Raw genomic sequence first — 72089 nt, forward strand, 5'->3', positions numbered from 1 at the left:
GACCACTTCATTATTTGCGCGTTGCCACCATTAAATTATATTAAATGAATTACATTTTATTTTAAATTACATACTTTCTAATAAAATATAATTCATTCCCTTGTTTACCCATCAACATAGACTTTTTTAATGAAACCATACAATAAAAGTACATAAATAAGGATATTTAAATATTTAATGAATATTATTTTTTAGAAAACAAGGAGAACTTAAAAATATCTCTGAGATTATTTAAATACTCTAAGTATTATGTAAAAGAACAATTCTGATGCCCTGTAACGAGGGTACTAATATAGAATGCTGAAAAACAATTGAAAATGCTGTTTCTTCATTAAGAAATAGATTGCATTGCTGTATTGAAGTTGAGGGGCATCAGGTCGAGCACCTACTTTATCTTCCAGATAACAAGTACATATTAAAACTTATTTCGTTAATATCTCGTTAACTATTCGGTTTAGGACGTATGAATGTCTAGAATAAGTTCAGAAACGATAAGACATGCACGTGATGCAGCGATACGAAGATCAATGATAGCTCGCTGAAGTCGTCTCAACACCGGCTATCACATCGCGATAAAAATAACATAGCATTCCATTAAAAAAAATAGAGATGACCTTGAATGTCCACCACGCAGAAAATGTTTGTGTCACAGTATGCCACCCTCTATACCGTGTAAGTTTTGTATACAACATTTTTTCATATTATTACAAATAATGGCAATATTCAAAGTAGACATAGTTATTGCCCCACCCTGTATACTGTTAATTGAGAAAATAGTTTTAACTTTTATAAATTGCCTTAAAACATCTGTTAAAAAATATATGTACATATCTTTAGAACTTTTATTAACCGAATATAAAACAACTATTAGAAATAAACTTTCACAACACAGTCAGAGTATTAATTATTAATGTGCGAAGCTAACTTAAAACAAAGAAGAAGTGATTTAAAAGTTGAAAGACCAGTAGAAAATTTTCATTTATAAAAGTTCACGGTTTCATTCGATCCCTGCTTTCGTCATGGGGCGATACGACATTGTAACGCACGTGCCAGTCTTCGACTCCCCGATCCTTGGCGGCGAGGCCCGACACGCTCAGAAAATTATTTTACATCTAATAAAAATACAAATAAAGATGAAAACTTTATTCTACGTTAAAGATAAATTCTCATCAAATAAAAAAATTATCTTTATTCAACGAATAAAATCTCATCGAATAAAAAAATTATTTCTGTTCGTCGAATAAATTCTCATCAAATAAAAAAATTATTTGTCATGCGTCGATTAAAGATAACCGGAAGTATCTTTATTCGATGCACGACGAATAATTTTTTTTATTTTTTATTCGTTATTTGAAATTTATATTTAAATAAAAATTGCTCATCTTTGGTACGTATCTTAACACATTGACTGCCACAGTGAAAAAGGCCATACGTAGTCAGACACATTGTATTTAGTTTTTTAAGTTAGAAATCATCGAAAATATATGTATTTGGATAATAAAGACTGTTGGTATTGTTCTAAATGTAGGGGGACTTAAAATGAAGCAAAGGTTTATGAACAAAACTATCTGTTTATTACACGCTAAAGATGTAGAGTCGAGCGATCGAATGTTCGTGCGTAATAATGGAAATCTACGAATAGCGCAGCTCTGCGGTACGCGCTCGCCACGCCTGAGGCGACACGCCCCACTCCACACGCACGCGCCCGACGTAGCAGTGCGCCAAAATATAAACGAAAAATTCGCACCCTTCTCCGTCTCACTCATTACTGTAACACTAAATTTTACCGCAATGTTAATTTTACGCAAAATTTTGTAACAGTATTTAACTAATCTTGCCTCTTTGCAATCTATGTGTGATTCATATTTGAGTGACGTGGTAGTGGAAGTGTTAGTAGGTGCTTTTACATGAGCATTTACTCGCAATTCAAAAAGTGAAGCTAAGCTCGTTATTATTACAGCTCTCGCGTTCTTTCGATGAGATGACGCTTCACTTCAACACAGACCGCAAAGTGTTAATATATTCGTCTAACATGAAATCCGTATTCCAAGAAAAAAGAATTCTAATGCTACGTTTGAATGTTTAAAATTAACCTGTCGTCATTCGTCCGACGTCACGGGCCCAGGACATCAATGCAGCAACATTCGACCTAAGATAGCGTTCGCAATCGCATTCCTTGTCCTTGTCTCCGGAAATTAACGGGCTGTCCAAGGATAGCCTCGATGCTTCTATTTTCACGTTATGGCAGTTCTGCAGCAGATGTCATTGAATATTTCCGTGAGGATTATGTACTGAAGATTCAGCCAAATCGATTTACATTAACGCCCATAACACTGGTCAACAAAATTTGACTTCTTGTTTGTCTTCGAACATCCAGTTGCTGATTCTGATAGATTCTTCCGTTCTGAATACGAATCCGTAAACAGTTTTTTGTCATCACTCTCAGTTTCCGAGAAATTTAATTTAAAAAAAAGATGCAAATTTTCAACTTTGAACATTTTCCGTATTAAAACATTAATAGTTATTCAGTTGATTGTTGCGTCACATTATTCTGTAAACTCTCTCGAACAAAATGGTATAGTTGTTATCGCATTAGCAACACTTAAACATGTTTAAACAATGATTAAGGGAAAAAGACACCCGAAATGCACGAATTTTAAAGATATTTTTCAATTTATTTTAAAAAGTAAGGGTGCAGGACATAATCTGACTGTGTCAGCAGATACAGCAAACATTTTTCTTCTGGAAAGCATTAACAGAAATGGTAAGACACGTTTTGTGTTCAATACAGGAGCGAAATAGTTTAGTAAAACCTGCGACGCTGGCAGTGGTACTCACAGGCGGCAAGCGTTTGCTGTACCCGCTGAGTCTCATTATGTCCTGCACCCTTACTTTTTGAAATAAATGAAAAATATCTGTAAAAATTGGTGCATTTCGGGTGTCCTTTTCCATTTGATCGTTGTTTAAACATGTTTAAATGTTGATAATGCGATAACAACGTATACCGTTTTATTCGGGAGTGTTTACAGAATAATTTGTCGCAACAATCAACTGAATAACTATTAATGTTTGAACACAGGAAATATTCAAATTTGAAAACCTGCATTATTAAAAAAAATCAAATTTCTCGGAAACTGAGAGTGATGGCAAAAAACTGTTTACGGATTCGTATTCAGCCCAAAAAATCTATATGAATCAGTATAATTGTTATTCGGGACAAAAATCATGTTGACCAGTGAATTATCATTATACGTTGACACTTGTACATTGGCGAAAATTTGTGAAATACTCTAAGCATCTAATTTATTGATTTCATTATTTTATTTTGTGGTACGTAAATATTCTAAATCGTAACCGAGCAGCATGAATGATTTTTATTAATAAATAACATCGATAAGTGCACTATAACCAAAGTTGAATGAAAAGTTACACATAGAATATGTTACTAACTTCTGTTCTATTAAGTCAACGTGAAATGTGGTGATTTAGTGATAACTCAGTCACTGATAAATATATTTGGATCTCAAAGCCAGAGTATATAAAGTCCAAGTTTAAAAAAAATGACATTTACATGTTTTCTGTATCAAATGTTTCACACTTTGCGATGGTAAAAATTATTTTGTTCTAACTAGAAGAGTATCCCGGGTGTTCATCTCCGATTGTTTTGGTTTTCAGATATGTTCTAGAGGACCAAAAAATAAGAGATACGTATTTTGTTATATATGCCTGTTTTCATATTTAGGACATTTGTTTTGACATTGATTACAGTACTATCTCGAAAACCAGAGGGGATTACACGAAAACTTTTAATAGGCCAGTTTCATGGTTTTTTATGTACAATAATATGGTGCTAACAAATTGTCAAAACTATACAATTTGTGTAGAAAAAAAAATTTTACTTTATTTTACAACTTATTGACATTTACATAATGACAACGAGAGACAAGTATTTCATTCCAAATCCATTAGTATATTTTCTGCATGATCGTTGGCCCACTTGCAAAAAAGCGTGACAATTCTAACCGTTGACCAACCAATACTCTATCGAAGGGCCAACAAAATGCCGAATGGTTCCTTTACAAGGTTTTCGCACCTTTGATTTGCTCTCCTCTAAAGTTTGAAAAGTGTGACTTAATACACTCTGGTTCTGGAGTCTAGATATGTAACATTACGTTTATAAATGGAAATGCGTAACCCTCACACTCAGATGTTAGATTGGTGGACATTTACACCAACAACCCGCTTTGTTTCATCTATAACATTCTATCTAGCTGGTATAAAGTTTTTAAATTTTCATAGTTAAAAAATTATTTCTCACTTTTTCAATTATTACCATTGAATTTCTTAAGAAATTTTATTCTAAACAATATGAGTTGCTTTTATTCTTTTTAAGTTCTTAATCATAAAAAATCTCAAAACCCAATTCGAATTAGTTTTACGCATGCTGAGGCGGGATATGGTGTCTGAGGATTAATAGTATCTCCAAATTGGCGTGGATCAGTGGGCAAATGGCAACAAAAGTGAAAATTTATTTATTGGAAAATAGTAACATTCACATATCGATAATATACTCTATCCGGATATTTATGGAGAGTAGTGTAGGTACATACATTTACATTGTTATATTTGTTACGCAGAAGTTTACCTACAATTGCATATATTTGCACTGAGCATTATTTAAATGAGGTAAAATATAGAATACAGAGGTAATTCATTATTTTATTTGATCATGTCTGTCAATCAAATAATTATGCATTAGTTAATCCAATTAAGCAAGTAATTTATTTTCGTATTATGTTGTCCTTCTCCCTTTAATAAATTATGATTATGTCTGTCTAATGATTTTCATTCACAATAATATTACAATAGCATATTAAATAATTGTAAAATAACTTTTAAAATCTTAAATTATTTTGAAATATTAAATAACTTGTAATTAACTTTGCAAATATTAAATAATTTTTAATATTTTCATCCTAATCCAATTTAAATTATAGAATAGTTGCAAAGTAGGTGTTACGTTGTTTGAAAACTTTCTTACTTAAATGTTTGTCTGCTCATTAATTGGAATAATAGATATTTTATTGTACATTTTTGAGACACAACCCGTTATATGTATGTGCATTCTGTTTGGAAGTTACTTTTTCCACAATGTTACTTGAAGATACTGATTAAAATTCTTACGAAACGTACACAATTAAATCTTTTCAAAATTGGAAAAGGTAAAATATCATTGCATAGAATAATACATAATTTTCATTTCTCTTTTCAACTCTTGTTTACGTCATAGACAAGTGCCAATTAACTATTAGTGTTAATTTAAGAATTACATATTTAAGAATTACTTTCTAAAATACAAATAACGCATGAAATTTTTACTATCCGCAGTGGTTACTCTTAATTCAACTCAATAATTGAAAATACGTAAAATAATTTATATAAAATAATTTTTCACTTATTTCAAACTTGCACTCAATTTATCCGTACAAAAATTAATATCTTAACTCCTTAAGCAGATATTTCGTACATATGCGTCATGATCAAAGTCAATACACAGCGGGAATGGCTCGTTATATTCGCACTATGAGACTGTTTTAAAATAATATTTTTAAAATAAAGATTTTGTAAATATGTATCGTCTTATACCTGAATTTCAGGTAATGTACAAAATTTCTTTCAAGTAGTCGTTGTGACGGAATATGTATACAGTAACGGATAAAAAAAGTTACCACTTTTCTGATATATATATATATTAGACACATCCGAAAATTTCAAGTATATGTTTAAAAAATAATAAAAATAAATAAAATTGAAAAAGTGGTAACTTTTTTGTGAGCTAATGTATATATAAATGATTATGCAAGTGATGTAAGTCATATATTTTTTATTTCGAAAATTCGTTCATAAAATTAAAATATAAATCGATGTAACATAAAATAAGAGACAAGCACTTATTTTAGTTTCATGACTTACACCATTTTTATAATCACCGGCACATATAAGATATGGGTGAGAAATTCGTGCCTCTGTGGACTGCACTTTCAGTGATGAATCATACGTTTAATTTTTTTTCTTTAATTTTCTTCATTTTGATAGGAATTCATTAATTTTTTCTTTATTAAGTTCGTATGTCTTGGAACATACCTGGAGGAATCCTTCAACCGGAAACGAATACGACGCTTTGAAATCTTTCCATAGGTTCTTTTGATGTTGATCCGATTCTGCTATTAAAAGAAAAACGACATTCCGTGGCCTGGAAACTACGTTCTCAGTAAACATATTCTCTTCCACAGGGTTAATTCCAACATGGCCGACGGTCCTCGTGAACTGTTTTTCGTAGTCCGTGTTTTCCAAAACGAAATCAGGCCTTTTGTCGCTTGTTGTGTCCTGAGGAACACTCTGTTCAACAGTCTTGGTCGACGTCTTTATGTCGGAGACTTGCAAAACCTTGTCGAGGCTCGTTCCTTGTGTTTTCTCATTTGAGATGTGGTCGACGGTGACCTTCTGTTCAGATTCCAGGGATGGCACGATATTCCAAGGCGGAGAAACGTTCACTGGGACCAATTTTGATTTTCAGTATATTAACCCAACATTGTCACACCTCATTTTTCAAACGTAGTTGTCACACTGAGTCAAGTTTACCAAAACCAATATTCAGTCAGCTGTTGTTCATAAACTGTTTGTTAAATTAAGTTGCAAAAAATTATGAGATGAAGTTTGTACATTGTAGATTATATTTTCATGGTTAAAAATTAACATCAGAAGTTTCATCGTGTTTAACAAATTCTGAATGTTTTTTTGGGATACCTGAAATTGTTACTACAAGGCATCAGTACTACCATTTTCAAGGATGCCTCAAAGATATTTTACCTCATTCTGGGCCAATTTGACCCAATGTGTCAACGAAGGGTAAAACTGTGGCGGAGGAACAGTGTCCTGACAACTTCAAGGAAATTATGAAACTGTGTAATTTGTCAGTATTAGTTTTGTCATAATTAGACTGCAGATTTTTATGCAAAACGACATTTTATAAAGTAATTCGTGAAGATAAAAACAAAGATAGAAATTTTTTTGTTCCATTAAGTATCTTATTGGGTTAAAAAGAAAATAGAAACCTTGTTGCATCCGATGAAAGTTTGCTCTTTTATTTATTTCACAAAAACGTATAGGCTACAAATGCAGATATTCTGCAGTCTGTTCATAATACATGACGATTATGTAGAAAAGAAACTGAACTTAACAAAGTAATTTGAAAGAATACAAAAGTAAATTGATAAGTAATTTGATAGAATGTTGTTTTGTTTTTTTATTGACCTTCATTAGGGAGAAGGGTGAACTTTTAAGTACACTGTGAATATTTATAGATATTTTTGTTCTCTAATTTACAAAAGCAGGAAATAAACGTTTCAAATATGTAATTTTCGTAGGAACTTTCACGTAAACAATTAAAACAATTATATTAATATAGGAAATTCAAGTATTCCCTCCAAATGTAATTATGTACTAGTGTAAATTACCAAAGGAAATAAAAAGTAATAAATCCACAAAACGCTCTTAATTTTTTTGTTCCAAACGTTTTACTGCAAAAGTGGGACAGAGTTGCTGGTCGATTCTATGAAAAAATGCTCGTAGCGAAAATTATTAACTCACTGACGACTGCAAGTTTTAAGCTTATAACTAAATAGTTATAAATAAAGCATTTCTCCATCTAATAATGACAAATTGTAACTTAATGAAGTCGAATTATTATTTTTCCTAAGCAAACTATACAACTGAGAAAATATTGAATATTTCAAATAGTAGGGCCAAAAATAGCAGATAAACCATATGGGGTACTGGTACGCTTACGATCGTCAGTGGATTAAATTATGAAACATGAAACTTTGAAATTGATCCTACCTGAACGTTCGGCAATGAATCCGGAAGAAGGCACCGACATCACCAGCATCGTGCCAAATAAAAGTACCAGGAAGCCTACGTGCAGCATTATTCCTTGCTGGGAACGGGAGTAATTACGAAGATGTATGTAAATTCTGTGCGTAGAGGAAATTGAAACTGTTCATTTCACGTAGTTTCTTCCATTCTTGTTCACAATACATACAAGAGAGAGGCGACGTCGTCGTTCGAGTATTAAGATGCCGGCCGGTAATTCCGTTCGCTCGATAATGTATATTTTCAATGAAACACAAAATTAGCTATAAGCAATGACCACGTCTGTTCGCGTTCCTTGATCACGAGACGACTAACCGATACCTTCACGATCAACAAAACATTGTTGTCGGGTGAACAAAATGAATATTCGTTTTTTTTCGAAGGCCCTCGTAACTACTCTTCCGAAATGATGTTATACTTTCCAAGGTTCGAATATCGCAATCGAACGGTATCGAGCTTTTATATCGTTGATTTGCTAGATGACTAATACAAATTAAAATTCTTAATTTTGATGTATCTGCCTATCTAACAATATATTATTAGAACCCCTTAAAACCTAAAGACTACTAACTAAATTGTAACAAAAAGAAACTTTTTTCTTCGCTGATTTGCTAGAATAACTGACACATCGTAAAATCCTCAGTTTTTACATATCTGCTAAAATTAACTCTAAAGGTGAATTATTTTTTATGAAGGATAAACATATATAATTTCAGAGTGACAAACTCCCCAAGCTGAACTGAAGGTTTTCTCTTCTCATCTTCTCCCAACTATGGAAAGCCGTTTATTATATATTTGCTGTTTACATCGGACGCTAACCAGAATTTGATACCATATTTGTCCGGTTTATTGGGCATGTATTGAGTGAATCTACACCTTACCTTCGTTGGAAACAATTGTTCATCGATAGTAATATATGGTCCTGGTTTATAACAGTTTTGACTGTTCTTAACGAATTTGCACCAAACTTCGGAAATCAAAGCGAATTTATCGGTTTGTAAGCGTTGGCTTCGTTGATTTCTGTTATCAAATCGAATAAACCTCATAATTTCTGTAAAGTCATTTCTGCTCATAGTGTTTGCGAAAAATGCCGGACCCCATTTTTTGTTCCATAGAAGTAATATATCTATACATATTTTTTGCCTCATATTCGCCTCGTACAAACAGGAGTGCAATAAATGCATATAACTTTGCAGCAGATAGATCCCATTTAGATCCTAACCCTCGAAATACCTCTGTTTCCGTGCACTTTCAAATATGTTCGATTATATTATGTCCAATAATCAGATAAAATGCCGTCCTAACTTTACCTTTCATAATATTTCGTTTACTATACCCTGTCGGGCCTGATGTTTCTCTAAAAATATTATCAATCGGTGCTCTTTCAGGATTAGACCCTTCTTTTATTTCTTGAAAAACAGTTCCGTCTATAGCAGTATCGATTACCTCTTCCTCATTCTCACTTTCGAAACCAACTAAAATTCTCCTTCTCTTTTGTCCTCTAGGTATGTTCAAAATATTCTCTTCGTTCTCATCGGTGTTCGATTCGGTGTCAAATAGATCATAATCATTTTCCACATTGTCATTTTCAATATCAGAAATCTTCTGATTATCTTCCACATTGTCATTTTCAATATCAGAAATCTCCTGATAATCTTCCGAACACTCTTCATCAATATTATTTATTTCCTCTAATAATGTATTAATACTCTTTGAATGTCTTGACATTTTGGGGATGAATATCCAAAGGATAAAATAAAAGCTAAAATATAAAAATATAAATCAAAAAGGAAAAAAAATGGGTAAAAGATAAAATGTGAAACTTACTACAAAGTATTGTTGGTTCTGTTCACTTTTTTGAAAATGATACTTATAATGCGTAATATAATATATATTAGAATAAAAATACAAAGTAACAATAGACTGCCAAATATGCTCTTTGTAACTTTCACGTTTGGATACTCTCTGTTCGGGTCACAAGACTTTATTGATATGAATCCGCGAGAAGATGTCGAGAGCAGACGTGTCCAGCTTGGTCGTACGGAGCTCGACATCTACAATGTTAGGAAAAAACAATGGTAACGTGGGCAACGGATAGGGAAAACTGTAAAAATGTAAGTAGTAGCCTGCACCGCTCGCCTGCACCGCACGCTACTATGTACACCCACGAGCAAACTCGGCTTCCACTAGGAGAAAAAGTGACGTAGGATAAGGGCCTCCTACCACTTGGTAAATTTATTTCAAGTACTGAAATAAATGTTAAAGTGCATGATAATTTGGCATAAATTTCAGAAACTTCCGAATTCAAATAGTAGAAGGCCTTTTCTCTACGCCAGTGTTTTCCCTAGCGGAAGCCGAGTTTGCTCGTGGGTGTACTTATATTCTTATAGTTTTCCCTAGCCGTTGCATCAACCCATAGATTGATTCAAACATTTTTCGTTTGTAACAACTTTATAGTTTTAAAATTGAGTCTTCGAGAGAATACTAATATAAAAGGATACAAATCCTTCAACCGGTCAAATGACCGGTCGTGCTAGGTAAGACAGACTATACATTTTTCGTGGAAGACAAATAATAAAAAAAGAAGTGAATATTGAAAAATGTATTGTACGTATATTATAGGAAAATCGTGAAGTTTAAAGGCGGTGCAATTACGTTGTACATAGGAAATTCTAATCAAAATTTTAAAAACGGTCATTTGACCGGTCGTGGTAGGTTTAGTGTTAAATTTATTAGAAAATTTTTTCTTAAAAGGTCCAGCGTTAAATCGAAACATATACGATATTGAACACTTTTTCGTTGAGGAAACTGTTATACAAACTTGCAACAGAAATTTGTTTCAAGTTAGAGAGAAGGTAATGTATTTGTATACATACAAGTAGAGGAAGAAAATAAATTACTTAATATTATTATTTCGCTGACTTACCTTACATTAAATTATTTATTTTAAATGTAATTTACAAGGAAGTATACATAGAATACAATTTCAATTAAATTTCAATTAAAAACTAATATATAATTGATTACCAATTGATGTAACCAGCGATTGATGATTGACGATTAATATTTATATATAATCAAGAATTAACGACTGATTTTGTTAATTTTTTTAATCGTGAGTATTAATTAATCGACTGAAATAAAAAGTTAAATGAATTAATGCCCAACAGAAGCTGAAAGTGGGGCGCGAAATGAAACAAAAGACGGAGTTGATGCTTGTGTTCACGACGCACGTGTCTGAAAAACTAGGCTTTGAAAAGCAGTACATGAGATAACACGTATTGTAGGTACAATTTAACTTACGAAATTTATTTTAAAATGTGTACGATAAATATAGAGTCATTAATTAATGAAGTGCAAAAGAGATTAATTGAGAAATCACATTGGCAGGCATCGCCGTGGCTGCGCGCGTTTAGCGTTTCCGCTACGTTTAGTGGCAAGCAAGACGACCACCGTCATTGAGTACCACTGCCGCCGCCGCGTGTTTTGCCGAACTGTTTCGCTTCTCTATTGAACACAAACCAGATTTGGAATTTTCCTTGACATCTGCCTCAGCAGAAATGTCTGCTCTATCGCGTGCTATGATTAAATTTTCTCCCAGACAATTATTTATTGAAATAAATTGTAGAATATCAGCTAAAATTGGTGCATTTTCGGTGTTCTTTTCGCTTTGAACATTATTTAAACATATGTAGATGTCTATAATATAATAACAATTTATATCATCTTGTTCGGAAGAATCCAGAGCATTATTTCGTGTCAAAAGAAACTGAATAACTGTTACTGTAAAAGCACAACACAGTTCCAAAGTTGAGAACTTGCAATTTTCTTAGAAATTACTCTTTTTAAAAACTAAACATGCTGGAAAGAAACGGTTTACAGATTCGTATTCAGTTCGTATAGATGTATCAGAAACGCATATTGAGAATTGCAAAATTTTTTACGTGTTGTACAGTGTAATTAACCTTATTTCAATAATCAAAAGTCGTCAGTTCATAAGCGTTCCAGCAGCAGCCAATTGGACAGTACACCCGTGGAGAAATCCCCAGTGTTCGAACGAGACAGTACTTTCCGATAGACGTTGCTCGAGACCCTATCACTCTCCGCCGTTCGTCCTCCCTCTTAGCTTACGCTTGTCTGACCCGCAGTCATCAAAATCTGAATAATTGATACGATTACAAAGCTCCATATCAACGATACAAGAAACAACATGGCCACACGACAAAGCCGGCAACAACACAATGTCCGGCCGGTACGTCTGCGCCTCGGTAGCCTTCGCCGATTGGTCCACGTTTGGTGCCCCACGCGGACTGGAGGGGTATCTTGGCCACGACAGGTGGTGACTCCCCGTGGACGACGGTACGAGGGAGTAAGGAGAAAAGAAACGTGAAGTGGAGGAACGACGTCGAAGAAGAACCCCTCCGTGCCGGCGACCGAAGGTCTGCCGACTCCGTACTCTCAGTTTTCGTCGATACCGCGTGCCCTAATCAGTGACACCTGGATCCCTATTAAAGGACACGCGAGGATCTCGCGGCTCGTTGTGGATTTAATTGGTGTGACTGAATTGGACCGGCCTCAAGGTCAGAAATCGCCTTGGGACACCCTTGGGAATCGTTTTGTGAATGTTTAAAGCATGGTTTTGTTGTGTTCGCGCTTTTTCATACCCCCCTGATCAGAATTCGAAGACGATGTGTTCTTTTTGTGAATGTTCAGAACTTGGTTTTGTTGGGTTTGCGCTGTTGTGTGCCCCTGTGGACAGGATTTCAGATATACATATGTTCTTTTTGTGAATATTTAGAGCTTGCTTTTGTTGGTTTCGTGCTATTTTGCGGCCCTTGGATTAGGATTTGAGATACAAATGATGTATTTTTTTTTTTTTGTGAATGTTTAAAGCTTGATCTTGTTGGATTCGTGGAGTTTTGTGCCCCGTGAACAGGCTTCGAGATATAAATAAGAATCTTTGAAAATGTTTTGAGCTTGTTTTCGTTGGTTTCGTACCCGCTAGAAAGGTGGTGAGTAATTTTAATATTCTTGGAACTTTGTGGACATCCTTCTTCTAATAAATAGATGTCGATCGATGAACCTGAGTGTTCTTTAAAATCAGTTATTTTTACGCTATCGAACACTTTATTATAATTCCGTTTGGGGTCCGTCAGGTTGAGATTAACCCTGCTATTTTCCCCGGGTCTCAATGACAAAAAATGAAGATTTATTTCGATAAGTATTATTTTTTTGCAGTTTTCTTATATAGTAACTGACATATATAAATTCCATGTCTATTTTGTGTGTATTTTCAATTTTTTAGAACAAATCATTTCAAAATTTGATCTAATTTTATTCCAAGGGATACAAACGTGAAGAATGAGTGAGGAGAACAGTAGGGTTAACAATTGCTGATTTATTACGTGGTGTCATTCAAAAGTAATAATAAATGTGACGAATGATCTTCTATGCTATGATTACAATCAATATTTAACATACACTATACTATTTAAGAATTATGGAAAAATTAATCTTGTTATATAAAGTAAAAGACTATTTTGTTGTATAATTATACAGTCTATTTTTATCTGTTTTATACTTGCCAGGAAATTCGTATGCCTACACGCAAATATATATTTAATTATATGCTTGATTTAAAAAAAAATTATATTTAGTTTTTAATATTATGAAAAAGCCAATAGATCACTGGGATAAAATACCTGAGTCATTTATAGGATTTGTTTGATGTATCTTACTTCGATGGCGTCTTACGTTTGATACATAATACTATTTTCTGAGATTTACCTAATGCATCATCCTTCTAAAGCAATAAGGTAATTGCTTTTCTCCTTCTCGAATATCAAATAATAGAGTTATTAAATTATAACTCCTTCCTGTAGCACTAATAATAATTAGCCAACCAATAGTGCATCAAAGGCCCATCAAAATGCCAACAGTAATTGCTACTAGGGGCGTTTGTCCTTTACTAACCGTTTTTACTTATTGTAATCAGAAATGTAGGTAATTTTGCATAATCTATTTTTTTTTAAACGGAGCTTCAAATGAAGAAAGTTTATTCTACGTAATCAACTTAATTTTGTGTGAATAATATAATTATCACCCTCCTACACGGTAGTACTAGGATTACTCAGGCACCCCGTATACTGGCATGTGTACGTAACGAATATTATTTCTACGTATAATTTCGTTAACGTGTCCATTCATTATTGCAGTTTCTACTTGTTACAACATTCCTGATATTCCATTATGTGCTATCGATTAATTTTATCGCATACGTTAATTGTATATTCATACTTTTTACATTCCTGTGCTAAGCGAAAAATTAACTTTAAATTAAAAAATTAAAAAATTAACAGCTTGGAATGTGTACTGAATTAAATCGTATAATATATAATATGATGTAACATAACATAATATAAAATGTATAATAAATTACAGGTAAGCATAAATTCCAACAAAAGGTCCTTTACGATTTCATTGATTGTAAAATAAGAAATTTTAAATTCGAACTTTTGACGAATATGGAAATTCCAGTGTTAATAATTAAGTATTTACATACATAATTACTGTTCCTTGCACCATGAAATACTATGGTGTTACATTACAAAAAATATTTGTACCTGAATATCGAGTTGCAGAACTTGAAATTAGTTTTGTTTAATTTTCATTTTGCTGTGCAATTTTTTTGTGTTTTCCCTACTACATATTCGTTTAAAGCTATAGTGTCCATAAATTTTGCCTGAAATGCTCCCAGAACTGAAGTTCATCAACAAGTGCTAAAAATCAACATTCTCAATATTTACCCCCGTGGCCAAAAGACATTCAACGTTTTTATATGTGCAACTTCAATTATTCACTATTACCTTTTTTTTATTGACCAATTTTTCCGAGTTTATTTATTCAGTAGAATTTACATTAAATTCTAATTATTTAAATGTACCTAATACAGTGGACTCTAACGATATTGCCACTAAACATATTGCCACGCAAGGCACTTCCCCTTCACACGTACTTTCGCGCACACAAATTCGCTCACCCACCACATTGCGTACTCTGGCGCATCAGCAGAATCCAGTTTTTGCGCAGGCGTTGAGGCCAAGGCTATGATGACAGAACTTAGCATGGAGAGGGCTCTGAACTCATTGCCACATTACTCTCCTAGAGTCTCGACCATGGAAAATAGTTAGGGTTCTCTGTAACACTTTTGTGGCACGATTTACCTTTGTCCCGATCTATATCTGGGTTACCACGTGATTGAGATGAAAAGGATTATATGACTATCTCGCGTCAGTTTACTAAAATAACCCAAGTTGTCTTGAATTATTAGGTCCTTAACTAAGTTCTGTGTACTTTTTACCTTAAAATATTTATTAAAATAATACCTGTTACAATTGTTTTAATTTTAATTTTACAACTCCAAGGTGATTTGCAAGTTTCACTATTTAATTGGGCCGGGTCTTTCTTCAGCAACATGTCCGAAACTTCAGTTTCCATTTCTATTAGTCGTTGAACGCGTCTTTGCCTGATATGTCAAAACCACCATTCTTGATTCGTTAAAACCATTTCCCACATATGTCTGCAGATACAACACAAGTACCATAGGCTCCTTGGGTCGATCATTTTGTTTCTGTTGCCGTTTTCTTCAAATTATAAAACAGCAAAATACAATGATTGCTCTTTGTCAGATGTCATTTTAATGAAAAATAAACAAATATTTCTGGCTAAAGGACTGAATTGCCGAAGTATTTTGTTGTAGCAAAATGGTGAATTTGTGGCAAATAAAGGAAAATCGGTGTGAAATATAAGCTCTGTATACACTAACACTACTCACGAGCGATACGCAGAACTTACAAAGGGAACACCGCGAACGCTAACTAAAAAATTAAAAATTCTTTTCAAGAAAAAGAAACTCTTCAAGATATTGTTAATACAGGTTTATAGCGCTTATTGTACCATTAAACTTTCGTTTGAAACATTTTTCTCTATTTCTTATACTGTAAAAGTTATACGCGAAAATGTGGGAGTGTCTATTTGACTTTGAGGTTAGTTTTCACGTCCTTGAAGGGCGATTGGGCACAAATGAAAAATACCATTATTTTTGTCTTGAATCTCTCTACAAACCTACAAAATCTCATGCCAATCCGCGACTTAGCATTCGTGGTGTTCCCTTACTAGTGAACGACCTAATATTACAACTCAGGACCCCTTCATGTAGAAGGAGTAACCTTGTCCGTCAAGTTCGAAAACTCTAAATGAACATTCCGTACATAGAGATAGTTTCAAAAGTTCTGTAAAATCCAAGGGAAACATTAATATGGTTACACTTACGAAAGAGATTCAACTTTAGTTGAATAATAAGTTCTTTCGAATTTCTGTCGCAGATGATGAAGTTCAAGCAACAAGGGCTTGTCGCGGACTTGATGCCCAACATCCAACTGATGAAAGCTACCGGGCACTTTATGTTCAATTACTACACTGATAACTCCTCGAAGTTCATACATAAAGTCTTTTGCTTCGTAAGTAAATATATTGATTAACATTAGTCGACGTAACATTTCTATAGAATGGTATATACATACCTGTATGTTAACACGTTGACTGCCATACGGAATCCATGAGATCCGTATTGCTACGATTTCACTACTAGTTAATTATCATATTATAAAAAATATGGATTATTACTGGTTAATTTTCTTGGTTATACCCTACATAACATAACATTATATTAAAGAAAAAAACTCTAGGTGATCTTCATAAAAAATAACAAAAATCTAAGTGTTACATTGTTGGCTTCTTTTTAAACTATATAATCTTTGTTTGAAACATGTGTTTTATATAACAAACAATTTCAAAGTAATTTAAGGCGATAAAGTCAGGTGACTCAACTCTGTATTCCCGTAATGTGATTCGTTCATTGATCTGTATGACTGGATACGATACGATATAAGCTACACAGGCTGTGATATTTCAAAATCGTCATCTTTGTAAATAAACCGTTTCGCCACCTGGCGAAGGGTATCAGTACTAAATTTTTTTAGTTCACATGATGCCTGTTTACGTTTTATACTTGTATAATTCGTACAGTAATAAAAGACAGAAAGCGTAAATTAATGAGAAATTTCGATGAAAAAAATGCTGCATGATATTATTACACAGAAATGGCTCGATAAGTGTGAGCCGGCTGGGCCACGATAAGTGTGAAGTCGTCACCCCTACCACTGGGGAAGGGGGCCGTGGAACCAGTCAAGCGTATAATTTTTTTCCCGGCGCAATGCGGTGGCTTCCCTTTCACGAGCCGCCGGCTGAACGAGGGGAAATCAAGAAAAGATTACATGCCCGGGTATCGAGTGACACAATACTAATGCAACGATGAAACTTTTACGAGCATATTCGTGAGATTTTTCTGATTAAAATGATACCGAACACGATATAATTTGGACCATATTTAACGAGGCATTCACACTTATGAAACCATTTCTGTAATATACATATAATAATTGGTAATAAACTGTATGTATAAATACTATACATATAAGTACAACGAGGAATAAAAAATAGATTTATATGTACTAATCTAATATAATTTATTAACTGATTTAATTTACAAATTGGAATGTGTATAAACATGGAAAATATTTACAAAATATGTGTATAATTACAATTGAAATTATATGCACACAGAATAATAGATAAATACAAATATAAAGAATTTTATGACTCATGACAAGATTTATAACAAGTTGTTTGTTGTAACAATTCAATTACAGATGATGTAGAATTCATGTATAAATTATTTCTCCATGTGAATTAACAAATCTTACTTACAATTAGTTCCAATTCCCTTCGCCAGGTGGCGAAACGATTTTTTGTCAAAGATAGCAATTTTGAAATATCACAGATCTGTGCTATGCTGAGATACCATATACCGTATCCAGTTATACAGATCAGTGAGTTCGTTCGAATGAACTTTAATCGACGAATCGATCCATCCAAGAACCCCCAAAGAAGGTTCGGATGTTTATACACTCGGATCAATTTGATTCTCAGGTACACCTGTTTCTGATCCTCCTGCAGTTCGGATTATGCGGTATAAATCTGATGCTGACGAGTGATGACGTCGACGTACTGACGGCGAACACGATCACGATGCTCTTCTTCACGCACAGTGTAGTCAAAGTACTTTATTTCGCGATCAGGAGCAAGCTGTTTTACAGAACGCTCGCGATCTGGAATAATCCGAACAGCCATCCGTTGTTCGCCGAAAGCAACGCCCGTTTCCATCAGCTGGCGGTGAAGAAGATGAGAATATTGCTAATGGCTGTTATGTGCACCACGATGCTGAGCGTAATTGCGTGGACCACCATCACGTTCATTGGCGATTCCACGATGAAAGTCGTCGATCCTGTCACCAATGAGACCACATACGTTGAGGTATTCTTTGACGAGTGAATGATTACACTGTTCGACAAAATTTTTGAAAATTCTAAAATGATGGAGTGAAGCTGGGTTTCACTTACTGGATTTTCGAATCGTTGAATACAATGGTAATACTCACTTTTCACCCTATACGTAAAGAGTTATTTTTGTATTTAATTGTAAGTATGGAGCGGTAAGAAACATATATTATACAGGGTGTCCCTAAAATCGTGGTGAAACCGAGCCGGGTGATGATTTTACGTGCAGAAATAAGTCATAGAAAAAGAATAATATTTTTTTAGTTAAGGCTTTGTTTTTTCGAGATAATTGAATTTGAAAACTTGTTTTGATACGCGTGCAATTGAGCAGGACTTAACTAGAATGTCTGTTCATTGCATTCCGTAAATTTGTGACTAAAAAGCTCGACCTTGTGACGTGCAGGGCGAAAACTAAAATCAGCATCATGTTCAGCAACCTTTAATTGATACAAAACAATAGGTTTAGTTCCATCATTTTCGGAAGTGTCGAACAGTGTTATGAATGGACTGTGGGCTTTATGTATCTATACAATATCTGATTGTCTTTAAATCAGTATATCGAAAAGTACAAAAAATGTTTAATTAAATTTTCGTTCCATTTGGAATTAGATAAAACCTTTGACAAAGTAAACTTCTGTTGGATTGCAGTTTCTCTTAAATATTGAGCTGTCTCATAAGTCCTTGCCATGTTCAACCAGTTTTATGATTATTTTGTATTTATGAAAATTTAATTTCTATTCTACGATATAATCACCGCCATTATCAATGACATTCAGCTACCTGATCGGCAAGTTTTGATTGTCTTTCTCACAGAAAGATCGGGATACTTCCTTTTTAAATGGAAAGGCATATTGTCTTATGTACCATCTACTAGAGCGTTTTATGACGCGTACAATGATTCGAGGGTATGTAAAAAAACATGTATTTCCATTTACGAAAAACGAACTTTACCTTCATGCGACCTCTACGTGTCCACCTATCAGAAAACTATTTACATCAAACTATGTGCTCCTTGATAGCATGCAAGTGTGGTGTGGCATATTTTTTTCTATCACCAGTAACAGCCAAGATATTCAGGTGGCCTCTTTCAGGTGTCTCACTCTGTTTACACTATTTTTAAACTAGTTCAGTTACATACCTCAAAGTGTATGTATTTTATTTGAACAAAAAATTTAAAGATAATGATTCGTACAATAGTTTTTAAAGAAGCAAAGTCTCATGTAAATATTCTTATGAGATAAATTTTGTATCAACATGTAAAAGAAACGCCTGGCAGCGTGTGGCACTTTTTACTCAAAATTATGTTTCCGGCAATCCATGGAAATGTTGTACTTCCTCCCAAAGGTCGTCCTGAATTTGATCAGGAAAAGGATCCAAAACTTTTTTAAACGTAGATTTAATAAACGAATTAACCTTCATTAGGATGAAATAGGGAAAAGTCTCAGAGGCTTTCACAAGGGAAGACACGGAAGTGTCCCCCTCCGATTTTGATGAAACTTCGTATGTCTGTTAAGCGGTCAAAAATAAGGGATACGTATTTTTTTGTTATCGGCTGAGACGCGACTTTAAGGGGTGAAACCACCCCTCGAAGTTTCGACGCGAAAGTCCTATCTCGAAAACCAGAGGAGATACATGAAAACTTCTAATGGACGAGATTTGTGGTTTTTTATGTAGAATAATATGGTGTTAACAAATTGTCCAAAATATAATTTGTTTATAACAAACACATTTTTGATCGAAATTTCGAGGGGTGGTTTCGCCCCTGAAAGTCGCGCCTCAGCCGATAAAAAAATACCTATCCCTCATTTTTGATTGTTTAACAGACATATGAAGTTTCATCAAAATCGGAGGGAAACGCTTCCGTGCCTTCCCTTGTCAGTGCAGAATACCTGAAATTAATAACTCAAAAACATTTTGTTTGTCTTAATTTAGTTCATTTATTTAGTAAAACGGTAAGATTAAATTTTTAATTATTTATTATACGTATCATTATATTCTTCATTAATGAAATAATCAAAGACCCTCGGTGGCTTTTCTATCCGGATGAAGCTTAATAATATATTGATCATTATGGTTCATATGCAATATCACCATGGTTCTAGCTAAACAGATAGCGCTTGGACAAAGGCATTTGTTCGTCTGCGATCAATAAGACGGATAAATATACGTGTTCTTTTTTTTAACTTTACCAGGTACCAAGGCTGATGTTATACTCTTATTACCCATTCGATCCAAGCCACGGAATGGCGCACGTTTTGACGCTCATATTCCAATTTTACTTCCTGTTATTCGCCATGGCCGATGCAAATCTTCTCGACGTGTTATTCTGCTCGTGGCTCCTCTTTGCTTGCGAGCAAATCCAACATCTGAAGGACATCATGAAGCCTTTGATGGAGTTCAGCGCGACACTAGACACCGTTGTGCCAAACAGCGGTGAATTGTTTAAGGTAATCCTGAATTTATTCATTTTTTTGTTCTCATTTACGTCCATGGGCGTAACAAGTCGGGGATAATAAACATGCTTTCGACGTATCTAGAGGTTTACAACAAATCTTTGTCGGACCATCCCAGAATTGATATATTAGGTTGCGTAATAAGTTTGTTCTTGTCAACGACGGTAAATCGAGATATTTCGAGAAGTGTTCTTTGAAACTATTGCTTATATTAGCTACGATAGAGAAACACATTAGCCCACATATGAAATAAATCCTATAATTCAGTTTCATTACATTTTAAGAAAGTTGGTACGATAAAGTACAATGTTTGGGTTCCGCATGAATTAACGGAGAAGAATCTGCTCTACCGCATTTAAACTTGTGATTCTTTGTTAAAGCGACATAAACATCGCTCACTTTTTAAACAACTATTTATTGGAGACGAAAAATTGATCGTTTTTCATAATGTGGTACGAAGAAGGCATTGGTCTAGGCCAGGAAAAATACCTTCAAGCACCGTCAAAGTTAAACTGCATCCTAAAAAGGCGTTGATCGTGTATGACCTGCTTTATGCACAAGATAGAATGGAATGGGGACTATCTTTCTATAACGTTAACTAAAACTCATCAAATATTGATTTACACCATTAACGCTTTCAAGTTTAGTTATATACACCTATGTTTTAAGGTGATTTTAGAATAAAGATTTGTGTCGCATAGAAAACAGTCGTATAAACAATAAAGTATAAAAAGTAACACGAATACCAGTATATCACAATTGCTAGGACACTTTCACTACCATTTTATGCATTTATCGCCAATAGGGCTTTGTACAATACAAAAGAAAAAAAACTTTCGTCAGATGCAATGTGTTTTCTACTTTATTCTGAACCCAATAAGATATTTAGGAGAAGAAAGAAATTCCTACCTTAGCTGTTGTCTTCAAAAATTACTTTTAAAAATGTCATTTCGCATGAAAATCCGCAGTCCAATAATAAATAATAAGATTTCCATCTGACCAGTTAAGGGTTAAAAAAAAATAAGTATCTTGGAAACTGCATATACCTGATTTCCGTCTAATTTTCTACCCACTATTGAACCCCAAGAGCCTTTCATGTGTTCTATTAACTGTTTGTTTGCATCGCTGAAAATTATGAAGATATTTCGGGTGATCGCGTTAACTGGAATACCCTGTATATTAAAAATTCCGCACAAAGAACGAAATAAAAAATGTTGCGACGATCACATCACACGGCAATCGTTCCATCAAACGTCAATGATTTCTGCTTGTCAGGCTAGCAGTCCGTCACATCCGGCGGAAAGCCATGAGCCACCGCCAGTATCGGATCTTCAAGGTGATAACATGCTGGATATGGATCTTCGAGGGATCTACAACCAGCGACAAGATTTCACGGCGACCTTCCGACCGACAGCTGGGACGGCGTTCAACGGAACCGTTGGGCCAAACGGTTTGACGAAGAAACAAGAAATGCTGGTCAGGAGCGCCATCAAATATTGGGTGGAGAGGCACAAGCACACCGTCAGGTAAGTAGTTCCGCATATTTCTTCAAGCTGCCGTACAGGTCCGAGGGGAAATAGACAATATTACGAGTTTTTATATACATGTTCCATCGTTAAAGTACAACAATCACCTTGAAATCTTTACCTTAAACCCAGATAACATATGACGCCTTGAAGACGCCCATTGTACGGCTATTTTAGGTCTGGGGCGCATTTAAGGGGTCTTCAAGGCGTCGTGTGCTATCTGAGAATCTACGCTTTTAACTACAATTAACGTAGCTTCCACGATTGGTATCGTATGTAGCTGGGGCTCCATATAGCCCTTTATACTTGTTATCAATTCTGAATGATTAATATTTTAAACTACTTTAAAATACTTCAAAATACTTCAACGTAAAAAATTTTCAAATGGGTAGAGAGAACAAAAATTTCTTTTCCTTATTGTCTTCCGGCGCAATCCACACATTTTTACACGTCACCGATACAAGATAAGTGACAATACCGCAGTATTAAAACATAAATACTTGTGGCGTCTGCATGATGAAAGCGTGCACATTTTTACAGTTTTAAATATTATTTTAATAAAAATGCATTCTACCGTTCACGCTACGATCGGAAAAAAGATAGGTAAATTGGATAAGAGAACATAAAAAAAATTGAAAAGTTCGTCGAACAAAACGAACGAAAACAAGCGACGTTGCTACTTATATAGCAGACATGCGTAGACGATACTACAAAACGCATTGAAAATACATAAAAATACCAAATGGGTAATTAAATTGCCGAAGGAACAGTAGGTATAGGCGATGACTGCTGCGCCTTTTCTTGCCGATTCTCTACGTGACTATTCCTTCAGTAATAAAATTGACCAACGACCTGAAGTTTTGTGTTAACAAGTAAACGCATGAAAATGTGCATTCGAACAAAGCTATGTACACGTAGGTATAGTAACAATCTCATAAAGCAAGTGATAAATGAGTATTTGGCTGTCATATATGACCATACATACAATCTCTCAACATTTTCTCAATAATATGATTACATTATATAACAATGAAAACCTTTATGTATAAATATATATTATATTTATACTATTTTCTTAATGCATATTCAAGGAAACAGGAAATATATTCTTACTATGACGTTTTGAAGTTTGAAGAGAATGAAGTATTTATAGCATTATAATATATAAACCAATTTTTTCTTAAATCATGGAAATATTTTGGTGTATCTTTCTCATGTAGTGGGCTTCTATAATACAGTGCTTAGTATTATAAAGCGTTTTTTACATTTTGGCAAAATAATATATAAGTTATTTAAGTTCTTTTATAACCTATTGCCCAGAATTGCATAAATGCAACACTTTGTTACATAAAAAACACTGATCCAAAAATTTTTTAATACATGTATATGTATATGTGTACATATATATTCTTTCTTTTTCCCTTTTATAAGTTATAAGTAATATATATGTGTAAATAGCGCTTCATTTCACTGCTTATGTTGTAGGGCCCTTAGAATTGTATAGCAGTCGGCCATGACTGTGCTAAGTACGTGTGGAGTGCTGGTTTTAATACATAGTTACAGACAATGTCTCTATTACTACACTTGGTTTTTGTTCAGATTTGGATACATCAGTAAGTATTCGTTTAATATCTACATATTCCTGACATATTTCATGAAACAGGGGTATGTACTCTACTGACTGATTTTTATTTTATTCTATGTAGCAAGTTGTTTTTCTATTTCAGTTGCTAAAATTCATGTTATCAGTTTTATCGAAGTTGTAGTGATTTGATTAGTTGAAGGAGTGCCAGATACGTTTTGCATTGTAGGTACGGCTGAAGACAAAATTGTTGGAAGCGAATGTTCAATTACAGAACGTCGTGATATCGAAGTTCATCACCATGACCGACGCCTTGACTATGGCGTAACCTAGTTTCCCCGTTTCGATTCCCATTCGGAGTTCGCTCCTACATGGAAACGTAATCTACGACGACAATGAGAGGTCCCTCCGCTTTCGCGAACCTAACAATGAGAGACTTCCATTAGGATAATAATCCCTGCCAGGTGCACACGCCAACCCGTGAAACGTTGTTACATCCCATGGCGTTCAGCCGGTGTCAGCTTTTTGAACAGTTTTTTATTTAAGCATTGCACGGAGGTGGCGAAAATTTGCTGTTTTACAAATTAACCCTTCGACGAAATTTGTGAATTGACACAAACTAGAATTGACAGTCTTTTCTTTAGTATAAATCTTGATTAATATCATTTATATTAAAATGCCTTCAGTTGAGAAATCGTGCAGAGTTTACTGAACAAGTGTAACATTATTTTTGAAAATTGCAGGACACACGAATTATGTTTCACGAAGAATACTAATCTAATCTGTACAGAGCAGTTTAAAATGTATAGTAGGTAGATAATTCGTTGTAAATAAATTTATATCAAATAACTATTAATTTTCAACGTATATTTTTGTGTCTCTTCTTTTGTTACTGTCATTGATAGCTATGTTTTTTTTAAATATTTGTTGTTTCAAAAGAATGTATGGAACTTAAAAAATCTTTATCTTTAAGAAATTATTTTGAAAAATTGTCATATTGCAAATATATCTGCCATTCCTACTGCTGTATATTGACGTTGATTAATCATAAGGCATGTATACGACACAATTGCTCAAGGGGTTAAATGTGTTCCAATCTTGAGAATGAACATTGAATTTAGGGACAAAAATGATGGATTACTTGCCGGTATATCCAATGCAGGGTGTCTCGCCAAACGAGAGCACCTTCAAAATCTCACTTGTTTTGGAAGATACAAAAAAATGTGAAGAGAAACTATGATGTGGTTAGAAGTAAATACTACTCTAAAAAAAATTTTTCTCAAGGTCATATTTCAAAATTTCAAGTTCATCGGTGTTTTTTTTAATGGTACTACATATTTTTATCCGCGTGGCGTAATAGTAGGAATCAAGATCAATCCAATGACCTGTAATAGTGTAACCTTCATGTGACCTTGAGTACGAAATATCCTACAAAAATATAAGAGTAGATATAAATAACAAAATAATTACGATAGAGGGTTTAGTACAAAAATGTATCAAAGTTGATGGACATCACTTTAAGCATTTATTAAAATCAATATTCTGCAAATCAAAAGCAAGTAAGATACTAAAGGATACCTTAGGTGGGACACCTGGTGTAATATGATATTAACTTTATCTTGACGCAAATATACAAAGAATCGAACAAGGAAGAAGAAAGCATGTGCATAAACTATTGATATACAGTCAATCATCGATAAGTGTTCGAAGGTTCATTGTCACTGACAATGAGTGTTCAGACGCCTCCCCTACCACTAGGAGGGCGGGTTCTCTGTGGAAGTCAAGCCCCCAGTGGTGGGGATGATGTCTGAACATTCATTGTCAGTGTCGAGAAGCCTTCAAACACTCATCGATGACTTGCTGTGCAACGAATAAATTTCGAAAAGTAGATTTATGAATAACAAAAACTATTTTGTTCCCAATTACATAAACATATGACAGATACTGATAAAACACGATTGGTGACTTAAATGACTTTCACGGTTACTGTATTAATATTCTTCTTCTACATATGTATTTGTTCAGAAGTTTAATGACTGTGCCGAACGTCAGTTGGTAGTTGCACTATCAGTGAATAATTTAATGTTATCAATTTACGGCGGTTGAATATACGCGCCTGTAAAATCAATATTCTGTTTACTCGACGTTTTCCGGTATCCGACAACACACAAATCTATGCCCGAGCTTCCTCTGTGTCTCGGTAATATTACTATACGAAAAGGTATTAAAGAAAAAGGGTCATTAATTACTAGGATATATCGCATTTAAAAATGATAAGATGATACAACGTTCGAATCACTGACTGAGCAAATTACTAGATTTTTACTAGGTGAGCAAATTATTAGATTTTGGTAAAAAGGAAATAAAAGAAATAATGAGTCCTGTTTCACGAGTGACGTTTTATTAACAATATTTGTAAGTTTAGCTAATAGTAAATATGTATTTCTCCGTTTTTAAACAGATTAAATATAATTCAGCATGCTTTTCGCAGAACCTTATATGTGATAATTCAGATTAGATATCTAATAAATTAACATGGAATTAAAATTTTACTAAATTCATATTTACTCACTAAAATAAAACTTAATACCCGAAAAAAAACAATACGAAAATAAATGCCAAATATACTTTAAATAACATCTGTTGATTATTTCGGACAAACAACTGTTTTCTAAAAAAAATGATATAATGGCATAACACATTTTGTTCATATCTTCTTGTTAACAAATGTAATCTGTAAAATAAATAAATAGGCACAACACTTTTCTGTACTATTGTTTCTTGACATTTCAGTGGAAATTTAATAAATCATACATTTTCTAACCGTACATTTTCTAATAAAGTCCCCTATGAAATAATACAGCATGTGCTAGAATAAATTCAGAAACGATACGAAGATGCAACTTTGCATTGACGCAAACGGCCACCACTTCGAGCATCTTCTGTAATGTAAGAAAGTTTACATTACTAGCACATTTGACCTTGCATGACCTTCAATGATAGCTGGCTAAAGTTGTCTCAACACCGGCTATCACATTGCGATAAAAAAAACATAGCATTCCATTAAAAAAAATAGAGATGACCTTGAAATCTCCTCTATGCCTTCACCCACGCAGAAAATGTTTGTGTCACAATAAGTCCCCCTCTATACCGTGTAAGTTTTATATATAACATTTTTTCATATTACTACAAATAACGGCAATATTCAAAGTGGACATAGTTATTGCCCCACCCTGTATAGTATCATTGCTGTGTCAGCAATTTCCAAATTCGCTCAAGGTTAAGTTTGTCTCATCTACGCATGCAGTAGCACGAGAACTTTCAAGAACATTCGCTCAAGGTTCGCTCTACCTCATTTACGCGTGCATAATATTATATGACTCATATGCTGGGTCAGCAATTTCCAAATTATTAGCTCAAGGTCAAGTCTGTCTCATCTACGCGTGTAATAGCGTAAGAACTTTCCGTTGGAACCGAAGGTTTGAGCTACTTTATGTACGAATGCAATAGCGTGATCAATATTTTCGTTGGATCCGTGAACCAGAATCGGTGTTGTATGCCTAATTCGAAGTGAAGTACTATTTTCCTCGTACTTATACTGAGAAACCACACCTCCCTCAGCATACATAAATGACCACTAGTACAAATTGGGATTTAGAATCTTTCATGATTAAAAACTTGAAAAGAATAAACGCGAAATGAACTCAAAGCATACCGTTTAAGGTAAATTTTCCTGGGAAATTCAATGGTAACAATTGTGAAAATGAGAAATAATTTTTTAACTACGAAAATTTGTTATAAAGAAATGGTAAATTTCCAAACGAACAGACAATGTTTCGCTGGTGCAAATTCGCACTATGTAGTGTGGTGTCTAAGGGTTCATATTTAACTTTTAGAGCAAATAATGTACATTTACGATAAGTACAAAATTCCTTTCGTTTCTGGCGAACTACTAACAATAAAATAACGCTGGAGACCGCAGACGCTAAGAAAATCGTAAGGCAAGGAGTTAAACTAATTCTAACCAAACGTCTGCATCATCTTATCAACACGCTTTTTTGTTTTACACGACTGATATTCGTTTAAACCAGGCCTGTCCAAAGGTGCCTGGTGGCATCGGGCACCCGGGCCGATACCACAAGGGTAGCAGTTCGGGCAACGGTAGCACTTTGAATTTTCTTTCTCCCTCTTTGAAAAGACCTTTTGTTCAACGGATCACTTTCATTTATCTCGGAGTGAAGACGTCTGAATATCACAGAATGCATTTATGGGTGTTAAATAATTGGACCGTTTATTTTGAAAGTGGTGCAAGTCCATTTTCCAATTCCATTTCATTTTATTTTAGTTTACACTAAATTAAACATAAATTACGTCATATCTCATTTTTTTTAAAAAAGGACTTACACCACTTTCAAAAGAAACGGTCCAATGACGTAATTTATGCTTAATTTAGTGTAAACTAAAATAAAATAAAATGGAATTGGAAAATGGACTTGCACCACTTTCAAAATAAACGGTCCAATTTTAGTAGTGTTCCAGTTTTTCTCGGCTCCCGACAAAAGTATGATATCGACAAGCGTAATTCCACCAATTCGAAATGCCGGATTCAGCCGTGAAGAAGTTATCGAACGATCGGTAACGGAGTTTCTCCAAACGGCTGGAGCGGCCATGTGCGCGGACAATCGTAAATGCGCGTTTTTCCTGTACTGGCAAAGTTGTCTCTGTCTAACAAAAAGATGGCTAAGGCCTACTGTCCAGTAAGGCGTCTCGCCATAGACACGTCATCGTAGCGTACAACATGACGATTACGCTACGCTTAAGTTTCTGTCCACTTGAGTGTATGGGAAGCGTATAGAAAGCGTACAGAAAGCTTCATTTTCCTCATTCGCAAAGATGTCGGGCGACGAAGAGAACCTTATCGCCTTATGTTGTAATTATATTCGACGGCGTAAAAGTCGGAAAATATATTGGTTACATCCTTACATAGAATAGAATTTTAAATAACTTTTTTTTTTGAAGGTTGGACAAACTAAAATCTTGGTTGGACAAATGTGGACAAATCGTAGACAACCGAATACTGTTTGTTTTTTATAAAATTTTGCATCCGGGGGTGCTAACTTCACAGATCTGAGAAAAAAAGGTGTGTGGGAATTCTCCTGGAAACGTTGAGTAAGGGACACGCAGATTCTATTTATGATCTCCAAACAACACGTCACCTTTGTAGGTTCGGGTTATCAGATCTATCGCTTTAAGTACTTTTGCCCTAGGGCGAAACGCTGCCACGAGGACAATGTTCTTGGACAGACCTGGTATAAACGCATAAACAGTGCAACAGTAGTTAGAAAAAGGCAGCTAAACCTTGTTCCTTCTGTATACAGCATTGGTTAAAAAAAGGGTCCAAGACCTTAGGTGATTCAAAACCTTAAACTGAACCTTTCGATGAAAAATCAACTATTATATTTACGAGTGTTCAATGTCGCGAATCACTTCGGAACGTACTGAATATAAACAGAAGAATGGGTTCGGAAGTACATTTGTTAAAAGGTACATTACAACAGGAAATACAATCGAACATCTGTAACAAATGTGAAGACAAACTTCTGTATCATTCATGGAAAGGATTTTAGGACCTATGTTGATTAGACATTTCTTACTTCACTCGGTGAGTAAATACACTCCGCGACAAAACTATAAGACACCTGCGATTTTAGCTAATATTTTATTAATACTAATTTTTCCGTAAAAGTTTTCGTTATTAATCCCAAGAATCAACTGAAGTGCATACATTTCCATAGCGGCAATGTTGTTGAATTAGATTGAAAAAACTTTCATTAAAATTTCTAATTTTTGATAAAATAAGGTGCGACGAAATTATAAGACAATGTATATTTTGGACAAGAAAAAGTCAATGAAAAAAATTTTTTTCTATTTATTAGTAATGTATTGTGCCACCTTTATTTTTTATAATTTCAATTAATCGCTGTGGTATCGATTTATATAAATTTTTTATTTGATCTTGACTTAATTTGGCCCATTGTTCTTCAATACTTGTTTTCAACTCTTCTACCGACAAAAACTGTTTCCCATTTCCATATACCGCACGTGCTAAAATGCCCCAAATGTTTTCTATTATATTTAAATCTGGAGACCTCGCAGGCCATGGTAAGATTTGTATATTACGGTCTTCAAAATATTTTTTTACACGTTTCGCTATATGCACAGCGGCATTTTCATGTTGAAGAATATAATTTTTACCTGCAATAGTGCTGGCATGTGGCGTTAATTGTTCTTCTAATATTTCTATATATTTAACTGCATTCATGCTGGTATTAATAAATTTTATATCGGTTCGCCCGTGGTACCCTATTGCGGCCCATACCATGATGCCGCCTCCGCCAATTTGCCTTCTTAACAAATGCAATTCTTTCTTCCGCAAATCATGAAAATAATATGAAACACCATCCGGTCCATCTAAATTAAAACGTTTTAATCTGAAAAGATAAAAGGGGGATCTGGAGATGTCTTTCCGCAAAATCATCCCTGGCTGCTTTGTGTCTATTCGTAAGTGGCGGTTTTTTCAGCAATTTTCGTCTTTTTAAATGCTTGGCTCGTTTAATTATTCGTTGCACATTACGAATATTGGTGTGAACGCCAGCTTCCGCTGCAATTTGCCGTGCTGTCAAGCTAGAATTCGAAACTACCCTCAGAATGGCTCGTCGTTGTCGCTTGGTTGTCGCTTTTGGACGTCCACCAGGATGTTTTTTTCCATAATTCTCTCTACTTTTTAATAATAAATCACTCTTGAAATTTCTGAAATAGAAGTATTCTTTTCTTTTAAATTTACGATCACTCTTATTTCACTGTCTGTCAGCTATTTAAAAAAGCGTGTTAAAAAACTTTTGAAAAAAGTTGCAATTGGTCGGAACCCCGAAGAATATAGTAAAGCTCGCATTTTACAACTTTTTTATCTGAGACTGTAATCAAAATTTTAAAAATACATTTCTTAGATTTATGTTAATTATATGCATCCTGAAAGTTTCATCGAAATCGGTTCACGTTGCTACGAGACACAAACGGTTAAAAATGTTGAAAATTGCAGTTTTTCGCGACTTTTGACCTACAGCTGTAGTAAATCTAAAGATTCTTACATGTTTAGATGCCTGTTGTTCGTCTCTGTATTAACCGATTTCAATCAAAATTTCAGTATGTGTATATCTATCAAATTGTAAGATAAATCTTAAAAACGTATTTATTAAATTTTCGTTACAGTCTCAGATAAAAGAGTTGTGAAAAATGACCTTCACTATTTACTTCGCGATTCCGACCAATTACAACGTTTTAAAAATTGGTTTGACATATGATTTAGTAAATTAATCCTTCTAACTTCACAAAAAAATCAAGTTACTCGGTCGAATTTTAAGAAAGTTGTTCTGTTTTAAAGGGTGTGCAAATACTATTTATCCACTGTATTTACAAATATTCATGGAATATTTCAAGAGTGTCGCATCATCGTACAAGTGTTCAGATAGGTCTGGACGGTAGTATAAAGTCTCGAAAAAAACACGAATGTATCGGTGGTTGCCGTTCTCCTATAGATTACACGATGGCGGTAGGCACACAGTAGGATGCGTGTGTTCCCACGGTGGTGAAGTATTTATTCTAAGAGAGCGCGATATTGACCGCAACTGGGGACGTGCCGCGCGGAGAGAACAATTCATTGGAAAAAATTCAAGGGTTGGTAAGCTCACGTTCACGTGTGCACCGTTATACGTGTCTAACACGTGTACTTGCACGTTTTCTTTCTTGGCGGTCGAGAACGGACGGCGGCCGTGCGATCAACGTTCGACCCGTTAGACCTACACGCGCGAATTCTTCGACGAGAGAATTCCTCCTCGGGGATGTTTTGCGAATACCTGTTGCGGATCGGTCACCAACCAGAGTTGGGCAGAATTTTATTCGAACAATACACAGTGAAAAGCAGCAGTATCTAAGGGTGGCGTCCTGAGCTTTAAACAGTTAATGAGATTAGAAAATTGTTCGACAAATGTCGGTTCATTCATAAAGTATTATTTTATTATAAAAATTGAAATTTCCACGTTTAAACACTTAAAAATGACGAAATACTTGTTTTATCTTTTATTCGTTATTCGAAATTTTTTATCTAGATAATGAGTTTGCCCATTTTTGTCACGAATACGTGTGTATCGATCGTTTCTTCTTTTAAATTACGTCGTTAAATTTTAGCTTGATTGGGGGATGCGGAAATGGGGGATAACATTTATATTGAACTTCCTTCTTACATGAAATTATCTTTATTGCATCGAAATTCTACTGAATATCGCACTATTACACTATTTAAGACACACAAGGTGTTTCGCCAAACTATACAGGGCGAGTCATTTAAAGGTACGTCCACACTATATAGGAAAACAGTGTTAATAAGAAATTGGTATAGAACCTTGCTAAACAATTTTTTTTTATAACTTGTTACAAGATGATACTTTTTGGACAACTCTGTAATAAGTTTGTATAACATTTCGCATCGCATTATTAATAATATTATAGAGTCATACTTAATGGATAACATAAATTGCTGTATGAAAGGAAAAATATTACATAAGAACATGTTATGTAACACATTTCTTTCTGTTTTTCTAACAAGTTTTATAACTTTGTTACATGATGTGTTGTGCTATATAAAATATACGCACTTTGATACGAGCCCCTTGTATAATTTCTACAACCTAAACAGTTCAAGGTCACCTTAACATATTCAAATGGAACCATGTATCTTTAAATAATTATAGTCCTTATTCAAATGATTTTAATAACCTTGATCACTTAAGGTCACTTAAGGTCACTTAAGGACATGGATATAAAAAAAGGTGAAAAATGAAAATTCGTTGTGAATGCTTTCGAAACACAATATTCTTGGCTGTATTACCAGAATTAAGTTTGTTTATATTTACGTTCACACGGTGCTATAGCACTACGTCGAAGCATTAATAACAAAGTTTTAATGACATGCGAGTGACAAATATAACAACACAATCACAATTTATACAAGATTTATAATAGCCATATATGTATATAAATTTTGCTCTTTGTAACTGTACAATGCCAACTCGCTATTTTACTTTCTGTCATTTTTCACCATTTTTTATGCCAATGCCCTTCAGTGACCTTTACTGACTATAGTCATTGAAATCGTTTTGAGAAGGGTTACAATCTTAGATACTTGAAAGTACATAGCTCCACTTAAAAAAGTCAAAGTGACTTTGAAATCTCCTAAGCACCTCCACTTGGAAAAAGGTCTGCTCAACACTTAATGGCCTCTTATTGCCCACCTGGAAACCAAACAACTATTGTCCAAACGTTTTTTTCTATCTCCAAAATTGTGGAAGTTATTCAGGTGGTTTGCCTTAAGTGACTCACCCTGTATACAAGGTGGGGCACCCAACTTGACAATTTAATATGACTTGTAAATTACTTGCTGTACACCAAAAATGTTGGAAACAATAGTTACGTGGTTTCAAGGGGGACATATTTTCGAATAATTATCTTTTTTCAACATTCTTTATACAAATAGTTTTGAAGATCACCTTGATTTCTTTCTAAATGGCTACCCTTTATATTTCTTTATAGCAATTGAATGAACATTAAAAATTGAAGAAATAAGTATTGACATACAATACCTCTATACTGAGATATTTAAAATGACAATTTTACTGTAAAATGTGTTTTATTGAATTGACACCATGTATTATGCTATACTTATTATTTAATATTAATTTCTATACACGTCAATATTGAAAATTATGTCAAGATATTTGAGATATCCATTATACATACATCGCTATTAATTGTTATTAATTGCTGCTTTTATTTTTTTTTTTTGCAGACTGGTTACTGCAGTTGGTGATGCATATGGAATTGCTTTATTGCTACACATGTTGGCCACCACTGTCACATTAACGCTGCTTGCCTACCAAGCTACAAAAGTAAGACATCGTACAATAGTGTTAAATAATTTTTCAGGAAATTAAATTTTCAACTTTATATATTTTACATATTTTCATACGTTATACACATATAACTTTGCCATAAAACGTGTACTTATCTAATGTCTTACATTTTTTATTGTTGAAATGATGTTTTAAGTGTAATGAGGAAAATAAGTTTTTTTAATTTAACTTCTAGATCAATGGCATTAACGTATATTCAGCGTCAGTGATTGGATATTTGCTGTATACTCTGGGTCAAGTTTTCATGCTCTGCATATTCGGAAATCGTTTGATTGAAGAGGTGCGTAGAATTATATACTTTCTTCAGCAAGTAAAGAAACGTGTTGTTCCAGCTAAATGAAAAATTCTCTCTTAGAATTTTCGACAAAAAATTTCAAGGATCACATTTTCGAAACGCAGCAGTAAAGGAAAATAACAAAACAATAATTACGCAACACAGAAATGTTTCTTTAAAAACAGGAAATCCATTCAAGGGATTAAAACATTAATTTTACGATTGTGTTTTATGCAGAGCACATCTGTGATGGAGGCCGCTTACTCTTGTCATTGGTACGACGGTTCAGAGGAGGCGAAAACATTCGTGCAAATCGTCTGTCAACAGTGTCAGAAAGCGATGTCAATATCTGGGGCGAAATTCTTCACGGTGTCCTTAGATCTTTTCGCTTCGGTAAGATTATGTATTTCAACCGCATCGGTACTATGAAATTATTTGTAGAAGTTGTACTTACATACTTGTAAAGGTGATGCAATATGTAGTTGTCACGCGTTTCGGATGTTTTTTATGCAAAGAAGGTCAGGTCAGAGTAGCGCAAATTTTTTCGCAACAAAATTAGAAATAACTTTTTCAGGAAATACTTTGATATGAGTAGTTTTTCTGTAGGTGGACTTGTAGAGGGTATATGAAAGTCGAATATGTTTTTTTTTAAATGTAATTATGGTAATTATTTACAATTAATTATTACAATACTCACCGATTTGGTTGACCTTGAAATATGTTGTCAAGGTCAACATTCTGAATAACTTTTCCCTATACATGTATCCGCTGCTCGGTTATAGTTTCTGATATATTTGCAAAAAACTTTAGTTAAACTTATTTGATTACGACTGCAGTTCATTCTAGCATAGGCGGTCGCCTGACGGCACCCAACATCCCATCACATACCACTCAGTGCTAACCACGCATCCAACATCTGATTAAACATAAGTTTGGTTATTAATACCTAGAGAACCAGGAAAAAAGTTTCGTCGCCGGGCCCCAGAGCACATCGTGCATGTGTCTTGTGTTTGGTGAGATGTTGAGTACGTGGTTAACACTTGGTGGTGCGTGATGGGGTGTTGGGTGCAGGGTTAATACTGGGTGGTGTGTGGCGCGATGTTGAGTGTGTGGTATAATAATTAAATAATAAATAAAAGCCTGAAAAAGAATCATGTAAATTTAAACATATTTTCCTGAATATCTCGGAAACTAAGGCCGAGCGGCGGTAACATGTATAGGGAAAAGTTATTCAGAATGATGAGCTTAACAACACATTTCAAGGTCAACCGAATCGTTGAGCAGTCCTCTATTGTGAATAATTACCGTAATTATGTATTCTTTAATACGTTATTTCATACAACTCGGCATTTCCTATGAAAAAAATTGTAAGCTATTTGTGCCAAGAAACCATCAGTTTAACCCTTTTTGAGGGATAGAAATTATACATTCCACCTTTTTTCACAGTTTTCTCAATGTTCCCAACCTATTTTGTAATTTGCATGCACGTATCGGTACTTTTTAGAGTCTTAGGGATCCAATTTAGGCAACTTTTATGAGAAATTACGAAACTTTGTTAATTTGCACTTCTTAATAAGTAACTAAACTGAGAGAAACTAATTTGGCTTTCATATGTGTTCTATGCGTCCACCTACAAAAAAATTGCATGAAATTATTTCCCCCTCAAAACAATTCAACATTCATATGAAACATTTTTCTGTATCATCAACGGTTTCGAAGATATTCAGGGGGATCGATTTAAATGACTGTTTGCTGTTGAGCTTCTACGGTTTCATAGAAATAAAAGTAAATAACAAAAATAATATGAATAATACAAACATGAAATGTTCCAGGTGTTGGGAGCCATGGTCACCTATTTCATGGTATTGGTGCAACTGAAGTAAACTTCGAATATGAATTACTGTGGGAATGGATGCAAGAGTTGGAAGGTACAAATATACCTGGTTGTAACTGTCGAACACGAAGCTTGTATTCCGTATTTTTGACGATTTTAAGCAGGGATTCGTTAAGGTTTGAATGGACAGTGCGATTGCGGATTATTTTGTGATTGTAAATTACGAAAAGTATCGCTGTACGATGCAAGTAATCCCTAAAATCTTGAGACATGGGTGTGCACGAAAGTGTTGTGCAACTGAAAAGGAGATGACTCTTTGTTCAAAAATAAGGTGAAAACGTAGAATGTAATTTTTTCACTCAATACTCAGTTTTTTTATAAAGAATAATTTGAATTGACGTTGCATATTTTCAAAGTCAATATTGTCAAAATGAGCAGTTAAATAAGGAAAAATCAATAAAAAACAGGGGTTACGATTTTATAAACTAATACTAGAAGAGCAAGGATATAAAATATTTAATATAGTCTTTATATTTCCATAAAGATTACATGAAGGAAAGTGACAAATATGTCCCAAGGTAAGAAGTGGCACGATTTTCCTTCTTTTCAGAAAATTTAAATAATAATGCACATTAAATTACAATTATTCAAACTACTTTACATTTTAATTTAAAAATATTGCATCAGAAATAAGAGAAATGTACCTTCAACGGATACAAATGCAATAACTTAGGTTGCAAATAGGAAGTGGACTCACTTTTCGCAAAATTGAATTCAATGTCACATGTAGTTCACATGGGAACCAAAAAGCATGCTTAAGCTGAGCAAACTGCCCAGTCATTTTACTACTAGCTTCATAACTACATTCTTTTGAGAATGTCTTAAATATCAAACAAGAAATTCTATAATAACAGTAAAATACATTATGTACAATGTCAAATGGAAGTTTTCAAATGATCGTATTCTTCTAATTTTTATTTAATTTTTATATTCTTTTAATTTTATTCAGTGGAAAGTAGTCACAGGGAATTTATATTAATTTTTTATGGCAAAGATAAAAGTGAAAAAGAAACTGTCTCGCTATATTCGAAGACCACATTATGATAACGGAGAGAGAAAGAGAGGCGGGGAGAGATCCCCGATTCTTTCTAAACTCGACAGTTCGATTTTTCTTATTTAATCTTGGCTTACAAATCCCGACATTTCACTGTCAGAGACTGACGTGTAACATATCTCATTTCGCCTTATCAAAAATCGTGGATGTGTGTCAGAGTATTTTCTACACAACTCTATTATTCTACACGTAATCATAATTAGAACTAATCCAATATTTTCAAATAAAATATAACTTACTTGAAAAAAATTTCATAACGAAAAAGAAAAAATTATGAAAATAATTTCAGTTTTCAGGACGATCTGATCAATATTTCGATACTAATCCAAGATTAAGAAAACAATCCGTAATAATTATGGAATATTACGGTGACTCGACAAAGTGCTTACACTTAGATTATTATCCTTAGATAATAATTTGCTCATCTATGATAAAAATGTTATCCTTTATGGATTTATTTCTGTCGAAATAAATCATTCGACTCGAACGAAGTATTTCATAATAATTACTATACACTGTTTAAATACTTACACACAAAAAAGACGTTGCGTTAACATTTGAAAGAATTCTAACTCATATACTATGTATAACGAAGGTGAGTTATAATTATAACTTAAGCCATAAAATAGAGTAAAGTCATAAAAAATTAAAGATGTAAACAAATTTTAATTATAATTAAAAATTAACTTACCCTAACCTTAACTTACTGCTAAAATACCTGAACTTCGATTGCCAAAGTTATAGCATCCAAGGAAGATGTAAAAACACGATAACAATGTCTTTTTTATGGTAACGCGATCGTAACGTGACAGTTGCAAACATAATATTCGTAAGTGGTAATTTTTAACCAAACTACTTTAAAATACACTGCATATGGCGCCCGAGAGAAATAGTAAACGGGAAATATTACGCTGAAAATAAAATTTTACCTAAGTTCGTTTACAGACCTACTGCTATACAGTATACTGTGATGTAATTATGTGAATGTACTTAACTAAACTAGAGATTAAGATGCATGGAATATAATTCCAGTCACTTTTCCAAATCGTTAACATTCGACGTTACGACAAATGGATGCATTATCCTAATTTCTTGATGTAATTTTCTATTCGATTTCCTATAAAAAGAAGAATGATTGAAACTTGCATCCTAATTTATTGAATGTACTTTTATGAAAACGAACGACAAATACACTTTCATGAATGTGTAAATAAATACTTATAAATAGATTCTTTCATAAAGATTATTCGATACTTAAAATTAGTAGGTCTCAAACTGTAACATAATGCTCTTGATTTTAATGCACCTAACTATAAATAGTGCATATTTATCAAATTATTTTAATAGAAATTTTGTCAAATGTATTTGTCAAAGGAATCTTTGATGGAACTTGATCTCTATTTACAGCAATATGTTACTAGATTTCGAAGTTTCATTGAGGACTAAGAGAAAGATTATAACTAATCTGTTCAAAATGGTTTACACTTTGTTTGAAATTGTAAATGTGTTCATTGAATGATGTAAAATGAACATTATGCTTTGAATTTAATTTTATAATATCTAACACTTTCAAAATGTTATTAAAGGCCCCTAATCGTTAAATACGTCGAAATTAGTATGCTATTTATACATAACTGGTACCTCAATTTTTACATTTAGTACATTAGTACCTTTACATTCAGTGCCTTGTTGTCTATGATAATAACTTTTTAAGGAAATTGTTGCATCCATTCATATCCAATTTCCTTGTGTTTCGAAGCTGTCGAGAATTTATTTAAATAGTACGAAATTTGTTAAATGAACGCCTATAATTAAGAAAATTCAAAAACTAAATTGTTATTTACTGGGAAAGTCCAATAACTTAATCGAATTAAATGTCAAGTTTTTTTTCATAATGGTTTCCTTTTATTTCTCCAAACAGCAAAATGCAATGAAATTGGATAAGAATAGTGGCGCCGTTAGTTATTTTTTAGAGTTTAAGAAAGATCATATACTGTGCACGGCAGTTCCTCTCTGTCGTTAATTTATAAATATAGAAAGGGTTCAATAGAATAAGCATGGGTAATTGGCCCCATGCCAATTTTTATTTTCGATATTTGCTAAACAATGTTTCTTACCTGAAACACTATTGTGTAAAATTTCCGATCCCTGCTCTTTCGTTTAAGGGTAATACGGGGATAACAATTTTAAACTATATCATTTTTTTTCTCTTTTATTACTTAAAATATCTAGACGCATAAAAAAATTAAATAAAGCTACATCCTAGCTGTACTCGCGACATTTTTTTCAGAGTAGTAATCTCTATGTTTACAACCTAAATGCATCCCACAGAAATATTTTTTTTTAGAAACCATATAGCAGTTACAGCCGCAATAGCAGTTATAGACGCAAACAAAAAAAATAAAAACACTACGATGTCCCAAACAAAGCGCAGTCGTCCTTTTCGAGTCGCACTTAAATCACAAATATTCAGACTCGCAACAAATACACTTTCTCTCCAAAGAATTATTGTCTTTTTATTAAACTATGTATGTTTTAGCCACTCTGTCTTGTTTTATTAAACTATGTATGTTCTACCATCCTGAACCTTTTATATATAATAGTTACGTAACAGAACATTATTCTTGATTTTTCTGGTGGTGGTCATTCAAAGGGTTGTTCCCCAAAACACCCCCAAAAATTAAATGATTTTTTTTCGATACTTAATAGTTGATTTACAACTCTAATAAAAAATCTCAAGTGCAGCTGGTTTATAGCATCATTTATTTTTTTCTATGTGTCTAAATATCTTAAGTAATAACAGAGAAAAAAAATGATAAAATTCTAAACTTTTACCCTTGTATTACCCTTAAACGAAGGACTAAAGATCTGAAATTTTACACAATAGTGCTTCAGGGAAGAAATATTGTTTAACAAATATCAAAAATAAATATTGGCATGGGGACCGATTACCCATGTTTATCTTGATAGACACTTTTCGACACGAATCCTATATTTTTCACTTCGACTAAACGAAGACGTAATAATAATAATAATTTTAATACCGTAGTTTAACAGATAATTTTACATTCGTAATTATCGTACAATTGAACTCTAATGTAATTTTTATCTTAACTCCAAGTACATTTTAATTAGTACCACGTGTAACTTTCAGCAATAATACAGCAATGTTAATAAAGTGCAGTAATTAACATGACCATTAGTAATTGTAAGCATATTTGCAAGTAAATTGTCAGTATTATAGATAGTTTCTCTGTATGTACATCTACAATATATTTATCTTATAAAATGTTCTAAACATTAATTCTTTTCTTGTTACACATTTTCCTTCCACTGTTGAATAAACATCCTCAACGTTATTTAGTTCTCTGATTTACCCTCAGTGTTTATCGGAAGGAAGAATGTTCCTAAAAAATCTAAGAGCCTCGAATTTCTGTTCATAAGCATTGTAAACTTTTGTTTATCCTCTCAGCCATCAAATTTGTAACTACATGATTTCTATATCCAACTAGCATAGATAATTGCACGTTTTGAAAAACAATACAATAAAAAAGTATCAACTTCTATTTTTATATTTTATTGTCATTTAAAAGGTTAAACCACCTTGATATATTTAAAACATACTGTATTTTAGGGAATCTACTTCTAAGTGTCAAAAACACTTTTTATAATCGATATTTTTCAATAAAGACAAAGACATGTGTGAATAGTATACAGGGTGTAACAAAAATGTTGGAGGACCCGGAAAGGGAGACTCGTGAGGTGATTTGAAACAAGTTTTTTCTAAGCAAAATTGTTATCCAAAGTTTTGATAACGAGATATTAACGAAAAACCCCGACCAATCAGAACGCGGAAACTCGACCGGCAGATTCACGCACTGGTTGGTCGAGGTTTTTCGCTAATATCTAGTTGACAAAGCTTCAGATAACATTGTTGCTAAGGAAAAGGTGTTCCAATTCATCCCCCGAGTGCCCCATTTCTGGGTTGGACAACATTTATGTTACACCCTGTATATTGGACGAGGCTATACGGTGTACAAGGTTCCTCCACCGTAAGTTGGAGTAACTTTAATGCAATCAGTGGTAACATTGTATTCTTACATAAAATACCTTTTCACGTAAAAATCAACTCAATTTCAAAAATGTGCAGAGCTTACAAGTCGGAAATGATTATTTTCTGACTTGGGACAAAGTAACCCTGACTAAGTCAAAGTTAACCCCAGCTTAAGGTACATCTTAACCATAAAAGTTTAATCCAAAAAAAAGGGTTCTTGTCACTTAGAAATAAATTCCCAAAAATGCGATTTTATTCTTAACACCTGAAGGCGATTTAATCACTTAATGAAGTATATCAAAGAAAAATGATTAAAACTAAAATTCGCTATGAAACATGTATTCGGAATATACACGCGACTATGACTGCATAATGGGTCAAAATGAGGCGATATTCGTCAACCACGTCGTTGGACCAGTATCCGGAGTCAAGCAGACAGCACTTCTCGCTTTGAATATTTTAACATGGAGCCTCCTTTCGAAATCGAATGCACTTATGTATGTACTTCGTTTGACTCTCTTGCCACGTCCCTGAGACACGATTCGTCTCTGTCTACGAAAGGTAATGAACTTACCGTGAAAATAATTTACGAAAGGGACGGTATGAGTGTGAGAAAATAGGATGTGCAGCCGACTGCACATGCAAATACGAGCATCACGCTCCTGTAGCGTATTATACGAGCGTTATAAAAGAAATGTGTATCATTCGTTTCACGGATATGTACCCGTATAAAAACTCGTAACCCAGGTGTACTAAATGTTTGTATCATATATTAACCGTGAAATATATCTTCATGCAAAAATTCATAATTAATTATTTTGTTTGACTCCACGGTTCCCATTCGTTGAGTACGGAATGTGATAGAAGTATCAATAATTGTGTTCAAGTGTGGGTAAATATTTACAGTAAGGGAGCCACCTGCGATTTCCTTGACTTTTTAATATATTGTCAAGGTTATCACCCTGAGTAGTGTTGTGAAGATTTTAGTTGAGAGTTGCCGTTTGTAGAAAAGTTATTATAAAAAAAAGTTTAGGCAGATAATTATTTAGAAGTTTTGCCTTCTCGCCAATTTCGAGGCACTGAAGACAAAACCGGAATTTTTTTTTTAAATTACTAACAAAAACAAAGTATTATCACTTAAAACAATAGACAAGCTTCTAAGTCTACTTTAACAAATAGAACCTGGTCTATAAAAAAAGTTACGCTTTTTCTTGAGCTGTCTCTAACCATCTTCGATCAGTATAATATTTTAGAGTTGGTTAGACACAGTTCAAGGAAAAAAGTTATTCAGAGTTGGTTAGAGACAGTTCAAGAAATACGTATCACTGTTCTCTTAATAACATTTTAATAAACAACATTTGATAACTTACACTTTCTGAAGGTCACTCAGGAGAGTGATCTTAGCAACACCTGTCATTTTACTTATCAATACTACTAAACTACGATACCAAACCTTTATTGATAATAACTTTTTTACAAACAGCGATCTCAACTGAAACTTTCACAATACCTAGGCCGATTCTGACTCACGGATTCAACGGAGATGTCGTTTATAACGCTATTGCACTCGTACCTAGTTAGTTACTTAGTTATGCACATGGTCACCCGGGAGAAGGGGTTTCGGTGCACTTCTAACATTCACACAACCTCCGGTTTCCTTGAAATTCAAGAGATAACTTTTTCTCGTGTCCCCTTGACTGTGTACTGTTGACAGGTAGCTTACAGAATTGTAAAACTAAATCTACTTGAACAGGATTCTTTTGGAACATTTTGTCACTGGTCTATATCTCGGATTATCCATGAAGTACTCTGTTTTCCCAGTTCTTGATTTTCGTGATAATGTCCATACATACATACATTCGGTGTTGCTATTTCCTGGACCTTTCGAGACTACCCGCTGTTTAAGACAGGAGTGAGTTGGTACTCACCTTAGGAGACGAAGGATTCAATTCCCCGACGATCAAACTCCGTAGCTCTCAAACTAGGTAGGGATGGTCCGTCCTAATGACTCTCCGAATCCTAGCGCGGGTACACCTTCAAGTAGCCCGGGCCTAATAAAGTTGGATCGGGTGGAAAGCCGAGATAAACAGATATCTCAGGTAATGTCAACCCTTGACCTCTTAGTCTTTGAATAGGCCAGGCACTTCAACCGCCACGCTTGTGACCTTAGAGGGGATACCGAAATCCCCTCTCCCGGGAGACTCATGTGCCACTAATCACTAGTTACAGTGTGTGTGTGTGCGTGCGTGCGTATGTCCGTGCGTGTGTGCGTGTGTGCGTGTGTGTGTGTTTGTCGCTCGAATTCAAGACAGTTTTGAAGAGATTCGAAGCGTACCAAATCTCATCACTACCTGTACAACCTACCCCTGTTACTTTCAACCCCGTTCTCCTGTAATCCACTATTTCATTATTATGACAGTATAAATTTAAAACATCTTTTTATCCTTTTCTTCTTTCAAATAGACATTGTAGAACGAAGTCAAAAATATCACTGAAACAAGATAGAAGCTTCTGATGTCCTCGAAAAATAAGTATTGAATTTGACGAAATATAGTGGATTATATTATTTATTGCTACACCTAACATATTATACTTATATTATAAAATGTTAAATATCATAGGGTGATTAAAAAAAGGATTCATAACTTCTAGGGTAGATAATAACTTGCCAAACGATAAAAAAGTCCTAGTAAACATGAGTCGAAATATTAATATTTGCAAAGTGGTAAACAATTTTTTGTTTCGGTTAAAGAGAATGATTTTCTTGCTTCGTGATTTATCGTACCATATGAAAACAATAGATTATCTTATCATTTCTTCTTTTCCTGGTTACAGAAAGAAGTGTTTTTTACAATTTTCTTTATAACTTTAACTGAAACATAAAATTGTTTATAACTTTGAAAATTTTAATTTTTCGATCCTTGTTTATGAAGACTTTTCTCTTTTATTTGGCGAGTCTGTGTACCCTAGGAGTTATGCATCCTTTCTTTTTTATCACCCTGTATATTTGCTTTTACAGATTATGCCATTATAAAGGAATCGATTAATTAGATTTAAAATAACTCTACTTCTCATGTCCATACATTAAAAAATTAAAAATACCGTTTCATTTAACACCTGAACGCCCTCAGTATTAATAAGTTTCATTACGGTGACTAGAATCGGAAACAAAGAAGCAGGACGTCAATAAATACGACGTCACTGTTTAATACAAATTCCGATATAATATCCTCCGTTGCGCATGCTCAACAACGACACAGATTTGCCATTGAAAGGCAGTTTCGATCAATTGTGGTTCGTCGTATAATAAATAGGTCTTCCTATTTTACAGTAGCCTTGTTTTCTCTTTTCCTTTGGGAAATATTCGCAGACAGCAGTTATTTGGTTGTAGAACAATAGTATGCGCGAAATAACACGAAATTGAGTTTATACAATAACTTGTAGATTCGATCGCATATTTTTCAAATAACAATTAAGTATACAAATACTGGTACAAACATTTATTTCTTACAATCAAAATTTCTTATAAAAAGTTACTTAAAAATTCTTGTTTTATAAAAGAATCATTATGTACTTCATTGGATTATTATTAAATTGCAATTAAACTTATTATCAGTCTACACTTTTAGACCGAAACCTATCAACACTTTTGCACACAAGTAATAATACAGTAGTCTATTTGTAACAGATTAATCCATGAAACTACAGAAAGATCGTATTACTGAAAAAAAAGAAGCATTATTGTACATTATCTTACATTTCTTCAAGAATTATAAATACGATCAACGATCGCAAACATTTGTGCGTACGAGATGTGGCAATAAAGTTTCGAGGATAATTCATTTAAAAATTTTATTTTGAAAATTAACAGATGTACGCACGCACGCACGCATATAGATTCCAACGTCAGATCCGTTGACCGTAATATTTCTGGTATCTGTTTTAATAACCGTGTTACATTAAGAGCCGTGACAATAAAATCTCGAGAATAATTTTATTCCCATCAAAATGGTAACAATGTATACAGTTAGGTGAAACTTCGCCAGAAACAAAATCATTCTCCAAACTTTATTACCATACCTCATAATTATAACGTGACTATTAATACAAATAACAGAAATATTACAATCAATGGATCCGACACTGAAATACCTGGGTACAGTCTCAAGGCGACTAGCTTGAAGGCGGTGGCCTCGCGAATAGTACTTAATTTTCAAAAATAAAATTTTTAAACGAATTACATTCTTGAAACTTTATTGTCGCACATTATATTTCAGTTTAACTGTATTCCCCGCTAACAAATCGCCCTTCATAATTAACACTCGCAAGGCGGTGCCTGGATCCATATGAATATAAGTTTTTAAAAGTTCCATCTAACTCATCGACCTATGTATCGTATTTAAGCTGGGAGTCATTCATACAGGGTGGGGCAATAACTATGTCCACTTTGAATATTGCCGTTATTTGTAATAATATGACAAAATGTTATATACAAAACTTACACGGTATAGAGGGGGGCATATTGTGACACACACATTTTCTGTGTGGGTGAAGGCATAGAGGAGATTTCAAGGTCATCTCTATTTTTTTTAATGGAATGCTATGTTTTTTTATCGCCATCTAATAGCCGGTGTTGAGACGACTTCAGCGAGCTATCATTGAAGGTCATGCAAGGTCAAATGTGGTAGTAAAATAAACTTTCTTACATTACAAGAGATGCTCGCAGTGGTGACCGTTTGCGTCAATGCAAAGTTACAATCTTCGTATCGCTGCACCACGTGCATGTCTTATCGTTTCTGAACTTATTCTCGCACATGCTGCAATTATCCGTTGTTTTATATTTTCTGGTGTAGTGGGTACTCCTTGGTAAACAGCATTTTTCAATGCTCCCCTGAGAAAAAAATCTCATGGGGTTAAATCTGGAGAACGAGGTGGCCAAGAAACTAATCCTCCACGCCCTATCCATTTATTTGGGTAAAGTTCGTTCAGTACATCTCTTACTCTCCGAACATAATGTGCTGGACAGTCTGGACACCCGGCGTACTGTACCACTACACCAGAAAATATGAAACAACGAATAATTGCAGCACAGAGATGACCTTGAAATCTCCTCTATGCCTTCACCCACGTAGAAAATGTTTGTGTCACAATATGCCCCCTTTTATACCGTGTAAGTTCTGTACATAACATTTCTTCATATTATTACAAATAACGGCAATATTCAAAGTGGACATAGTTATTGCCCCACCCTGTATAAAGAAAATTTTAATTTTCCCTCTTATTTAACAGCTCAAACTTATGTAACCCCTTCATAGAAGCTCTAATTATCTTAATTATTCTTTTACTGCGATATTAATTTAACGCAACAATTTTGCAACAATATTCAAATAAACCAGCCTCTTTGCGATGGTAGGTGTCACTCGTATTTATGTGACGTGACAGTCAAAGTATTAACAGAAAGTATTAACATGGACGTCTTTTCCAAACACATCTTCTCCCGGTGAACCAATTATATATTGGATTCCCGAACAATAAGAGTCGCCGTGCCGTAAAGAAATTGGCGCGAAGCCCGGCTCCGTTGCGCACGTGCAGGAATGACTGTGTCGGTAGCTTCGATCGTCAGGGGTCGGCATCGTACACACCGAATTGCTTTTCCCTTGTGCGTGCTCCCCGTGATGCTGGCTACGCTCGTCTATCTCCCACAGTGTCTGTTCGATTCGTGACAGAACGGGTCGCATTCACGGGCCTGTTCACCACCACGACGACACAAAACCTCTACCATACCCCAGGAAACACAGGCGTAAAGGCGCGGTAGCAGTTCAAGCTCCGTTCGGTGCCTCGAGAAACCACCGTGAGGCTGCTGACTGGTCGCGCTCGCGGGGACACGTCCATGGAGAGGGACGCGCGAAATGCAGCAAGCTCGAGTCGTCAGACCAGTGGACTCGCTCGGATCGTCCGGAGCAATACGCCTAGACAGCAGCTCCTACGAGTCGCCTAGAGCCTAGTAATCCAGGCCGCCACGCGGCCAGAGGAACGACATTTCGCTTTGGACGTGTCGCATGTCATTACACGCAGGCACATACACACACCACAGTCCAAACAATCGTTAACATTGGTCGATGATCGTTTCCAACGGAATCGTGGTGAACATCGAATCGATCACAAAGAGGAGGTGAGAAAGCGCGCGCGGTCAGTGATCGTGGAATCATCGATTGAATCACTTGGGGAAAATAGGTTAACGGTGTGCAGACGGGAAGGAGCACATTCGTCGTCGATTCTCCGTGACGGAACAGGGGAGTGGGAGGTGGTGGGTGGTTAGCGGTGATTGTAACAGGGTTGGCTCCTTGAATTCGGTGACGGCGTGATACACACACCGTGTGGAGAATGGAACGACGATGACCACAGCCGCTCCTGATACTCTCGGTGGATGTATAGACCGTTACATAATCGGTCCACGACGATGCAAAATAAGTCGGGGGAGCGCGTCGGCAAGGGGTCGATAAAAATAAGGGCGACGGTTGTTTCTTAACGGGCGTCGTTCGTGTATTTTTGTGTGTTTGTGTGTGTGTGTGTGTTCGACAATAAATCAATGGATCTGTGTGTTCGGTGCTGTGATCACCGTGCTATCGCGGGTATTTCGTATTTTAAGCGGATCGAGGATAGAATCTCCTTTTTCGTTATTGTTAAGGGTTGAAGTATTTTGTTTTGGGGCGACATAATGTGATATTCGGTAAGGAGGCGTGCGCGTTACGTTTCACCGCGAGAAAATCGGTTCGACGACGCGTTCGGTGACAATACAGTGATCTAAAATAATTTATACGAGTGAGAGAGTACGTCGTAGTGTCGTCGAAGTCAGGCTTTGCTCAAGTTTTATTAAATTCTGTGACGATTGCCGAGGGGTCTTTTGAGGACAGTCCGACAATCATAGAAGCAAAAACTGCGAGCGGCAAGAGGAGGCGAAGCCTCCCGCCGCAGAAGATTCGTCGTAAGTAAAACCACATTGTATACGAAGTTTTGTATGGCAGTAAAGTAGTACGATTAGTTGTCTAGAAAGGATAATGTGCAAAATGCAGTGCCTCCTATTCTCACAAGAGTGAATGCATTTGTTGGGCTCGCTCAGTTTGTGTATTAGCTACCAGCATGGACCATACTCGCACGAGAAACTAATTCATAGAAACTACTAAAATTCCTTTGCAGCACATTTCAATAGCTGACTTTCAATTGTTTCGAAATTTTTATCGCGACAGTTTAATTGACCAGCCAGTTTGAAATTCAAGTATATCAGTAATTCATACCCTAAGTTGGATTAACTTTGACTCACAAAGAAGGTTTTCCAACCCGCAGGTCTCAATTTTAATGGAACTTTGTGTGATTATAGAGGGCATCGAGTTATGCAAGGATCAAGTTTTTTTTATCGGCCATCTCTCACGTTAAAGGGGTGAAATCACTCCTAAAAGTTTGCCAAATTTTTCGTTCCTTCTACATATCTTCTGAACCGTAAGAGCTAGGGAGAAACTTTCAATGAGAACATGGATTAAAGACCTATCGAATTGCATAAGAAAAAATTATAATTCATATGACCTCCACGGGCACGACGGCAGCAATCGATTCTTTGGATCCAATTTTCAACTACTCTCCCACACATATCAGCCGGAATGTTAGTAATTTCGTGTTCACTATTGTTCCTGAGATCGTCTAACGCCGTTGGATGGTTGGCATAAACCTTCGACTTAAGGTAACCCCACAAGAAAAAATCCAACGGCGTCAAATCACATGAGCGAGGTGGCCATTTGACAGGACCATTTCGCGAGATTAAACGATTACCAAATTTTGCTTTTAATAAATCAATTGTTTGACCAGCTGTGTGGCTTGTGGCACCATCTTGTTGGAACTACATATCGCTGATGTCAAATCCATCCAATTCTGGCCAAAAATACTCTTCCAACATGGCACGATAGCGAACTCCATTGACCGTAACATGGCGATTATTTTCATCGACGAAAAAATACGGCCCTATCACATCTCCAGCATAAAATCCACACCATACGCTAACTTTTTGTGGATGCAATGGAGTCTCATGAAGCACATGTGGGTTTGTTGCTGTCCAATAACGCATATTCTGCTTATTGACAAAGCCATTCAGCCAAAAATGAGCTTCATCGCTAAAGATAAGTTTTTGATGAAATTCAGGATTTTCTTCAAACTTTTGCAAAACAAAATCGGAAAAGTTTCGGCGCCTTAAATGATCCAGAGGTTTCAATTCTTGGGTTAATTTTATCTTGTAAGGGTGTAGATGGAGATCTTTAAGTAAAATTCGCCATAATGTGGTCTGACAAATTCCCAATTCTTGTGAACGGCGTGGAATGGACTGGTTTGGTTCATTTTGAACTGAAGCTCTTACGGCTGCAATGTTTTCAATAGATCGACCGGTACGTTGTCTCACTGGCACAGGAATATTCAAAAGTGAATATGTTGATTCAAATTTATTCACCATCGCACGCACAGCTTGTCTGGTGGGACGATTATTGCGACCAAAAATTGGAGTAAGTGCTCTTAAAGTTGCGACTACCGACTCAGAATTTCGGTAGTAAGTTTTAATGATTTCCAAACGTTGCTCGTCCGTGAACTTTGCCATGATAAAAATGTAAACCTTGACAGACATATTGACATTGACAAATCGTAAAAAAGTTTTAGGTTATGTTCCGTATTATAAAACAAAATGGTTATGTTTCTATTGAAAAACCCTTTATATACGTATGTACATGTATAAACAACAAACATATGTGATATACCTATCTACTTAAATTATTTATTATATATTCAAGAAAATAATTTATATTGAATATATATTTTGTTTTTTTACTAATATTTGTGTCTGGAAAATTATTCCTCCTGCATACATTTTTAATTTTTTAAGTATAGCAAGTAAGCCATGCAATATACCAAAGTGTTACTTTGACAAGAAATGTAGCATTTTATCATTTATATTACCACTGACAATAATTACAAAGAATCTTTCATATTACTAATAATTCGTACATGTATACGTGTTACATATGCTACATTCTTATTTGAAAGTACACGAAACTGAAAGCTGTGCATTATAAGTAGCGACGACTGTACATACGAATTATTGGTAATATTAGAGATTATCTATAATTATTGTTAACGGTTAAATAAATGGCTTACTCGCTATATTTAAAAAATTAAAATTGTATGCTAAGGAAGAGATACCCCAGACACAAATATTCGTAAAAAACAAAATATATATTCAATGTAAATTGATTTGTTCAAAAAACTGTGAAATAACTAATTTAAAATATGTAGGTATGTCACATATATTTGTTGTTTGTACATGTTCATGTACATATGTGTGTATCTCATATATGTAAATACCTATATAATTTTTTCTTATGTAGTTCATAGGTCTTGTAATATCATTCATTTTTCCATTATAAGTTTCTCCCTAGTTCTTACGGTTAACAAGATATACTGAAAGAACGAAAAATTCGACAAAGGGGTGATTTGACCGCCCGAGAGTGAATGTCAACCAAAAAAAATTGTTGCTTGCATAAATTCGATGCCCTCTACAATTCCACAAAATTACATTAAAATCAGAATCTGCGGGTTGGGAAACATTCCTTGCCAGTCAGGATAACTTTGCCCCCAGTCAGAAAATGATAATTTTCGATTCTGTAGCTCTGCAACTTATTATATAATACTTAAAAATACGTGCAAAAGAACGGTGCTTCATTTCTGGGATAATCAAGTTTGAAAGTCTGCTCCATAGGCGTGCAATTGAATAGAATTTGGCTAACGTATCTGATCGCTACATTTCGTTTCTCCTTACTGTCAGCGCGACGCATGTAATACATGTTCCATGAATTTAGAAATTTAATTATTTCGAAAACGAAACATCGTACGAAAAATTGTTATTCTACATTATTGACTTATTTCTTCATGTATTATAATTTTGTTATCCTATCCGTGCTGGCCCACCCTGTATATCCTAAAATATAACAGATATCTCGATAGAATAAATCCAAAGTCTAGAAACAGTTAACTTAAAAACAGTATCATTGAAACTTTTTCTCATTTTAATCTGCAATTTCTACTGACCAATTTGAACTTTACTTACTGTCACACACAGTATGATGAAGATTAAAATATTAATTAAAAAAGGATGGAATTTTAATTCGTTCTGGACATTTTTGTGATTAGTGGCCCCTAATGTTACTAAATCTTTACGCAATTATTGTCAAAAAGTACTACATACATATATGTATATTCAATATAATAATTCGTGATAATATACGTTTTTTTTAAAAATGTGAAATAGGCAACCCTTGCTTCAAACATAAAAGAGAATTGAATACAATATCGACAAGAACAGGCCTAAATAATCCGATACCAATATCTTTTTATTTGTTTGAACGACCACAAGCATACACCAGATCCAATATCAGTTATAAGATACAAGGTACAGGGTGATCTAAAATGAAGCGAAGAACTTATGGGCGCACAGAACGTACATGAAGTCCTGTTCCTAGCTATTCTCATAACACAGTACAGATAATAATGCAATTATAGTGCAATCAATAAAGTGCAATTATAGGAACAGAATGATGTATGTATAACCTATTCTATGAAAATCAAAAATCGCGTACAAAACATTTGCCTGAAATTACTGGGTGTCGAAAATCAAACAAATTATTAAAAAAGGAGTTATAATCATAAATGTTATACGAAAAAAAAGCAAACTTGCATAAATAAAATGAAAAATCGATGTCGATTTTCAAGTTCTTGATTTATAAAGAATAGGAAATTTTTTAGTTTCTAATATTGGGAAGTAGGGGGAAAATCCTTTAAATCTACCTTGTTAAAGCCTTCTTAACACTAGGTTTACGGAACGCGTCATTTTGACGCATTTCGAATGCTTTCTAACCTCGAAATTCTCTATGTGGTATACCTATCTCTATAGCTATGCATTAATTTCAGAGATCATAAATTGTGTATTATATAAATTAAATTGTTTTTTAAAGAAAATCTGCGGGTTCGTTGATGCGTGCCGTGGAGATACCTACATGATAAGTGCCCGTAAACCTAGTGTTAATTAATTGTTATAGGCTTCCTAAGATATTTTTAAAAGAAATTAATAATACCTAGTTTAACAGAAAACAAAATTCAGCATTCTATACTTCTATATTCCACATGTTCTGTCTTCCTATATTCTAAACTCCACAATTCTACATTCCACGTACACATAATGAACCCAGTCGGAGTTAATGTTTTATTCTTCACAACTTCACAGATCTCAAACTTCCCAGAACCTCAAGGATCTCCGAGGCATCGGAAACTTTCCGAACATCGATAGGTGGACCCTATCGACTTCAATAAGTTGTCTACAGACGTTTATATCAATTCTCACGAAATGAATAATTATTCGTATTGGTTCTGTTACGGCCCATCTACAGGCACCTCCATCAAGACTAACGAGAGTCTAACGATTGACCTTATTGGATTACATCAGTTCGAAATCACGCCTATTGAATTCCTCGAGCTTCACGTTCGCATTTTACAGATCCATTGAAATCCACCAACTCGTAGCTACGCATAGAAATTTGTACAAATCGAGAGTGTATATTACAACTCTTGCATATTACAATTCTGAATTACTTTTAATTGGGACTGGCATGGCAACGCTTACCGAAAAAAGTTAAAGAACAAAGCAATTGACACATTCCATGCCAAGCTAGCTTTATGTGTTTTGTTTTCCAAACCGTGTGGGTCATCGGTGACCCACCCAGTATGTTCATTATGTTTATTAAATAAATTGTTCCATGATGGTTATAAAATTACAAAAGTTATTGATTCTGATCATCGTGGGTCACCGGTGACCCGCCCAGTATATTAACATTCTTTGATTTCCATTTGTCTTTGTATATTTTCACTAATTACAGATGCAAATCATCAGTTACGAAATTAAGAAAATTACATTAATTTGACAAATAAATAGCAGGAAAATGAATATGATAATGTAACAAAACATTTGATAGTCAAATTTAGGTAATGTAGGATATATATATTTTTCTACATATTACGATAAGTAATAGAACTACAAGTCAAAATGGTCAAACGAATTGTTTACAGTGTATCTTGGGATACCGTTACCATCGTGCGCCACCCGGTATAGCACGACCGCGCGGTACATTGCAACTGTTCGGCTCATCGTGGCATTGGTATAATATATGCCACGCGACGTACACCGTGATAAATTTTATTTCTTTTTAAATGTTCCAGAAATCGCTCCAACTTTTTGAGAAGCGCATTTTAAAACTGCAGGTTCAAGGAATCCAGTAATATTTTTTTCAAATTGATCCATGGGTGGCAACAGTGTCAAATTGGCCATTCGAAAATGTAATTTTAATTATTATTGTATTTGTTAGCAATAAACAAACTTTTTTACATACAGTTAAAAAAGCGTTTTCTTGGCTTTAAAATGAGAGCAAAATCAATACCCTATCTTTAAAAATAACCAAAATATTGCGGTTGAAATGATGTTGTGTCGGCTGATTTCATCCAATTTTTCAAAAATTTGACATTAAATATCTCGGAAACGGTTCGAGATAGGAAGCTAAAATTTGACATGGTTCATTTTTTCATGATTATCAACAAATTTTGTAAATTTGAAAAAAATCGGTGACTATGACCGCAATTCCCTGCACGTGTTGACGTGAAATGGGTCGTCCGTAAATGTTTGAATAAAACAGAAGAAACATTACATACTATTTACTGTTCAAAGACATAAAGATGTGTTTTCATTCATTAATTATGTATGACTACAAGTAACAGATATGATACTCATAAAAAATATTTTGTACCTCATTTTTTATCGGTAAGTGTACTTAACAGTAACAGTATAGTGAAGTACTACTTACATACTAAACTTAATAGAACCATAGTTTGAACTGATCTTGGTTCTGTACAGCACGGATCGACTAGTCCAGGGAAGTCTTCAGATTGTGTTAGGTGAACCAAAAGTTTGTTCGTATTTGAAAGAAATATGCAAACGTGAATATTAAACATTTATTTTTATATTTAATCAATAATGTATCCACCACTATCTTCAATGTTTCAATTATCTCTTTAGTGGTACGATGTTGTTTGTTTATAATTAATACGATAATTTCATCACTTTCCAACAGCGCTACGTCTACTTTATCGCGGTGCATCTTCCACAGTGAAACTTCCTGTTTAAACATTTTCGAACTACTTTTTATACGTACGATCACTCACAGCGTTATGTCCATACGCCGCACAATTAGCTGTAAGTAATATTTTTATCCTTTTGTAAGTATTAAAGCGTTATGGTGCCCCATCAATACACTTTCTGGTCTTTTATTTCCAAATATCCAATGATTCACAGACAAATATCTGTAAAGAATTAGAGAACACAACGATGTATACAGGGTGTTTCATATATCTAAGACAAGCTATGTCTTTAAAACACTGGGAAGTAGAAGAAAATTTTGTTAGGAACACTTAAATGGTTTCGTATGATGTATCACTTGGCGCATGTGTCTGCTCTCGAATTGGAGGCGTTTTAGAGATTTCAAGGTCACCTTTATTTTTTCAATCCTCGGAAGGCGGATGATTTCATTGATCAACTAGATGGCGGCACTTTGATCCAGATAGACCCCTACTAATCCGTCCTGATGTGTTTTGGGACGAATTTCTTCAAAATAACTAATCTTGTTATAAAATGCTAATATAAACAACTGTATGCTTCTACTAGTTTTTGTAAACCCGAATGGTGTATGACATTTCTGAAATTCTTGGTCAAAATGGACCCAAACATCGCTTTCTAAGGATTAAGCAGAACTATATGTTTTTATATCATCAGAACACCCTGTATATTTACAGATTAGAATGCGTTCGATAATGCAAAAGATCGATCCCTTCATTTGTTGGTAGTAAGACCGTACAAACTATTGGTTCAACCGAATAGACGAAATTTCAGAACATAGTTCATAAGGAACACTAATTCAGAACTGGCGATGCTTTGCACAGCACTAGGGTGTCTTCTCCCTAACGTAATGATACCCTTCGCTGAACGTCGGACCCAAACTTCTCTTTATTGCCCTGCTGGGTTTACTACCCTACTATATCGTTATCTTCCAGTATACAGGACTCTCATTTTTTACGAGTTTTATCACTACTCTCAGGCAACTTCCATCAATTGATGTTTTCATATTCAATAGAACATATTGATAGTTATGTCCCCCACAGGAATAGTTCTAAATTCGAATGTAGTTATTTGTTTAATGCAGTAGCGTTGGAAATATGAAATGGTACCCTTGTTATACCAATATTGTGATATTTGAATGTTCTATTATACAAACACGGGGTTAGGTACTATTATTAACTGTGACATTACATACGAAGTAATTAACCATTTAACAGTGTTTGACTAGTATACTCGTTAGAAGGTAATGACCCCTTTTTGGGTAATGACGAGTACACTCGTGAAAATGTGCAAAAAAATTAAATAACATTTGTTATAAAAATTAAAATTTTAGTAAAAATTGAAAAATGGTCACACATTTTCAAAATAAAATTCCACCATTAAAGGATTAAGAAGTTGGACAATAATAAAATTCTAACTGTATCAGGAAATGACTATTACATAGACAAGTCTGCGAAATTGTGAACGTTGAATAGTAGAAACATATCGTTGGAAAATATTGAAAAATATATAAAAATAATATATCGGTCAGTAAAAAATAATACCGACAAATAAAATTTTCTGATGGTTTACACACTACAGAAAAAAATGTCATACCGTTTGATCACAATATAGGCCAAAAGGCTTTAAATATTGAATAAGAAGTTGAACGAAAATCTAAATTTGTAGCTTTAATGGTGTGATTGTTTTATGTCATGAAAAATTACGAGATTTAGATTATAAATGACTTTTTAAATCGTATTTGATCTTATTAATCCGTCCTTTTGCTATTAATCCTAAAGTTTTGTTCTAATAATAAAATAAAAACATAAAAATCAATATTAAAAAATTAAGTGTTCTAGTATACAAAAAAGGACTTAACCACATATACTCAAGTCGCTCAATTAATTCGGATAACAAAGGTTCTATCCTAGTAATGTCTCATTTGCGATATTATAAAATATTCTGCAATATTTTAAAATATATTTAAAATATTACATACTGTAATAAAAAATACAATGGATTGAAAAAGGAAATAACTTCCTTAAAATTTGTCGAAACTAATTTCATAAACGCCAGTAGGTAAAATTAACGAATATAATTTACGTAACTAAATTCACCAAATATTCCATTATGCATATCTTCATAAGCGACATTCAACAATTTGCGAAATTAGTCAATTTTGCATACACATGTCCTATCCGTCTGTTTCGAAATTACAGTGGGGATTAATTACAGTAATCTACCGTTCATACACGGTCTAGTAGAGATTAATTCAACAACACTTATGATTTAACGTTTGCGAATTACAATTGCAGGTCCCACTTAATATGTTCATTCATCATTGAATTATAAAATACCTGTCTGTAACTGGCTGCTTTAGCGATAAATCAATTTTATTGTAGCCATAAAATTAATTATACTAAGGAGAAAATCATATTAATTTTATTGAATTGAGTGATAATATTTATAACTTCCGCCATGGACACTTAAACGTTATCAAATAATGTTTAAATAACAATAGTAAGAAAAATGTTTAAACGAAAGGACAATTATTAAGCTTTACTGTAAATGCACTAGACTCACATACCCAGATAGCACCGTAGATCCAAGGAACGTTCTTTTTATGTCCAGTTTATATCTGAATGTCCTATGCCCATTTTGGACATTCCTAGGATGTTCGTAAGACTTACATTTCAAATGTTCTAGAAACGTCAGCACCGAAAGTCCTACGGATGTTCACAAGACTTAAATTTTGCATGTTTTATTAGGTCTGTCCGTTTCTTAAGACTTAGGAATGTTCGTGGGATTTAAATTTCAGATGGTTTCGTTTAGTAATTTTGCCTCAATGTCACTCCGTGCAAGGTGTTGGAACCCGATGAGCAAGGTGTCATTCTTTAGAGAATCGATAGAGAAGTGTAACGATACTAGTGGTATTGTGCGGAAAACTCAGAAAATTTGATAAAATATATCTTTTTAAACTGTCTCTAACCAACACAGAATCAATATTTTGCTCTGAATCAGTGATTTTTTCTTTAACTTTCGCTAACCGTCATATAATCAGTACCTATTTTGCTTTGAAAGTAAACATAAACACAGTATACACACAGATCATAACCCCCAGACCTATTTTTTCATTCTAATTCATTACAGGAAATTTAACCCTTTATTTATTACCAGACTTGATCTAATTTCTACTAAGTGCAGAAATCGCAGGACTGTTAATCTTTTATTTATTAAACACAAACCAACCTAACCAAACTTCTATCACCTTGTACAGAATGAAGTCTAACCGTAATTTTAAACATTTGGGAAACGTTTCTCATACGCCTTTTAAGACATTACCATAGCGTTTTTAAAAACTCTTTAAACGTTCCCAAACAATACAGAGAATGTTGTTTTTACACATTCGGAAAAAGTTCTGAGAATGTTGACACAGTACGTCCTCAGTATGTTCCACTTTGTAAATAGAACCTTCCTAGGACATATAAAGACCTTAACGGGGACCTAATAGGGACATAATGGACCTTTTCAGGACATCCTCCGAATGCACAGAACGTCCGGAACGTACGTTCTCCGGACGTACATATGACGTTTTTGGGCTATTTAGGGAAATAATAAAAAAAGGAAACCAGAATTTATTTACGATTCTGTTACAAATTATACAAACGTAAATGTTTTGCATTTATAATCTGTAAGCGTGTTTTTTTTACTAACAAAAATAGACATGTACTTATTTAAAAATTCAAGATTTTAAAATAACTGAAAAACCACTTGAAATTTTCAGACTATATCAGTACCATTTGATTTATAGAAGAAAAATTATACTCATCCAATTACTTATACGCTGAAATAGTATATTTTAAGATGCAATCAGTTGAAAACTAATTATAGAAAGTTTCGTAAATTAATCAAACGAACAGTATTTCATGTACTTTATTTAACAAACTCTCAATATAAGCAAAAAAGAAACTTCTCTATTTTGTATTATACCGATTCGATATTATTTATCAACTTTCACTGAGAATAGTTCTAGTCAATAGGTACTAACAGCTTAGTACCCAATCTAGTTAAAATTACTCAATTGTAGGTAGTAATTATACTTAAAACAGGCTTGAGAACTGAAGAAGTTCGATTCACAGAATTTATTGTGATTCAAAATTATACGGTTAATGCAATTATATCGGCCGTTACTAATAAGACATTATTACATACGAGTGATACATAAATATATAACTGGTATTTTACACAAAGAGAACAATGTAATGCACAAAAGAATGTTATTGCAAAATGAAGGAAATATACATTTATATCGCAAAAAGAAAACAAGGAAATATTGCTAATTAGAAGAATTGGTGTTGAGAATTTCGAGGGGTCTTGTCATTCTGAAGCCCTGAAAAATTGTCATTTTTGGGGTATTTTTTTTTTCAGTGAACGAAATATTCAACATAAACGAAGTGTTATCTGTTATTAATACACTTATTAAGAGTGTACAATATTTTTTTTTATTTATATGTATATCGCATTGAAGTAAGCGCTTTGACAAAATTATGTAATGCTGGCATAGGTGATTACGGAAGAATGAAGCATCTCAATTAAAAAATTCACTGATTTTTAATCAGTATGAGTATCGATGACGTCGAAACCAAAAGTATGTTACCGCTAAAAAGTAAACAAAATAGCGAAAATTTAAAGCTCAAATTTCGAAATTCGGTGAATTTTTGTAGTCACTTTAGACTGTAAAAAATATGAAATTGTTGATCAAAAAATGTTTCCGTGATCCTTGCAATAGCCACTAATGTGCTGAATAACATTTAAAAATTTCAAACTGGTCGGTTAAATAGTTTTTGTGCAATCACCTACGCTAAGACTAAATAATTTTTTCAAGGCACTCACTTCAGTGCAATATACATATATGTATATACACGTATATAAAATATTTAAAAGTTTCAAAACAAATTTTGTTGTACTCTCAATAAGTGTATTAATAAGTAGACAACACTTCAATTATTTTGAAACTTTCGTTCACTGAAAAATAATTCTCAAAAAATGACAATTTTTCAAGGCTTCACAGTGGCAAGACCCCTTAAACGACAATACCTCGAAAGTGAAAATATATGACGTGCGGCGTTTTTCCTAACGATCATAGAACTTACTTTGTAGATGCGCCTCGTGCATCAACCCAATAATAAAGTCCATCGGAAGATGATTACCGGCATAGGGTCTAAATTGGTCTCGAAAATGCCGGGAGATTTTTTACATGGTGTCCCCACGGGTTCCAGGATACCGTGTGGCCTCTGGGACATACGCGTGAATCAGTGTCGTTGATCGCTCCTTAGAGTTTGCTCGTGCTCTGGAGCACCGGAGTCAGTCGAGCTGCGAGCTTCGACCGCGGAGGTCGCCGGACCACGAAGTTCGTCGCAGGTGCGACGCGTTCTACCCGTGTCATCCGCCGCGAAAGCACCAGCCACGATCTATGGATCCTTCGTGGAAAGAAAACGAATCACTCTCGATGCAATTGTTGCACGGAAACGAACGGCTTTTAGGTAATGAATCTCGGAGTTTTCGTGACATTTATTGCGAAACGCTGTTCGTGCTAACGGTCGCGCAACCATTGGTAGGTCTAGTAATTTGTTCGGGTCAGGAATTCGTTTCGAAACATTCCTTAGGCATTCCCTTCTTTTTATTTTTCATGATTTAATACGCTACTTTCCTTCGATATACCTAATAACACTGAGGAACAAAAAAAAAATTGTTTTCATGTTGTCACGGATTTAAGATCGGTTCTTCGTTTTAACTATATTGGCTGTGATTTTCAAAACAATCGAAACTGCTGAAATTTAACGTTTGCGTCGATTTGAAGTACCTACTTCTTTTGCTTTTGGTTACTTATCCTCTTCTCAAAACGCTCTTGTGAAATTTGTTTACTTTCGGGTTAGTGATTTCTAAAGTGAAAAATAAAATAAGTAATTTTATTTCGTTTCGAGGTGAATTTTATGAACGTGATTGTGTACTTTTTCATATTCTTTCTCATAACTTACTAATATTTTCTATGTAATTATCCTGTCTCATCTTGTAGCATTTTATAAATAAAATTAATTCGGAATCATAGAAATTGCTATGTTTCATTTTTTGTCCTTATTCTGCATAAATATTTAAGACATTTGGATATCTTAAAAACTAGGGCCAATAAAAAAACATAGCATATTCAGGATCAGGAGAACTAAATTACTCAAAATCAACTCGTAAATCCCTGACAACAGATTGAATGTTCCCCTGTGTAATTGAACATGTACAGTTGTGATGTTTGAAATAGGTATGATCAAGCGTTTATATGTATCACTTTTTATGTCATTTCTCTGTATTTCTCATTATTTATGCTACTTTCTTTCAATATACCTATTTAACAATCAAACATGTACAGTTATGGTGTTTGAAATAGGTATGATCAAGCGTTTATATGTATCACTTTTTATGTCATTTCTCTTTATTTCTCATTATTTATGCTACTTTCTTTCAATATACCTATTTAACAATCAAACATGCATAGTTATGGTATTTGAAATAGGTATGATCAAGCGTTTATTGTATGTATCACTTTTTCACATCTTCGATCGAATATCTTGTTTTATGAAATCATAGTTTCTATATCTCTGGATTTCATTGGTTTTCTAATCTATTTTATCGGTTAAATTTCAGTTTGCTGCTTGACACATCTTTTGATATTCCGTTATTGCATATCTTAATTCCTTTTGTTTTATTTTTTCAATACTTGTTTCTTGTGGTGTTAGTTGTAGTGGGAAAAAAAATAACTCTGTCTAAAACTTTATTGACACACTTATTTTATTCTGTTTTAAGCAATGATCCCCTGTAAATGCATAAAATTCGTAGTCTAGTTATCGGATTTTATAGAAAATAGACGAAATTCGTTATAACGCTGAGAAAAGCATGCCAAAACTACGTCAAAAGTATAAAATAGAAAAGAAAGGTGGAAAGTTACTCTGTGATAGTGACAGTGGCACTTCTACTGATAGTAAATGTTGTATTTTCATGATAGGATAACAATGATAAATATCGAAAAAAAATAGAAAAGATACATTGTGTATTACGATAGTTCGAAATATTTTGTTGAATATTGAAGCTCACGAAATGCACACAGTTTGTGTATAAATTGTATTTCATGAAAACAAAAATACTGCGATAAAGAAAAATTTCAATCAGTCTCTCTCAAATAAAAATTCAATTTTTCCATAAAAATTTGCTATGGAATGTGTACATTTAAAAATGTCCGGAAATTATTTGAATAAGTAAATATTTTTATTTATTGTGTAAAGATTACAGTGCAAAGTTTTAAAGATGGCTTCAAATGACAAATTATTGTCTATAGTATAGAATCATTTCAAGTCTTGAGACATACTAGAAAAGAAAGAATGTTACGACTCTACATGTTTATGCACATTTAAAATTTGGTAGATCGGATTACAAAAAATATTAATGTAAAATTTATTTTATCTATCAGTAATATTACTGTGAAATAAATACATATTTTATTTTACTGCATTTTACATTTTCCCTGATACTATAAATGCATAAAATCCACAGACATCTGACAAATTCGTCAGGAAAGAACTTTATGTTAATAATTTCAAGTTTGCTGACAATGATACTCTGATCGTAATAGAGAAGCTTACAAGACGAACACCCTGTTCTTCTCTGATTTACATATATTTTTGGAGGCTGGCATTATAAAGATTGCTGTTGCTATTCGTAAAATATTGACTACAATCGATAATTTAAAAAGTATAAATAGTTAAAAATTATATACCACGATACAGTAAATATAGACATAACTGTATGAAATGACTATGGCGCAAGAAGCCAAGCAAATTCAGTTTCTTATGCCATGGAGGTCATGGGTTCGAATCCAGTCAATCAACAAAATATTTTTTTATTAATATCATTCACTGTTGTAAAAAATATACGACCTTCGGAGAACTGATATAATGTAGTCACAAAGTGGAGCTTCCCAAAAAGATAACACTAGAAACTAAGATAATTCTTTTACCGAAGAAAATAATCACACGATCTAATTAACATTTACAATGTTAAAATTAACACATTGGCGACCAGAAATAAGAAATCTCGCTTACAGGCGTGTGCATTTCTCCTAGATCACGGTATCTCTGTTTACATTCGAATATTAGTGGCGTCGTCGCAGAAAATAAGAGATGGTAACGAAACTTTATCGGTGGCCAATGTGATAAACTAGGAAAACTGTGAAACGGGAACAGAGTTGAAGTATTCATAACTTGTAAGTAGGGACGGTGATCCGATACATCCCATAATTCTGTCAATTTCTGTTCCTTCAGCAGCCGAAACTTAAGTACTTTAGGTCTATTTTACGATCAGACTATATGTATATCTCTTTCGCCAAAAGTATCTTTAGAACCTCGCAACCGATAATCGAATCCAAACATCCAGTCGAGCCTCTTCCGCACTGCTCCAAACACTTGTCGCTTCCGCTGACAGTGACTCGAGCTGGCCTCAGAAAAAGTTCGTTCACCGTCTCATTCATTGATTTTCACGATACTACGATACTATACGCGCCTATCGAATTCATATTAACCCTTTACACTCCAAGACTCTTTTATTATAAATGACTAATAGCTGCAAGATGTATTTTTCGTGTCATTTACAAAATGCACATACGTTAATTATCTAATAAAAAATAAGTAAGTAGTTATCGTTTAACGATAATTCGTTAACTTTTTAAAATTCGAAACTTAAAAGTCTTTACATCAATAGAAGATTGTTGCAGATTATACACGGTCTGTCCAAAAAGTTTCAAAACTGAAATTAAAACAACAGTTTTCCGTAAACTGATGATGCTCGTTATCACCAAATATTATAGTTTTCTTTTAAAGAGATATATACTGGTCACAATAATTATAAACACTGTGAAAATAGCTCTGATAATTCTTGTTCAAGATGGTGGAAACCACGACGATCGAAACTTTTGGCTTCACGAGTCATGAGTTTACACAACATTTTGGTCTTAAAAGATATCTCAAAATTTAATCATCCGTCATATTCGTCTGATTCACTTACATTAAAGTAATCCCTGTTACCTATATTGGAAACTAACACAAAGAAACGACAACCTAAATAAGATCATACTGACATTCATAAGGCTTCGACGACTATATACGTACTTTCTTTTTTTAATTATTATGAACAATGTATCATTTCAAAGAAACCTACTTTGAATAATTGCTGGTAAAAAACGAGAATATTCTAAGAAAAATTGCTGTTTTAACTTCAATTCGAAAACTTTTACGATAAACCGTATGGATCTCAATTTAAAGGACTGGAGAATTAAACATTAGTGGCTACATATGTATCTACAGTTAGTTCTGGGTCATTTCTTTATTCTGTCCTCTTACTTTTCGACATTGTTATGATTTGTTTTGTTATTAATATAATATAAAATTGTACTATTGAGCTATAAAGGAGAAAGAAATTACCGATTGTTATAGTCTTCATATTAGAAACAAATGGTCTATTAAAATGAAACTGAGCGAGTACCATTATGAATTCGATTATCTATTTGTTTGTACCACGATTTCAGATACAGCATATCTTATCTAGAAATGAGTCCCTGTATAAAAAGACTCATATTTATAGACATACAGCAAAGAAAACACAGAAACTCGAATAAAACATATAATAATAAAGGTCAAACCATTGGTTTTGAGTTATTCTTAATTTTCAGTTTATTTTTGTAAGTAGAGTCACCTTGAGACACTTTATACATTCGTAGAACCATGTCACAGGAGAAATAATAATTGGGCTAGGTCTCAAACGAACACATAATGTGCCTGTGATTTGTAACTGAAAGAAAGGGGATACTTTTGTAGGTCACGTGTAAAAACACTGACTTGGCTCGTGAATGAAAGATTCAAGCAATGTTCGAAAGTAGATAATCAATATTCAAAGTCTGGTAGGGGTCATTCCACGCGAAATCGGACACTTTTTGGAGCACCATTTCGGATTTTGTTCAAATTTGGATATGTTGTAGTCTTCAGCGATATATAAACGTATCCCGTAGGAATTTGAAAATTTTAAAAATTGTTGATCTTACAGCTGTTTGAAGTTTAGGGTCAACCTTTTTTCAATAAATCATAACTATTGAACTAACAAACTGATCGAAATGAGCTTTGCGTGTACTTATAGTAGAGACATAAGAGTATGAAATAAAAATTATTTCAGTTGAAAAAAGATATTTTTTAACCATTTACTTTGCAATTGTTTTAAACAAATGCCCTGTTTTTGCACTAAGGAAATATTTAAAAATTTGAAAAAAAAAATGAGGATATAGCCCTATTTGTCCTCTTTAAGGATATATCTTCAAAGATATGGACACTTTAAAATTGGCCAAATGAAAATTGATTATACTTAACACTGCGTCGAAGCCCATCGATTCGACCGGCCGTGCCGTACCGGCTAACCTAGTACCACAGGGCTTGGCCGGTCGAGTCGGGGCCCTTGGATATGTCCTTAAAGAGGACAAATAGGGCTATATCCTCATTTTTTTTCAAATTTTTAAATATTTCCTTAGTGCAAAAACAGGGCATTTGTTTAAAACAATTGCAAAATAAATGGTTAAAAAATATCTTTTTTCAACTAAAATAATTATTATTTCATACTCTTATGTCTCTACTATAAGTACACGCAAAGCTCATTTCGATCAGTTTGTTAGTTCAATAGTTATGATTTATTGAGAAAAAGGTTGACCCTAAACTTCAAACAGCTGTAAGATCAACAATTTTTAAAATTTTCAAAAATTCTTCGACATACATTATATTCATATATCGCTAAAGACTACAACATATCCAAATTTGAACAAAATCCGAAATGGTGCTCCAAAAAGTGTCCGATTTCGCGTGGAATGACCCGTAGACAGCATCGAAAAAGTATCAAGTTATAAATTTAAATAATATCTTATTATCCTATCTTCTGGATAATTTCATTTCATTGAAGGAAACATCAAATGTACTCTGCATCTTTTAATCGTAGTATACAGGATGTCTCAGCTAACTTCATCACCTCAAATAATGACTGAACGGAACACTTTATGAAAATTTTCAGGCGTGCAACTTAATCCTCCGTGGACGGTACCAGAGTCACACGCGACATGCGCTCGCGAGAGCGATGCGCACACAGTGATGGAACTGTCCGTGTAATTCGGACTGATCGATGTGTGACATTGTGTGAAAACGGCCGGGCTAAGACGCCGCAGAAGTATTGACTTACGTCTTCGGCGCACTGTATTTTATTGTTTACTCGCTGTCCTCTGTTCTAGCCGACAAAACTTCTACAGTGTAGGTAAGGGCCTCGAGCTCGAGCCACTGTGACTTTGTGTTAGCAATCTATCGATGTGAGTCAGAAATGATCCGGCTTCGGACGCCCCACGAGTCCAGTACTCGGAGAGTTAGATGGCATCAAGGAGCATATCTTATAAGGTACGTACTTTTTTTTGTGGGTGGAGGCATTTCAGTGATTTGAAGATCACCTTCATTTTGTTTAACGGAATGACCTATTTTTTGTACCATAGATCGATAGAGTACCAAATTTTGAGGAAAAATGTGTTGACTTTCATATGCCCTAAACCTAATAGTTAACGAGATATTCACAAAATAGTTTTTAATACGTACTTACTATCTGGAAGCTATAGGTGCTTGAACTGATACCCCTCAAATTCACTACAGTGATTATTTTGTAAATATCTCGTTAACTATTAGGTTTAGGACGTATGAAGGTCAACACATTTTTACTCAGAATTTGATACTCTATCGATTTATGGTATAAAAAACAGGTCATTCCGATAAAAAAAACAAGGTTAACCTTGAAATCTTTTATATGCCTCCACTCACAAAAAAAGACGTACTTTATCAGATGTGCCCCTTGATGCCATTTAAGTTCCACGCCTCAAGATTTTCATAAAGTTTACCGTTAAGTCATTTGTCGAGGTGATCGAGTTAGCTGAGACACCGTGTATTTTACGTACAATCATTTTGTATTCATAATTTTGAATAAATGCGAGAACTTTTTTTAATCGCGCAGATATTGAGTTATTTTTATGTTAACTGAAATTCAGAGTTGCAGCAACTGCAGATGTCATTAGCGTTGAATTCACTGTAATTGGATGTATTTTTTACTCGTCGTTGAAGATTCCAGAGTTGTTGCAGTATTTAATTACATCCTGTGCGTTATATGCAGGTATATGAATATGAATACTTTTTTGAAAATAAAAACACCGACTATGAGAACAGTATTAATATACATATAGGATTTATCTGAAAATATAAGACATTTTTGGAGGATCAATTTTATACGTACGAATCATTAAAAATGTTTGTACACACGTACACCGACTAACGTCAAGGATCTCTGATTTATACTACAAAATCTAACTTCAAACCAAAAACAATAACAATTTCGTCGCTAATAACCGAGAAGTGAATGCGAATGAGAAACGAAACATTTAATTTTTCAATATTAAGCTGCTTTTTCCACCGTGAATTATTAACCCCTTGCATTATAACATCGAGTCAGACACCTGATGACGATTTCAATCTGGATTTTATAAACAAATCGATTTAAGTCGAAGAGAAATACTTTTTCGCTAGTATGAACACTTAAAATTTATAGTAAATCTTACACTTGTCATAAGAATAAAATTTGTTCTTGTATCTGGGAAATTATTAACGATAAAGTAATTCTTCAGAATACAATCGTCAAAAAAATCGTAAGGCAAGGGGTTAAGAACATCTGAGGAAATACATTAACCTCACAGTGGTGTATATTAGTCGCTCAATTTTTTCTCAAATATATACATCATAGTCACTCACAAAATTAATATTCAAAATTTACCATTTTCGTATACGTTTCCACACAGAGCACAAACACAAAAGCACGAGCAAAGTAACAAATAAGAAATACAAACACATGAAAATCTGAAGACAAGATTAATGTGAAATAAATATAATGATTGAAATGAAAAGAAAATTCGAATATTTTGAAAGTCGTGTTTGAAACGATTAGTCGTCGAAGTATGATGCACGAATGTTCCTGAAGTTTGCTCGCGAGGGTTTCTTCATTACTTTCATGTGGAGAATTAATTCTTTAAAAGTTCCCTACAGTTTTCGGAAAATATCCAGCATTCTAACTTATGCATTACCACAGACCATTTAGTATGCAGATACAATAATTAACAATACGTGACGAATAGAGAAATTTGAAGAAAAGTACAGAGGTTGATGCAAACATCCAGTACACTTTAGAATCTGAGAACTTTGTGCATTTAAATTTGTGAACCTATGCCTGTTAAGACTTTTTTTATTACCTATAAATTAGTATCACTGTTTTAAAAACACACAGAAAAATATGGATCATACGGTTTGTACACAATTTCAGCATACCCTACAAATTCTCTTTATTGTTTAACCGCAAGAACTATCTTATAGAATTTTCATAACTGTGAATTGTTACGTAGTTAATAAACTTGCGTAGGATTCTTCGGCTTTGTTTTGACATTTAACTTCAAGGACATGCAGGGTGTATACGCACAATACGTGATGCAACCAAAATAGAGTCGAATTTATACGTGTAAGAAAAAGTGTAGACCTTCATTTTCGAAAAAATGAACTTTGAAAATTCATCTGATGCACACTTACTACATAGTTCTTACAATAAGTATAAACGGTAAGTAATCAAAAGGCACGTTATGCAGAATCTATTCAATTGCTTGCGACTCCAATAGATTTTCAAAGTGGATTTTCTCGAAAATATAGTTCTGAACGTAGAAATTTCATTGCACATTTTTATTCTTTCTATTTATTTCTGCATGTAAAATTATAATAGTAAAGTCGGCTGTACTGCGACTTTTGCCACACTCTGAATTTGACAAATGAAGCTTAACTTTGGTGCATAAGTTATCCAAATTATGTTCACAAGTCTAGTCGTTTAATTATAATATGTTTTATAATTAAATGATATATAATTTAAAAGACCAGCAATATAAAAATTAGTAAAGTTAGATATCATTGAATAAAGACAGACGTAAATTCAAAACAACATGGTCAACCCTCAGAAGCCACACGCCATCTCAGCATACGTAAATACCACACTACTGCAAATTGGGATTTTGACTTTTTGACCGTTAAGTAACTTGGTAAAAAGGAATAGCAAATTCAACTCGTAACGGATTCTTCAGGGTAAAATCTCTTCAGAAATTCAATACGCAGGTACTGTATATGTATAGGCAATAATTGCAAAAGTGAGAAATAATTTTTTAACTATAAAAATTTGATATTGTTATAGTCAGATAGATTGTTAGCACGTACGAAAAAATTGCTGGTGCAAATTCGTACTAGTGTGGTATCTGAGGGTTAAGATTATCAAATTACGATAATAAAATATACAAATTTTAATGAGATATTTTTGCAAAAGATATTTGTGGGTCTCGATAAAAGATCTTGTAAAATTGAACATCTCTACAATTGGAAAGGAATTGATCTGTTAATTTTAATTGGAGTTACTCTTGTAATTTGGAAACATGAATAATTTCGCGGAAAACAAAGTGTTCGTCCTGTTTGTTCAAATCATAGATTGTGTAAATCGTTCGTAGAGCTCGACCTGGACTATTTGGAAAGAAGAGGAGGCGATTCGATAACCTGTGAAAACGCTGAAAGCAGATCGAAAGAGGAAGAAAGCCCTGCAGACACTCTGGATCGTGTCAAAGTTGTATTTCTCGGTGCACCTGGGGTGGGAAAGTCCAGCATAATTAGGGTGAGCACAGCTTTCGCTGAGTCAGATCGACGATTCAGACGCGGTTTAATAGGTCTGCGATAACGAAGGGATTTCTCTGGATCCCATTTAAACGTTTCCCTCAGATCTTGTCTAAAAACATCTATCTCAACGTAACTTTTTTTTTCTATAACAGTGATAATAGGCTGAATCATACATCATAAAGTGAATTCCATTGTAACACCGATTTCCTTTGATATTATCCTCAATAACAACAAATAAAGTAGTATAACTCCCTTAGGGACACCAGATTACCTTACTTCCCTTAAACAACTTTGAGAAAATCTTTGACAAAAATTTACACTCAACACTAACACTTATTTGTTTGACCCCCAATTGTGTTAACAATTTAAGGACCAGCTTAATACTAGAACTACCAAACAAGTCAAAATGTTTCAAAAACTTTTATTATGACATGAAAATAAAGAAATTAATTAATTTATAAATTTGTAAATTTTCAGAAGTTTGTCGTGTTTATCGATCAATCGAAATAGCTATGCGTTTATCGTCGATAGTTCTAGTGTTAAATATTAAGTATAACATAGACTATAATTGAAGATTTAAATATGAATAATTGTTCCACTTTTAACTCTTGATTGGTCAGGTGTAGTCGGAGGAACCCCATGAATATTTTTAGAATATTTTATTTTTATTCAATACTTACTTTAAGTGATAATTGTTCATTTCGATGGTTTCTTAATCATGAGAATGAAAAGTAACTTTTGTAATAAGTAATAAATAACAGGATTTTCACCTTACCAATTAAAGGATAAATTAAGTAAATATAAATATTCCCTTCTTAGTAATGTATGAATATAAACATTTACAAGCAGCCCATTTTTATTGGTAATTTAGTACTCTTCATTTATATTATTGATTACGTCGTAACATATATGCGCATTCAGTTGGAAAAGTGTTAAAAACAAATTAGATAAACTATTCGCTTAATCTGTATCTATACTACAATACCATTATGGATCCAGTTCCTGATCACATAAGTGTAACTATCGCGCCTTTTTTAATATATGTATAAACAGAACTAGTAAGCAAATCCAAAAGAATTGTAGTTATTCGAGTAAATCCATATTTTATCTTTAATTTGGTATTAACAAAGGTGCACAAATAATAAAAAAAATATGATTTAATGTTTACAGTCAGAAATGCAAAGGGATCAAGTTCTGATCACTTAAATAATATCTCTTTATCTCACTTTAAGCTATCAAATTTCTCATATTTTCAAAAGAGTTCATAACTATTTAGTAAACTTATTATACAGTATTTATCTACTAAACTGATCAGGAATTGAATTTTGATCAGGAAGTGGATCCGTAAGCGAATAAGGGTGAATCTCATAACATGACGATTTCAAATAACTCTTAAGTTATTTGTTGTACAAAAAAATTTTTCAAACAAATGTTGCATGGTTTCTGGGAGGACATATAATGCTGTATTCTGTCTTTTGTTGCTTTAGTTTTTTATCGAGATTTAAGGGTCATCTGCAGTTTTTTAAATGGAATGCCTAATATTTTTTTTCGTATTCGAATAAAGCACTAAAATCTGCGTAAAAAAGTATTACACCAAATAGGGTTTAAAATTGATGATGCGTAAAATAATTCGTAAAACAAGTTTTATTTCAAGTGGTGTTCGAAGTGTTGTCCATTATAATCAATGCACTTGCGTAATCGGATTATAAGTGAACGAAGAACTTTTTCTAGCGTTTTTGCAGTTATTGCAACACATACACTAATAATACAATCTCACATATCTTCGGCCATCATTCGTGGCTCGCGATAAACTTTATTTTTTAATGTTCCTCAAACGATTAGGAAACATTCTATTTAATATTTGCCGCAATTGCCGAGTATAATGTGCTGGACAACCGTACTGTGGATATCACATTATTTGACGTATTAGACATGGTACATTTTCTAATAGGCCTGGTAGTGTTTCGGACAAAAATGTGGAGTATGTTTGACCTGTTGATGATCCTTCAATGAAGTACGGTCCAATGATTTGGTGACCAATTATGCCACATCAAAATTCCCTTTCCACCGGTGTTGGTGGTCAATTTCTTCAAATAATGCATATTCTTTGTATTAATATCTCCGCAGTTTGTGACCGTGGCTTCAGTCCATAAAACAGTCTGTACAATTGTATCATTCGAATCTTTCATACGATCCACTCGTGAGAAGTACTCTCGAGAGCTACTCGCGAAAGTCAATTCAATAATATTCTATCCGACAGTCGCTCACCGAGAACAAAACAATTTCGTATTCCTGCGAGAACTGTCGCGCGAGACACATAATGTCCGGCAAGAATCATGTCTGCTTTCCGTTTTCTTTTCTTTATAATTATGGGATTTAATGAGGAGATGCTAAGTTTGATGTGAATATAATTTAATTAAACACAACACTTTTACAACGATTTAAATATAATAACACGAACACGATTTGATTATAATAACACAACACGACAACTCAGAGTAACAACTCGGAATGAATAATTGATAACGCACAACAAGAAGAATAACGAAATCGCTCCACTCTCAACTAACTTCGCAAATAATATACAATATACAGTGGATGTAAAAAGTATTCGTACACCCTTCAAAACGGAACAACTCTTTTAAAATTGGTCCAACTGACTTGAGTTTTTTTGTGAAGTTAGAGACATTAATTTACTAAATGATGTGAACAAAAATTTGAAAAAGTTGCAATTGGTCCGAATCGCGAAGAAAATATTAAA

General features: G+C 34.0%; 3 protein-coding genes across 3 annotated transcripts in view; 2 read left to right on the plus strand and 1 right to left on the minus strand.

Annotated features, from left to right (window-relative positions):
* The first annotated feature begins 16316 nt into the window (after positions 1-16316).
* LOC107188740 (odorant receptor coreceptor) lies at positions 16317-36132 on the plus strand. The gene is made up of 8 exons (XM_015577085.1): positions 16317-16451; positions 17983-18366; positions 20582-20836; positions 22118-22368; positions 33852-33951; positions 34151-34255; positions 34487-34642; positions 36082-36132. Exons 1-8 carry the CDS (start codon positions 16317-16319, stop codon positions 36130-36132), a joined length of 1437 nt encoding a protein of 478 aa, XP_015432571.1.
* A 13010-nt stretch (positions 36133-49142) lies between these two features.
* LOC107188711 lies at positions 49143-49913 on the minus strand. The gene has a single exon (XM_015577053.1). The coding sequence runs from the start codon at positions 49911-49913 to the stop codon at positions 49143-49145; it is 771 nt and encodes a 256-aa protein (XP_015432539.1).
* A 10039-nt stretch (positions 49914-59952) lies between these two features.
* Positions 59953-72089, plus strand: part of LOC107188761 (ras-like protein family member 10B) — a 37497-nt gene continuing 25360 nt past the window's right edge. The window contains exons 1-2 of the mRNA XM_015577114.1: positions 59953-60022; positions 69166-69326. Coding sequence (XP_015432600.1) covers positions 59953-60022; positions 69166-69326 — 231 coding nt within the window. The remainder of the gene's footprint in view (positions 60023-69165; positions 69327-72089) is intronic.

The sequence above is a fragment of the Dufourea novaeangliae genome, unplaced genomic scaffold (assembly GCF_001272555.1).
Source record: "Dufourea novaeangliae isolate 0120121106 unplaced genomic scaffold, ASM127255v1 scaffold108, whole genome shotgun sequence".
In the NCBI taxonomy this organism is placed as follows: domain Eukaryota; kingdom Metazoa; phylum Arthropoda; class Insecta; order Hymenoptera; family Halictidae; genus Dufourea; species Dufourea novaeangliae.

Excerpts from the sequence above, each read along its gene's own strand:
- LOC107188711 (XM_015577053.1), bottom strand. The coding sequence starts at position 49,913 with ATGTCTGTCAAGGTTTACATTTTTATCATGGCAAAGTTCACGGACGAG.
- LOC107188740 (XM_015577085.1), top strand. The coding sequence starts at position 16,317 with ATGATGAAGTTCAAGCAACAAGGGCTTGTCGCGGACTTGATGCCCAAC. Across the intron at positions 34,256-34,486 it reads GAAATCGTTTGATTGAAGAG|AGCACATCTGTGATGGAGGC; the intron begins GTGCGTAGAATT and ends TGTTTTATGCAG. Across the intron at positions 34,643-36,081 it reads CCTTAGATCTTTTCGCTTCG|GTGTTGGGAGCCATGGTCAC; the intron begins GTAAGATTATGT and ends GAAATGTTCCAG.